The following is a 72,089-nucleotide window of genomic DNA, read 5'->3' as shown; positions in this document are numbered from 1 at the left end:
CCTTAATTCTTCTTTTTGTAAACCATGATGATCTCTGAGGCTTTATGGAGGTTTTTGGCCTTCGAACCCAGCAAAAATTCCTAGGTTTTCCTTCCTTTACTAGATTTGTCATAGTTTGGGAGGCAAAACTCCACTGCTTCCAAGTTCAAAAGATCTACCTCTAGATGGATATATGCATCAAATGCCCATAGATAGTTCATTAACCATTCGCTACTTGGGTCCTCCATGATTCCTCTCCATCTTAGTAGGAATTGAATGCTTGCTTCCATCCTTGACCATTTTCTAAAGAAGAGAATGTTATCTCTAATAACCAAGCATGGGCGCCTAGGATTTCTGGCGAGTTCTGGGCTACCTATTTCATGTTCCATGTAAGCTTCAAGCAGAGGAATTTTAAGCTTTGCATCGATGTTGGCCACAACTACCTCTAGACCTAATAACCAACATGGATTGAAAAGGTTGTAGCTTAGTCTAACAATGTCCCACTTCTCTACACTAGCCCTAGCAAGACATCCTATCCATAGCCCCAAAATGTCGCTATTGGTACGCGACGAGAATTCATAATTGAAAACCCCTTCCCCCAAGGCCCTACTGATTGCAACTCGGCTCATATCATCTATCGACCTACATATCCTATTCCATCTTTCTAGTTTTACTAGACCACAAAATGCCATAGTGAAATTTTCATAGGCATGATACAAACAGATATTACTATCCATGGGGGGAGTTTAACCAAAGACAAATCTACAGAGCATGGTGGAAGAGCCGAAACCTAAACCTGTGTTTATATAGATCTTGGGGGGAAAATTCTAGAATAGAGTAAGATGACGCCATCTCCCTATATTCGCTTGATTACCTCAATCAATTTCATAATTAAAGGGAAACTTGTAAATTGGGGAGAAGATTGTCATCATGCTCAGATACATGAGCCCAATTTTGCGTTTGTTAGGAAAATCATGACCCCGTTAGTCTAGTTTTATGGGAATAATTTAATGAGTTCTAAGTATAATTATCTTGGGCTAGCTTGGATTAAATAATAGCATATTTTCTCCATTTGTACCTTTGTTTGCTAAGCTATCTGCTTCCGAATTGTCTTCTCTGTAAATAAACAAAAATCTTACTTCTTCAAATTCGTCAAATAGTTTTAAGGTTGCTTTTAATCTAGAATTTAATATCCAGTTTGGTGTTTTCCCTTTCCTGAGTGCATTTAATATTATTTGTGAGTCTCCTTCAATTATAATTTTTTTGTCGCTAAGGTTAATACAAATTTTTAAACCTTCTTCTACTGATTCTAGTGCAACAATGTTATCTGTTGTTATTTCCAGAGGCTTTGCTCTTTTCACTAGCTAGTTTCTTGTTTCTTCCCTAATTATACACCCTATTCCTATCTTTCCTGGGTTGCCTCTAGAAGCCCTGTCAAAATTCAGTTTCTTCCATCCAATCAGCGAAGGTTCCCATTTGCATTCTTTTTTGGCTACACTATTTTTCTTTTTATATGTGAGAGGTGGGTTGATAAGGTGTGAACATTGTTTTTTAATCTTTGCATTCCATTCTGTGAATGTTCCTTCTTCTTTTGAGTTTTTCCTTAGATCACTATTTATTACTTCCATTATAATAGCCTCAATTTTGATATAGAGGGATTGAGAGTTAAGTTCTTGGTCTTGAAAAATATGTCTATTTCTTTCTTTCCATATTTCCAAGACTAAGATTGCTGGGGTGATATTCCAAAGTTTTCCATATACTTTCTTGGTTGAATCTTTTGGCCATCCAATTAGATGTTCATGCCATTTTTCTGATAGGGAGGCCATCCAATTGAGTTTAGCTTTGAGCCACATCCAACATTCCTGTGCATATTTACATCAGTATAACATATGCTCTACTATTTCTGAATTTCCTTTACAGAGTGTGCATCTTGATAGACCTTCAAATCCCATTTTTTGGATTCTATCTATTGTTAGGATTCTCTTTTGGATGGATGCCCATAGAAAAATGCCTACTTTAGGAAGCCCTACTAGGTCCCAACATAGATTTATTGGGATGTTTATTGTTTCCCACCTTTGATAGCTAATAATTTGTTTATAGCCTTCTTTGACTTTATAAATCCCATCTTTTGAAGCTACCCAAACAAGTCTACCCTATTTTTTTAACTGTGATCAGATGATTTTTAAGGATATTTTCTGAAATCTCTTGGTCTACTTGATTAAGTCCATAGTTGGCAAAGGATTTCCATTCCTAGGTGGTTTCTTCATCGAAATGTATTACTTGTAATGTAGTCTTTCACTTTAGATCCCCATACTATCTTTAAATGTGTTTTGGCACTAAGGGTTACCTCAAAATGTTCTTGGGGGGTATCCATTCCACGAGTCTTCCCAAAACAATGCTTTATCACCTCTCCCTATGTCCCATGTTGAGAATTTGGTTATAAGGGGTCGGCACTTCATTAGGAAATTCCAAGTTGTTAAGCCCTTAGGAGGCATTACGGTTCTAAATAGTGAGGTGCAATCTGATGCATTAAGATATTTATTATATAAGATTTGGCCCATTTTTTGTCTCATTCTTGATACATTTTCCATACTTGTTTAGCTCCTAAAGTTTCATTTTGCCAATCTAGGTTTTTTATTCCTAGACCCCCTACTTCTTTTGGCCTACAAATTTTGTCCCAGCTGATTAAAGTTGCCTTCTTTTTATCTTCTAAGTCGTTCTAAACAAATTCTCATAATTTCTTTTCAATTTTTTGGTTTATATTCCTTGGTAGTTTTGAGCACGACAGTTGATAGGTAGGTATGGCTGATAATATGGTTTTAATGTTTGATGTCCTCACGGCCTTAGTCAACCATTTGCCTTTCCAAGCCTTAGTTTGATTGTCAATTTTCCCTAAAGTTTGATTACATCCTGGACTATTCTTGTTACCTTTATCCAAGAATATTCCTAGATATTTAAATGGAAAGGTGCCCTTTTTAAATCCTAGTTTGTTGCGTATATATTCTTCTCTTTCAGTTGACGTATTTAAGAAGAAGATTTCTAATTTTTTTGCATTAATTCTTTGTCTCAAGGCTTTTTTATAAGTTTCCATGATTTTATGTACGTGATCCGCCTCATTCTTAGTACTAACTCTGGCTAATATTGTGTCATCAGCAAAATGCTGATGCGTCATATTTTCCACATTGTTGGTGACCTTTACTTCTTTGATTTTGTTGTGAAGTTGTGCTATTTTAATTGCTCTTCCAAAGGATTTTGCCATGATGATAAAAAAGGAATGGGGAGATGGGGTCTCCTTGTCAAATCCCCCTAGATATGCTAAAGAAGCCTTCCTGAGTTTCGTTGATGAGTAGAGAGATTTTTGGAGTGGATATGCATTGAAAGATGATGTTTATCCATTGTTTTGAAAACCCGAAGGCTTTAAGTGTTTTGCATAGGAATCTCAAATCTACTTTGTCATAAGCTTTTTGTATGTCTAACTTTAATAACATGTATGCTTCATTATTTTTGTTTGCTGAATGGATTGTTTCTTGGATGATACAGATACCGTCTAGGATGGATCTCCCTGATACAAACCCTATTTTTTCCTCAGATATTAATTTAGGGAGCTATTTTTTGAAGTGGTTAGCTAAAAATTTTGGAAAAACTTTATATATAGTGTTACATAATGCAACAGGTCTATAGTCACCTAGTTCTTTGCTTTTTCTTTTCTTGGGTATAAGCATTAGGAAGTTATGATTTATTTCTGATAAGAGGGATCCTCCATTCCTAGATGCTTCTAATGCTCTCCATAAATTTTCTCCTAAAATATCCCAACATTTTTGGAAGAAGAATGCTTGGAATCCATCAGGTCCGATTGATTTATTTGGGTTAATGTTGAAGAGAGTCATTTTGATTTCTTGACGAAAGAAAGGCTTATTTAAGATTTTATTATCTTCTGCTGTAATTAGCTTGGGTATAGTTTTTAACATTTCTTCTTGTTCAGTTCTGTTTGAAGTATCATAATTATTGAGTATATTTTAAAAATAGTCAACAAAGATTTCTGCTATTTTGCGTGGATTTTCTATAAGATCACCTTGTGAATTTTTTATTTTGGATATATTATTGCATGCTCTATTATATAGTGTGTTGTTGTGGAAGAATTTTGTATTACGATCTCCTTCTGTTAACCATTTCTCTTTGGATCTTTACTTCCAGTATATCTCTTCTTTTGCTAGAATTTCTTCTTGTTTTAGAGAGTATTCTTTGTCTAGTTGATATGTTTCATTATTCATTCCTTTTTTGATAATTTCTTTGTTTGATTTATCCAATTTATCTTCTATATCTAATTTTTCTTTAAAAATGTTTTAAAATTGTGTTTTGTTCCATTTTAAAATCTTTTCTTCTATGTTTTTAAATTTGGATACAAAATAGAACATTTTAGATCCCTGAAAATGTTTCTCTTGCCACCACTTTTTTATCTGTTCCATAAAAGTCTTATCCATAAACCACATATTTTTCATATTTGAATGGGTTCCTACTGGGTTTAGCCTATTCTTTAATTTCCATTTTTAGGGGAAGTGGTCCAACCTTGCCATTGGTAGAATTTCTGCATTGATCTCTCTACCCAGTTTGTTTAACTCTCCTTTTAAGAAAAAATTGTCCAATCTTTCTATAATTTAACAAAAGCCTTTCCTTCTGTTGTTCCAAGTATATGTTCCATTTTTGGTGGGGATATCTATTAGAGAATTCTTTCCTATCCATTCTCTGAAATCTTCCATAGCTCTAGTTACTGTTTTTATCCCACTATATTTTTCCTCTTTCTTTAATATAATGTTGAAGCCTCCCCCTATGATAATATTCTCATCTGGTACTATATTGATAAATGAATTAATCTCATTCCAAACTACTATTTGCTGTTTGAGTTGGCCCGTAGACATTTATTACTGTCATTTGGATATTTGACTTTGTGCTGGTAACTCTGCTTCCCATCCAATTAGTTTGGGTGGATATGTCTTCTATGTTGACATTTTGAGTATTCCATATAATTCCTAGTCCACCCGAGGCACCATGTGATGGTTTAAACTTAGACTTCCATGTTCCTAGTTTCTGACTTAATTTTATGCCTTCTTCTTTTCTTAACTTAGTTTCTTGAATTAATATAATTTATGAATCAAATAGTGTAAGGTTATGCTTTAGTAAGAATTTCTTGCAAGGGGCATTTAGGCCCCTAGCATTCCATATAGTGATTTTCATTTTTCCTTGGGAAGGTTCTTCCCCTTCCCACCTTTTAGAATTTTGAGGATCTTAGTTTGTTCCTTTATCTGACCCGTAGCCTCCCTCAACTCTTTTAGTGGTTTTCTTCCTTGCTTCTATTTGGGTTTTCCACAGTTAGGTGTCTTTAATCTTTCCTGATTTATTGATAAACCTATATTTTTTAGATTTTGTTGCTTGTTTACTTTTCTCGCTATATCTGATTCTTCTCTTATTTGAGTATCTTCTACTAATATTTCTTTGAGTAGTAATTTATTCATTTGGTAATCTTCTACTTCTAGGGTTTGCTCCTCTTCTTCAAATCTCTTTTCCTTGATTCCATTCCCCCAATTGGGACTTCCCCCAAAGCTTCGAAGTCATCCCTTATTGTTTGTTCTTCATTTTGATTTTCCTATCTTTTTTCTTGCATACTTGTTTGTTCTCTAACTTGCTCTGTTTCTAATAATTTTTTCCTTATTTCTGTTTCTTTCCCTCTTTCTTCTTTGTTTTGGTCAAACATGTCCTTACCATTGCTTGGAGCCTACCAGAATTTGTAACTCTTCTTTTTTGCTTTTATTCCTTATAGTGATATTGCCCCATTGAGTTGAATCCACATGTGGGATACTTAGTTTATGTATTGAATTCTCTAGTAGTTGGGTTTCTTCTTGATTCCTTTCTTGCTTCAATTCCTTTTCTCTATAGTTCTCATGTTTCGTCTATTTATTACCAAGCTTCCCCTCCTGTGTTGTTGGTATCTCTTCTTCTAATGATTTGTTTTGATTGTTTCTTCTCTTTTTTGATATCTCCTTTGTGTCTATTATCAACATGTTTTTACCTTTATGCTCTGTATGAATAACTTCTACTAAAATACTTTGATCTACCAGATCATTCTGTAGTAACAAGATCTCATGTGATAGTTTTATTTATTTATTTATTGAGTTCCATTTCTTCTATTGTTTCCTTCTCTATTTGGAAATCTTTACATTTTTTGAATTTATCTAACGAATACTGATAACTCGTATTTGTCATCCATCCACATTCCTCCTTTTCTTCTCTTTCTTCTCTTTCCTGTTGAAGCTCCTTGACTGTCTCTGTATTTCCCATGGTTTGATTGTTATCCTTTTCTGATGTTCTTTTTGCCCTATTTTCCTCCATTTTCTTGTCTATTCCTTTTCTTTCCCTTTGATTATCTTTTAGATTGTTCTTGATATGAGTATTTTTGAAATCTATATCCTTAATTTTATCTATTTCTCCCATATACTCAATAAATGTTAAGTTATATATCGATCTGTTTGTTATGATTTTCCTATTTATTACATTGCTTAGATTTTTTTTCACCAAGACTCTAATTTTACTGGTTTTATTATTGTTGTCTTCGATTCCTATGAGGGTTCCTACTGATTTGCCTATTCTTTTGATAATGTTATTTTCCATTAGTTCCAATGGTATGTCTATGCATTCCATCCATTTGATTGACTATTTATTTTTATTATTATTTTCTTTGAAGTTAGGTTGCCATGTTGTGAAATTAATGTGATGCCCCTTATAGAAACAATTTGATAAACCTAATATTTCATATTTAGATTCTATATCCTGGCATTGTATGAACCAATGTTTATCAGCATAGGGAGTTATGTTACTTACCTTCTTACCACACCTCTTGGCTAGAATTCGTTCCAACTTACCTCTGAATTTCATTGGCCCATTCTAGTATGTGTAAATACCCTTCTCAATGCATTCCCTCCATTTTGCTTCACTATGAATGTTGCTGATAATTATAGTGTCATTATTCTTGATTTCAGCTAAATGCCCAAAATTAGGATTCCTTCCTATGCTTGGAATAATTGCTTCATGATTCTTCTTTCGGTGTGGGGGGATATGTACCTCTATTACTGAAGGATTAGCTCCCTTCTCTAAATTATTTTTAGAGATGGAGACTTGAGATTCATATTTTCTTGTTTGTGCCTGTGTATTGACCGATGATGAACCTAAGGGTATACTATTAGGCTTAGAAATCGATTTGGGCTTATCCACTTGATTTTTGTGGTTGAACCTCCTTGATCTATGGTTTTGATCTTCCCTATTTGAATATTTTGTTTTAATGAAGAAGTCCTTTTAGATCTGCATCCGCTAATCCATTCCATCTTCCTTGTTATATGATGACATGCTCTGTCTATAATTCTTTTTGTTTTGAGCAATCTACCATCCATTTTTCATTTTTGCTATTTTGGATTTTGTGGATGGCTGCACTTCGTTCTGCATGAAGTTGTATTAGATTTTCAAAGCTATTTGATTTTGATTTGCAGATGTGTTGTTCATGTTGATCCAAGGAGAGAACTTCAAATTGGTTTTTTGTTTGCAGTTATTCTGGTGCTGGTTCACATAATGGAAAGGGGCAAATTTCTGTATTTTATTAGTGTTTTCTTCGAGTTAGTCATAGATTTTGTCATTTTGTAGAGCCCTCAGTAATATTTCTTTTCACTCCTAAATAATAATTATTCCTTTATTTTATTAATGATTTAATATAAATTATTAATAAGTAAATAATTATGATCGTTAATAAATTAATAAATTATTGTTAAATTTTAATAATATTTAAATGGAAGATTGCTAATTAATGAAATATATTTGGAAAGTAAATTTGAGAATTGTAATTGGGAAAATGATTATTTTAGTAAACTTAGTTTTACTTGACAGTTTAATTTTATATGAAATAATTTATATTATTAGGGGAAATTTATTCCATCTTTTGATAATTCGAAAACCTTACTTTGATACTATGAAAAATGAATACTAAAACCCTGATTGTCTATCAAACCTTTGTGTTTTGAAAATAAAATGAACTATGAAAACACTTGTTTGAATACTTGATGAGATGTATGTTGTATTGTATGATTTGGGGTTCGGGTTTGACTTAGCAATTTGACTAGTCAAGATATTTACCAGAGGCTTGGGGGTTTTGTTCTTTAATGATGTTATGTATATGATCTTTTATACCTAACCATGGTGTTGTGTCACATATTTTCTATGATGAGTTTGTTCAGATGTTTGTGGTGCTTTCTAGTTTCTTGTGTAGAATTGAGGTGAATGGTGTGATTTTCCTGGAGTAACGTTTGAGTCTTCGATTAGTTATCTTTTGATTCTTTCCACTTGCTTGTATATAACTAAGGTGATTATGGTGATTTTCCTAGTGTAACCTTTGAGTTTTGATTAGTTGTCTTTTGATGATTTCCAGTTGCTTGTAGTAGGTAATCTATGTGTATGTTGGGTAGTGGCTTGCAATGGAGGCCAAAGCCCTAAAGAGGTTGTCTGGGTAACCCATTGTAAGTTGTTTTAATAAGTGATAACATTTTATTAAATGGGAATAAAATGAACTAATAAGAGTTAGTATTTTTCCTCGCCCATGCCTTAGGTGCTAATATAGGCTAGGATGGGAGTAGAGAGGATGCTTGGTTGCAACCTTGATTTATTAGTATGTCTTGTTTGTATGAAAGGATACTGGTGTCGTGTAGAGACACTACGGGGCTGGAGTCTAGAGAGGTTGCTAGGGTAACCTTTGAGCTGGCTCGTGCAATGACACTTTCCCACTTACATAGTAGATTTCCTACGTGTCTTCATTACCTCTAGGATTAAATGATACTTATGTCTTGGTACCTTTGAGATAGATTGCTATCATGAATTCCTTGACCTAGATGTTGGTTATGACTTGTGGATTGATATATGTATGGGACTTGAGATTATCTCCTTCGCATGATGGGAGTGGGCCATTTAGGTCCCATGAGGTCGGGTGGTAGTGCATTTTTCTTATACCATTGAGATTTGATAGTTGGATGCCATTGTTAGATGTCCTTGTGCGGTTATTCCTTTCTTTCTGATCTTGTATTTTTGTTGGATGGTTATACTCTATTGTGTTATACTTGATTTATCAAAGATCTTATGAGATGATGTATTTTATTAATGATGTATATTCTTTGAGCTTTTCATACCCTATGACTAATACAGTGGATGATTATGCATTCTGGTTATGCCAAGTGGCATATTATATAATTGTATATTATTAGATTTGTACTTGTGTTCTATCTATGACGTGGATTTGTTATGTATCAAATTTGAAATTAGTAAAACTTATTTAATATGTGATTCAGAATCCTAAGACCCTTGAGAGATGTAATTTGTTTATGATTTATGTATGTATCTGAGTTATTGCTTCTGCTATGTTATCTCTTATTGTTTATTATCTTTAAATTTATTTATTTTTTGACAAACTTAGTGAAACTTTAGGCTAGTTTCTTTTGGGTTCCCTAGTGGGGTGTTACATGTTTTGCTTCAAAAATGTTATTAAATTTTTTTTATCCATATTAAAAGTTCTTTCTTTAGAGTCCTTAGTTTTTCCACCAAACATAACATTTTGGAACCTTCAAATCTTTCCTCATTCCACCATTTTTATATCAATTCCAAAACTTATTTATTTTGTAGCCACATATTTTCAAATCTAAATGAGTTTCTTGTGGGTTTAGTAGGTTCTATTATTTCTAATCTAACAAGAAAATGGTCAAATCTAGGGAAATTTAATGTTTAAGATTCAAGAGAGTAGTTAAATTCCCCTAGATCTCCCTTGAATACAAATATGTCTATTTTTTTTGTTATATGACTGAAGCCCACCCTCCTATTGTTCCAAGTAAAGTTGTCGTTAATCTTCTTAATATCGAGCAGATTATTGTTGCTTGCCCATTAAGTGAAATCTTTTTGTGACTATGATATGAAAGTGGATCCCCCAAATTTATCATTTAAGAATTGCATTAAAGTATCTTATTATGAGATTCTCTAATTTGTAAGAGTTTAGGTGATTCCTTAAATCTATTCATAATGTTAATTTTTTACTGTTATGTGTTGGACCAAAAACATTAATCAATGTAAATTTTAGAGTTAGTACTTATGACTCTACTCGAATTCTAATTTTCATTTTTGATTAGAGGCTATTATGGGGTTTTTCTAGGGTCCCATATTACTGCTAAGCCCCATGTCACTCCTATAGATTCTATCCAATCTATTTGCCATATACCTATCTTTTTGTTTATTTTGTTTGCCTCTTTTGTACTTAGGTTGGATACTTGTAGTATTATTATATATGAATTAAAAAGTTTTAAATATATTTTTATTAATCTTTGTTGGTTAGGGGTGTTAATACCCCTAGCATTCCATGTTGTGATCCTCATTGGCCCTTGGGAAGGTACTGCCTCTTCCTGCATGAAATAATTCTATTAGCTTGGCTTGGTGTTTTTCATTACTATCCATGAGTGACTTTATGTCTCCCTTTTTTCTTCCTTTTAACAACCTTTGATATTTCCAGGGCCATCTTTTACTGCTGCCAAACCAATGATATCTATTGTGTTGTCTTTCTATGTAGTATATAAAACATCTTTCCCCAAATTATCCTCCTCTTTTATTTCCTTCCTTAGAGCTTTTTCCATTTTTGTGTTGAAATTTATTACATCTTCCTCTAAAAAATTCGGGTCTTCTATCTCCCTAATATCCCAATCTATCCCCTGTTATGATTCTTGTTGTATAGGATTTATACCCTTCATCCTTATAGAAGTTTTCTCATTCATCCATTGTGTTTATGATCCTACCTCTAATTCCTAAAGATATCCTTCATATTCTTTTGTTTTGTTAGTGTTATCCATCTTTGAGTTGCTTTTCATTTTCTTGTCAAAATCTTGTTCAAACTTTGATGTACCTATTTCTCATTTTGCCCTTAATAATACATTTTTACCTTTATTGATTTTCTCTTCTTTAGTTAATGAATTAAAAACCTTGTTTGAACTTCTTTCCATCGTTGGATTTTGGTGATCCTTATGTGCCTCTTGCCAAAGCTTCATAAATGATTTATTTTTCCTTAAATCGTTTTACTACTACTAGATTTCCTAGCCCTTATATTATTGCTTCTAATCTAGGTTTTTTCTCTGTTACACTCTTAAATGAGTTTCCTTGTGCTTCTATTTCTACTTCTTCCATTTATGTTCTCAATGATCTTTCAAACTGTAAGCTATTTTGTGGATGGGGTTTGATGTCTAACTCTAGTTGATTTTCATTCTCCAATAGGGTTTTTGTTAATCCTTATTTAATATCCTTGATTTGAACCTTAGGATTATCTTGACCCTTATTTTCAAGCATCTATTCAAAGAAATCCTAACTGAATCTTTTTGATATGTCATCAATATCTTTACCAGACCAAAGATTATTTGTCTTGTTAACTATTCTTGCTTCCCTTGGTTGTGAATATTTCTTACCTAGGTTTAAAATTTCACCTTGGTCTATTTTTTTCTTATGATTATTATGTGCCTCTTTTCATAGTTGCATTTGGTTGCATAAATCATCGTGAAACAAGGAAATATCCCTTAGCAGTTTATGAAGTATACTCATGTTCTCTTTGACCTCCTTAATGCAATTGTTTTGTTGCTGGCATATTATACATTTCCCTAACCTCCCTATATTTTCCTCAATATTTTCAATTTGGTTTTTAGATTGGGCTACATTCATATCCTTGTTCTCCTTGATTGAGTCTTATGTTGATTTAATCATATTACAAATTCCTTCATCTTTTGATTTCTCTTATATTTGCAATATCATTGTAGGAAGTTGATTGTGACTCATTTATTATTTCTTGATCTTCCTCAACAACTTCCCCTTCTTCCATGTCTCTATGTGGTAGGTGTATCTAACTGGCTAATCAACCTTTGTTAGTGTTGCTTCCCTTTCATTACAAGTATGCAATTTTTCTTTTTTGCTACTTACATTTATCCATTTTAATGGGTATTGAGCTATTAGAGGAAATAATTTATCCAATTATGATTTTCTATGCACATAGATGTGTTAGAAATGTTTAGAATAATTGAGAGAGGGGGGGGGGGGCGGGGGTAGTGGGGTGAATTAGTTACTCAAGGTTTTTAAGTACTACTTGAACAATTTAACATAAACACTCACTATTACGATTATCCTATTGTTGCTTGATCTCTATTGTAAAAATACTATCTTAAACATAACATGCTTTTCTTAATGAAAACATCATCAGATATAAAACATATAAAGCATTTAACACAAATTTGACACTAAGATTTTGCGTGGAAACCCAATTTGGGAAAAACCACCAGCAACATGCCACCACTTTTTTCACTCTTTTGAAGTGAGCTCTGTCAGGAGCCAACACTATTAAACGTTTACAATACACACAATTAAATGTGACCTAGTGAGAGGATTTAATCACCCTATTAGGAGTGGCCTTGTCAGAGGACTTGGATCATTCCATTTAGAATCTCACTTTGTTAAAGGATTTACACAGACTATTATGTCTTTCAAATGACTATTAGGTCAAACTCCGTTAAAAGGATTTCAATACAAATTGTTTACAATGATTAGAAAGTATACAATAGCCCCAAAATATCTTTATTTTCTATATAGAGCTATCACCCGAATACAGATCCCTAAAACTGACGAACGGGCTAGTTTCCTAGTCACTAACAGAACCTGCTTTTGAAATGTTGCCCATAAAATAATAGGGGTGAGCCCATCATTGTTTCAAATTCTTACCAACCATCCCTAGCATGTGAAACTACCTGATTGATATTTGAGCTCGACTCATTTTATTTGTAAATCTCATCGTTGATATAAGGAAGTCATTTTTTGCAAAGTGAAAGCTCAACAATAGAAGGAAGGGCCATTTCCTTGACCCTAGCAATGGATGTAATCGTAACAAGTGTATATAAATAGCCCTTAATCTATAAACCAACCAAAAGCTCTTGTACTCATCTGGTTATTCTTCCAGCTCTAGATCAAATTGAATAGGTGCCCCATCAAGATTAAGAGGAGTTGGTCTTGGCTACCTCATTCCTCTATCGACTTCTGTAAGCAGGCTCATAATGTCAGATCACCACTTGAATGATTGGCACACACTAGGTCGTACAGCCGTAATCTTTACATCCTTAGAATAATAGGGCATGCCCTAAAATTCTATAGGGTGTGGTTGCTGACCGATAAAGGGCCTATAATGGTTCTTAGGCTTACCTGAATGCCTTGTGACAAGGTAAGGGTTGCCCATGAGAATTGTAGGGAGAATTAGGCGGGCATGAAGATGAGTCTGGGCGGGCTTGTAATCGAGGTGTTTAGGCAGGATTCCGCTGGAGTATGATAGCCCATAGAATACTAGGGTCGATACAACATTGAACTTGCAGAATGAACCCCATTAGGGTGGGTTAGGGGCCCCTACTATTCTTTTGCAATGCCAACTATAATCCCACCCACCCTGAATGCAGGGCCCGATTCTATACTTAACATGGGCGAGTGGGCCTCGATCCCTACAATAACCTATAGGGGGACCAATGGGACGACAAAAAAATTATATATGTAACATTCTTTCCTATCAATTCTATGGCTACCTACCCTTAGGGACCTCCTTGTATTATTGCAAGCAAGCCCTCGCCTTCTATTGTTATTAGGGCAAGTTGTTAGGGAAGGGTAGGTTCTAGAAGTCAGTCGACAGAGGTAGATCCCACACCCTTAAAATAGAAGGGGCCATAGGCAAGATCTTATGATATAGGTAGACACCTATAATATTTCATTAGTGGTGATCCCATGCAATGTCTGTTGGGCCTTTGTCTTGCTCTGGATATTTGCCGAGGTGTTCCACCCGATCCTTCAATTCAATGCAGAGTCCACAACATCCATGATGATAAGAAAGGGTGATTTGATAGTCAATGCTAGTCTACATGCAGACTCATTGATTCAACAACTTTGTTGGCCCTGCAATAATATAGAAGGGGGCCCTTGCCCCTACCCCTACCCCTACTATTATAAGGGTAAGGGTAAGGACCCCCAAACATATTATTGTAAGGGGAACTGTCAACATCTAAGCAAGTATCTCTTCTAGATCAAGGTGCAAAGCTAGTGGTGTTGACTAGTAGGGAGCCCCACAACAGAGTAACCAGATTGAGATTGAGTTGCTTAGCCATTAGTAGCAGTTGACTCAATTGATCCATATCGTTGTAGATTGAGATTGAGTAGCAGTATTAAAGCCAATAGTTGAAGAGCCCTTTAGAATAATAGGGCATAACCAACTTCCCAACAAGTTTGATGGCAATAAAAAGTGACAAAAATAACAGAAATGAGCTAAACAAGAATGTCCAACCCCACAGTGGATGCTAGAAATGTATGTCAAAAATGTGGACACACTTCTCTAAGACATTTCATCCAAGAGATCCAATAGATTAGGAACCTTGAATGGTGATTTAGAGCCTCCCATCTATGACATGCAAGAGCTATGAGATGGTAGCTCCTCAAATGAACCTAGCTTAGGCAACCCTTGCAAGATGCACCATAGAACGAAATTCAAAGAGTGGAGGCAAGGATGCCAATATCCAAGAATCAAATGATGCAATGTAAATGCAAGTAAATTAAAATGAGATGCGAGATTAAGCTAACAATGATGAAGAGTTACAAAGACTCCTAGTTAAGCTATGTGAGCTAAGCTATGTATAAAGGGAAAATAAGATAAATTCAAATGAAAGAATACAAGTGCAAAATGAGTGCTCCAAGTGCTCCAAAATCACCAAGAAAACTTGCAACATAACAATAGCACGCGAGTGTAAGAGATGAAAGAGTGATGAGAGAACCTCCCTTTAAAAAGAAATGGATGGTATGAATAAGAGACAAAATCAAAGGTGGAGAATAAGCCTTGATTGATCTACGTGCATAAGAATTTTACCTAAGAAAGATCAATGGTGGTGTTTAAGAGGCAAAAGATGTGAAGAGGAGAATAAAGATTCCACCCACCTTGGAAAGTTTGCATTCTATGTGTAGACAAAAATATATTTTTCTTTTATTTTTAAAATAGGAATAATGCTTTTCATGTGCATAGTTAGGATTAGTGGGACTTGGAAATTTTTATTTAATTAAAAGGGAGAAATTTCTTTTAATTAAATGAAAGACTTAGGATAAGGCGGTCAGACCATAGGTTATAATCAAATGAATAACAAAGAGATGATTTGATCAAAGATAATGATTGATAAATTAAGCAAAAATGCTAGAAGGGGGCTCACAATCTAGATGACCATTTTTGGGTGATTACAAGTTTAAGAAAATATATTAAAATAAAAATGTATAAATAATCCTTTGCAGTGTTTTGTATGTCTTCTATTCATAAATTTCTACAAGTTTCAATATTTTTGTTACTGTTTTTTGAAAAGCATGCCTAAAATTGGTGATATAACATGGGGTACCTAGAACGTATGGGCTATGCCTTGGGAAAGAAAATTTTCATAGCCACTTGTGGTTTTTGGCATCTCTGTAAATTTTTTAGCAACTTTATAAACTGAAGGGATATAGTTGAGAAAATGTATTCTAAAACATTTAGGGTGCTTTTGTAATTTTTTTAATAATAAATATCTGCATCTACAAGTTTTAACATCCTATTTGCTGAAAAATGTGGTGTGATGAAGTGCATGGAGAAATTGAAGAGTAGTTCTCATACTTGTCTACTTGCCATTTAGGATGCCTTGATTTTTTCTAATTGGAGAAAACACTTAGAAGTTGTTTAATGATAATCTTTTATTTTCATTATAAAATACCCTCTTAACAATTATAATACAAACTACAATTGTCCAATTGAGAGCCTCTTTAAATTCACCTCTAATTAACTTCTAATTAAAAATTTATCGGCATACTAAAATTTTAGTTATTTTATGTTGTGATAAGTAAAAATGTATATTAAAATATCAAAATAACATGTTATCTAAATCTAAAGACTTATTACTATAATTATGGTTGTATGAGGAAAGAATGTTATTTTGTAATTAATAAAATGCGATGAAAAAATAGTTTAGTTGAGTCTACATGATGAATTGCTTGAAGTTTGTAGCGATATTATAGTGATAAATTTGAAATTACATAATATTGAGTTGGGTAGTAGCTTTCTTTAGTAGTGAAAAACAAGAACAAGAACTTTCATCTTTTACAACATGAAGATAATAAGTTTTAATGTGGGGTTTCATTGGATAGTATTTGTAACAACAATTAGTATTTAAATTGTAAGGAAAAATAAATTCTTTTGGTAATTTGATATCTTAGACTGTCACAATGTTAAAGCATTATGAAATACATGTAATAGTACACAACTAAGATAGATAGGAAAAATCTAACCTTTCTATATAAAATTATAAGCCTACACCATTCAATGTAACACATATTTTGCCTATACTTTCAAAATTATATTTTTCATTGATGAAGACATATATGAAAGTGCACATCATTTAGCATCACACAACATCATTTAAAAAAAAATGCTTACAACCTTCATAATTTTTGTTTCTATTTTTTTCCATCTTATTGATTCAACCTAAGTAATTGACACCTAATCCATGCTTGTATAAATTTTATTATTTTGTTTTAGAGATTTCAAAACCATATAGATAGCTTAAGATAGCTTAAGATGGTGTAAAGACAATTTATAATAGAGAAGTATTTAACTAAGACTAGAGTTATACTACACAAAATATATTTTACTATAGGATTTTGAAATAAAATTAAAATAATAAATTTTATACTTTAAAAAATAGATTTATAAAATAAACTACAAGGGCTTTGGTGGAGCATGAGTCCTTGCCTTCTGTATGAATGGAAAACACACTTGATCTAATGTATCAATATTTGGGAAAATCTCGATCATGAACATTCATTAAAAACCTTTTTATAATTTTCTATACTAGTTATAGTAAAGGTAACAGAGTTTAGAAGAAGAATGAAAACAAGAAGGAAGATATAAATTGACATATAACTGGATAATCTGTACAGTAGCAAATAATTACTAATTTATTAGTAATATGTATTTTGTTTTCTATTCATTGAAACTTTATAGTGTGTATATTACGAGGTAATTGGTAAATACTTGCTTATTAATAACAGAGACCGAAAGGTCAATTTATACAAAAGGAAGAGACGATGTTTCCTTAGGAAACGATCGTAAAGAATAGAAACATTCTATTCCAGAGAAAGCAAAAAACGAAAGCAAACTAAAGCTAAAGATATTTACAAGATAACCATTAACTAATAATAGACGTCTTATCTATTATTGTAATACCCTCCCTTAATGGTTAATCTATCTAACACACCAAGATGTCCTCTGAATTTGACAAACTTATCAGGACCAAGAGGCTTGGTGAGAATGTCTGTAGTCTGATCTGAGGTAGGAACATACTGCAGATCTATAGTCCCATCTTCAACCAACTGTCGTATGTAATGACAATGAACATCCACATGCTTGGTTCGTTCATGGAAGACTGGATTTTGTGCTAACTTGATAACGCCTTCGTTATCAAAAAACAGAGTAGTCGGTCCTGCTGGTGACATCTGCATATCCCCAAGCATCCGACGAAGCCATACAGCTTCACATCCTGCCTTAACAGTCCCTCTATATTCAGCCTCTGTAGAAGAGAGAGAAACTGTCTGCTGCTTCTTGCTGGTCCATGTGACTGCACCGGATCCCAAACTGAACACATATCCAGATGTTGACTTTTTATCATCAATAGAGCCTGCCCAATCTGAATCTGTGAACCCACTGAGTTTAGGATTAGAACTCCTAGAATACAGAAGTCCATAATCAGAAGTGCCCTTCACATAACGAAGCACACGCTTTGCTGCCATCCAATGATCAGCCTTAGGAGCTGTCATAAAGCGTCAAATATAGCTGACTGCGAAGCTGATATCAGGCCTAGTAGTAGATAGGTAGATGAGGCTGCCTACTAGTTGCCTATACGTAGTATCATCAACGGAAGGAGAATCAGACTTGGCTAATAACTTGAGACCTTTCTCCATAGGTGTAGATGCAGGTTTGCAATCCTACATTCGAAATTTGTCTAACAAGGCCTTGGCATATTTGGACTGAGAGATGAATATACCAGACGATTGTTGCCAAACTTCAACACCTAAGCAATAATGCATGAGCCCAAGGTCAGTCATATCAAAAGACTGGCGTAAGTGTTGTTTGATTCCCTGAATCAAAGATGCCGAACTGCCAGTGATGATCAGATCATCCACATAGATAATCGAAAGGATGATGTCACTGTCAGTAGTCTTGATATACAAATTTGAGTCTGAAGAACTCCTCTTGAAGCCTTGATCACTAAGGTACGTATCAATCTTGATGTACCATGCCCGAGGGGCCTGCTTCAAACCATAGAGAGCTTTTACCAATCTGAGAACCTGATGGTCTTTACCAACAACCTTGAAACCAGGAGGCTGCATCATGTAGACCTCTTCATGGAGATCACCATTCAGGAAAGCACTCTTTACGTCCATCTGATGGACCTTCCAGCCAAACTGTGCTGCCATGGCTAAGACTAATCTCATGGTGCTCATCTTTGCAGTAGGAGCAAAGGTCTCCTCATAATCAATGCCCTGACGCTGAGAAAAGCCCTTTGCCACTAAACAAGCTTTGTACTTATCCAAAGTACCATCTGATTTGTATTTGATTTTGTAGACCCATTTGCAGCTAATGGGTTTCTTCCCTGGGGGAAGATCAGAAAGGACCCAAGTGTTGTTCTTTAGCAGGCTCTGGTGTTCAGATTGCATGGCCTGTTCCCACTCTAGAATTCCTTTAGCTTCGGAATATGTTTGAGGTTCAAACACACTGTGAATGTTGGCCATAAGAGAAAAGTTAACAGAATCTATAGTTTTGCTCTTTTTCCGAGTAGTTCTCCCATCAATGAGCTCATCATCATGAAGATCAGCAAGTGTCTTAGCCCACCACTTAGGCCGGAGAGGAGAATGACCAACAGTAGTACTAGGAGATGCTTGATCAGCAGGATCCTGATAAGAAGAATCTGGATCAAACTTAGGTGAAGCATCTTCAAAACGAGGTGATCTTGCAGGAGAAGCCGAAGGTGGCTGTACAAGTATCACTGGCAGGAATGGAGCTGTAGGAGCTATTGGAGCCCTCCCATCAGGTGGACCTAATGGAAGCCGAACTCCCAAATCATGAACCTGCATAGGCTGGACTACTGGATCAGGAACAGGAGAAACAAGCATGAATGGTCCTCGCTGCTCATCAAAGACTACATCGCGGCTGTATATGAGACGAGATGTCTCAACATCAATAAGGCGGTAGGCTTTGTGAAGACTGCTATATCCAACAAGCATCAGTTTCTGACTCTTGGCATCCAACTTGGTGCGTGAAGCATCAGGGATCCAAACAAAAGCAAGAGAGCCAAAAACCTTCAGGTGACTGATTATGGGCTTGCGACCTGACCAGGCCTCTTCCGGAGTTTTACCTTTGACTGCCACTGTGGGTGACCGGTTCAACAGATAAACTGCAGTGTTAACTGCTTCTGCCCAAAAATGCTTCGGAACATGTCTGTGTTCGAGCATGGAATGAGCCATCTCGGTGATTGTCCTGTTCCGACGTTCAACTACACTATTCTGTTGTGGCGTGTGGCGTGTGGTGAACTAGCGTTGGATGCCATGTGTATCCAAGAAGCTGGAGAAAAAATTAGAACAAAATTCCCCCCCATTGTCTGATCTAAGAGTAATAATAGATTTCCCAGACTCTTTTTCAACTAAGGGTTTAAACTTCTGAAATACAATAAATGCATCGGATTTCTTTTTAAGGAAATACACCCACATTTTTCTACTGAAATCATCTACAAACAACAGAAAATACTTGTACCCAAGAACAGAAGGAGTGGCCATAGGGCCGCAGATATTAGCATGAACAAGCTGAAGTACTTGAGAAGCTCGCCAAGAATCGCCACTGGGGAAAGGTGTGCGATGTTGCTTCCCAGCCTGACATGCGTCACAAACTCCAAGGTGTTGGGTTTGAATCTCTGGCAAACCAAGAACAAGCTCATCCCGAGCAAGTTGTGAGAGATAATGCACATTTAAGTGCCCATATCGCTGATGCCAAAGTGTGCTGATGGAAGATCGCCGAGCAGCCATAGCTAAGTCCTGAGAATCACCAGAATCAGTAAGTCTGAAAAGACCATGATCCTCAAGACCAACTACAATAGTAGACTTAGTCGCCCAATCAATGATGGTGCACTGATGTGAACTGAAGGTGACTGCCAAGTGTGGAGAATGTTGCAGCAACTGACTGACCAAGAGTAGATTTAGTTCTATCCCTGGAACGTAGTACACATCAAAGAATATGAGCTTCCTCCCAATAGACTGAATTTGAATGTTGCCTTTACCAACAACCGTGTACTCTTCTCCACCACCAAAGATAACAGAATCTGAATAAGGCTGGTAGTCAGTAAACCAGTCTTTGCGGTGAGTGAAATGTCGAGAGGCACCTGAATCAATGTACCAGGCAGATGGCTGTACATGATCTGCGGGTCTTTTAGCCATGAAGTCGTAAAAGGCATATTCCACCTGCTCAGTGTGCTCTACACTGTTCGCTTTGGGTTGCGAACCTGATTGCTTAAACTGGGCAGCTAAGTGTTTCCGACATGCAACCTTCATGTGACCATACTTGTGGCAATAGTTGCATTGAATGTTCTTCGTTTTGGTACCATCGGATGCTGAGATGGTTGCTGAAACTTGCCCTTATCCTTCTGAAAGGATTTCGCAGCAAAGGCTTGCTCAGTGGAGGTGGAACTGGAGCTGCTACCGAACTATTGTTTCCACCGATCTTGCTGAAGTAGCAGGGTGCAAAGATCAGTGAACTTTAGATCAACACCAGTAGATGTGATGTTGAGAGTCTCGATAAAATGCTCATAGGAATTTGGTAAACTCCAAAGAGTGATTACCACAATATCCTCTTCCTCCATCTTGCGACTGATGGCAAGTAACTGATCACGAATTTTTTGAATCCGATTCAGGTGTGCCTGGAGCGAGGTGCGCTCATCCATGACAATAGAAAACAGAGTGTTTTTCAGAAAGAAGGCTCTGCTCTTGTGGGAAGTCTCATGAAGACCTTTTAGATGTGTCCAGATTTCGGCCGCTGTCTTGCCGGATGGAATCTGAGAAAGCTGGTCATCAGCTACAGAGAGTTTGAGAAGCATTACTGCCTCTCGATTGTTCAGATCCCATGTATCTTGATTAGGACCCGGAGAAGTCGGACGTTGCTTAACACCCATAACAAGTTGATCAGTGTTTCGATATTCGAAGATTGCGATGATGCGCTGCTTCCAAGCTCCATAATTGCGACCATTGAATTTGGAATTATGCTCGAGCAGAATATTTGTCAGAGATGCCATGGCACATTTTTCAATGAAAAATTGTGAAAATCTGTGAAGGCACATTTTTCGAGGCAAAAATACGGAAGACCTAGAAGAATCAGAGAATGACCCAAAAGAGAGCTTGAAAAACCCAGAAGGAATCTGTTGTCATTTTTTGAATCCGCTGGCTCAAAAATCGAGGCACAAAAATTGAGGCACCCAGAAAAAACGGACGACAACCCAGTTGAGCTGTCGAAAAACCCACCAAGAAGCTGCAAACAAAAAAAAATTTCGACCCCAAAAACTAGGGTTTCAAAAAAAATGGCCCTAGCTGAAAAAAGCTTGAAAAAACTTTAGATTTCTTGATGAAAAATGGTCGAATCTGCTTCCCAGAGCACGATGATAGACTGAGACGGCTAAGAGCATGAAGATTTGATACAGAAACATGCAGATTTTCACCCCAAAAATGCGAGTCTTCAAAAAATGGCCACGATTTCCACGCGATTTGCAGACCCGTAATTCGGGAATTTCTCCAAGCAGAAAAACCCTAGGTGGGTTTTGGAGAAATTAGCTGAAATAATTTTGGAAAAATTTAAACAAATAATTTCAAGAAGAAATTATAAATTTTTTCGAAAAAATTTAAGTATTTAGCTCTGATACCATATTACGAGGTAATTGGTAAATACTTCTTATTAATAATAGAGACCGAAAGGTCAATTTATACAAAAGGAAGAGACGATGTTTCCTTAGGAAACGATCGTAAAGAATAGAAACATTCTATTCCAGAGAAATCAAAAAACGAAAGCAAACTAAAGCTAAAGATATTTACAAGATAACCATTAACTAATAATAGAGGTCTTATCTATTATTGCAATAGTTTATAGTCGCAGTACACTTTTGTTGGGTACATATATGACTTTAGAGTCATAGTAAATAAAGTAGTTTGGTGTTCTGTTTTCATAATAAGAAAAGAAGCAAAACATTGATATTTTCTTATAATATTAGCTAGATTTCATGCTGCCTACTGTACACTCGAAAGTGTCACACTCTAAACCCTTCTATCCAAACGATTCCATGAGATTGGAATGTTCGGATGCCGGCTTAGAGCTCCCTATCCACAGAGTGCAAGAGAGTATATTTTAAGAATAAGAAGGCTCTCAGATGAGCCTTAGAGATACTCTTCTTGCTAGTAAACCATGCAATGGGAGGTTCCAAAGATAAGATGCAAGAATGCAAATGTCCCAAAGAGTTCCTCAAAGATGCAATGCAAATGAAGATTAAGCTAGAATGAGATGCAAAGTGGAGCTATACTAAGCATGTATGAGATTGTTACAAAACCAAATATTTAAACTATGTGATATTATTGCAAGAAATTAAAGTTAAACTAAAATGCAACTATGCTAAGAATGCCATATGATCTTATGCTAATGTGATGGAATGAGAGAATGAGACAAGAAATGAGAAGTTCTCCACAAAGCTCCAAAGAAACCTGTTAGAAAACCTGCAGCATAACAATATTCAAAAGATGGATGGATTGAGGGGGAAAGCTCTCTCCCTTTTAAAGATGTATGGACGGTGGAGATCAAGATGAAGATGGTGGATGATCAACGGTGGAATTCGAAAATAGGAGTGATCCATGTGCACACACAAATCAACCAATAGAATATAAGTTGACTTGTCATATAAGACAAAAGTCACAAAGCCTTTTCTTTTAATTGCAAAATAGAAAAAAGACTTTATGTGTGCACTTTAAGTGGGTAAGAAGAATGGGGTCTTTTATTTAATTAAAAGGGGATATGTTCTTTTAATCAAATAATAAACTTAGGATAGCATAGTCAAACTATAGGTTATAATCAAATAAATTGATTATTAGCAATTTGGCTTAGGTAAGTGATTAAATTAATTTAGCCAAAATGTTGAAAAGGGGGCTAATAGTCTAGATGACCATTTTTAGGTGATTACATTTGCCCCTCTTTGACTAATGTGTGATCGATCTGGGAACACATTATGTCAAAGAAAATCAAAGCCAAGTAGGCGATGATAGATATAGATGTCTAATTCCGAAGAGTGAAATGCAGAAATAGATAGCAAGTCCTAAATGCACAGCCTGATAGCAGTAGTACTGAACACTAGGAAGAGATGATGTTAGAATTCAAGAAGAATACTAACACATAGAAAAGCAGATAGAGTGAGAGCAAGTGAGAAGATCAAACAAATGCTCCTAAGCAGTGATAGAGTATTTCTGCCCCCTCGGGATCGAAATTGAAATGAGGTAAGGGGATGCAAAAATTGGCTAGAAATGAGAAAATTAGAATATAGCAATGTCCAATATGACAGATAGATGATTAGAACTCAAGAATGACTATTAGAAACTGACAAAATGCCCCAGTTTGACTAGAGTTGACCTTGAAGGATATAGCATAAAATTAGGTCAAATCTAGTAGAAAGATGATTTAGATGTGAAACAGTGAATTGAAGTAGATATGAAGTATGGAAATGATGAAGTCATGAATAAATGAAGATGCCCCAGTGATGATTCGGAGATTAGACCTCAAAAGGTCAGCTAACTGCTTAGAAGAAAGTAGAATTTTAAAAGACAATTTTGACCATCAAGATGAACTCGAATTTGGATTTCGATCCCGAAAATGAATCTAGGACGTCAAAATTATTTAAGAGGTCAAAACTTTATATAATGTGATGATAAGATAGAAAAGAGATGAAGTGAAAGATTAAGAAGGTGAAAAGACATGAACAAGAAGAAAATAAAGAAATATATGAAAGGAGTTAGTTGATATGTCCACAAAAAGATGAAGAGAGAGCTCTCCCCATATGCAAGAATGCAAGACTAAGCTAGAAAATGAACCTAAAATGCAAGCTAATATGCAAAGTGGTTTACCAGCAAGAAGTGCATAACATTTAGACTCTTAATTTCATCATTGAGCATTTATTAGGGACATCATGAGATCATACAACCATCACTAGTATAACTATGAGGATATGAATATGATCGATATTAGATAGGTATGTGGAAATCCAATCTAAGCATCAGAGACATGTAAGTCAAGATAACTACACGATTAGATTCCCTAAGTTTAATTTAGCAAGATTACACCTGTATCAAGGCATAAGCGCCAGGATAAACCCTGAGTGCGATCTTGCAAAACAATCAAGGATGATACATTTATAAGTCAAAGTGTTGAATAGGACAAGCATGAATGCTTACAACACTATAGACAAACAAAAGTATACCCACAAGCAGAAATCAAGAAAATATGTCCCATGCCCCCAGTCTTCTAGTCAATGACATCCTTGAAAGACTATTAGGGAGGGAATACATGGCAAAGAAATCATCATAGACAGCACACAAAATAGATAAATGTCAGCATAGCTCAGTCGTTTAAGTGTTAAAGTGTGTGTGTGTAAGTCACTTGGCCATTTCTTCCAGACTTGATTCTGATAGTGAGAAATATTGCGACATCGGAGACTGTAGGTAAACTATCTGTAAAGTGTTAAAAAAACACTTGATGTCAAAGTGGGGGAAGTGTTGAGAAACACTATTTTGTGAGTTGTCAAAGAAACCCTAATGCACAAGAATACCTCAATAGGCTAAGTAGCTATGCCCCAAGATGAGGACAAGAAACAATTCCAAGCCAGGAAATGTGTAGCGAAGTGGATGATTGAGACTGATAGACATAGGTGCAAGGGTTTCAAGTAGCGCCTGTTTCCAGGTTTTCACCACATTGATAGATTTTTTTTTATTTTTTTATTTTTATTTTTATTTTTTTTATTTTTTGGTGATACATCAAAGTGAGGTTTTCACTAAGATGATCATTTTTTCAGGACATTTTCTGATTTTTAAGATTTTTTCAGACTCATAGATGTATACAAGATAGCTGAGCAGCAAGCCTCTAAGTATAGAACTTCTTCAAGTGTAGGATGTTGATAGGTTCTGCAAGTTCTTCACCCTCTGAAGTAGACAACTGGTAAGCACCAGACCCAAATGATGTTGTGATAATGTAAGGACCTAACCAGTTAGGTTCAAATTTCCCTTTCTGTTCTCGATTTTGCTGATTTTTGGGATTCTCTCTAAGCACGAGTTCACCAACTTGGAACTCACGGGGGTGAACCTTTTTGTTATATTGTGTAGACATGCGCTTCTGATAAGCTCTCATGTGATCAAAAGCAGCCTTGCGCCGTTCATCCAGAGTCTCTAATTCCTGTACTCTCATAGCTCTATGGTCTTCATCGGTTATTAACCCATGTAAGGAGATGCGCAAAGAAGGTATTTCGACTTCTAATGGGAGAATAGCCTCAGAGCCATAGACTAGAGAAAAGGGTGTAGCCCCTGTAGGAGTACGAATAGAGGTTCTATAGGCCCAAAGTGCCGGATTTATTTGCAAGTGCCAATCTTTCCCAGACTTGTGAACTGTGCGGTGTAGGATTTTCAGCAGCGTTTTATTAGAGGCCTCAGCTTGGCCATTCCCTTGGGGATAGTAAATGGAAGACCAGTGTTGCTTAATTCCAAACTTTTTGCATAGCTGTTTTAAGTCTTTATTTTTGAATTGTCCTCCATTATCTGTAACAATAGAGGATGGGATACCATATCGACAAATGATGTGATTTAGTATAAACAGGGCAACATGTTTTCCTGTAGCAGCAGATAATGGTACAGCTTCAACCCATTTAGTGAAATACTCCGTTGCTGTGATGATAAATTTATGACCGCTGGATGAGCTTGGATGGATCTTTCCTACCAAGTCAAAGGCCCATTGTTGAAATGGCCAATATGTCACAGAAGGGATTAACTCTCGCCCAGGAGCATGTATCAAGTTACCATGGAGCTGACATTTCTGACAGGTCTTTGCATAGCGCACAACATCAGCTTGCATGGTGGGCCAGTAATAACCCGTCCTAAGCAGTTTTCGGGCAAGTGCAAGGCCATTAGAATGCGCCCCACAAATGCCATTGTGGACTTCGGCAAGTGCCTTCTCGGACTCTTCTAGTTCTAAACACCTAAGCAACGTTCCGTCTAGACTCCTCCTATACAAGTCACCAGAGACCAAAGTGTAGTGTGAGGCATTACGAAGGAGTTGGCATTTTTGGTTGCGCGTGAGGGTTTTGGGAATAACCTGATCACGTAGGTAGGAGAAAATAGCCGCATAGCGGGAGGAATCATGACCTACAATAGTGTAGATCACCTGGTTATCTGAAGAATCATAGGCTGGATGACACAATTCTTCCACCAGGAACTCAAATCGCGATTCATGTTCTTGTAATTGGAGGATAGATGCTAAAGTGGCCATAGCATCAGCAGCCTTGTTTTCTGCTCTAGGAATTTGTTGGAATGTTACAAAGGTAAAATAGTTCCTTAGAGCATCTATCAACTTTTTATAAGGGATCAATTTATCATCCTTTGTTTGATATTCATTATTCACTTGGTTCACAACCAGTTGAGAATCCCCATAGATGTGTAGCTCAGTTATTCGCCATTCAAGGGCCATTTTGATCCCATTTGTTAATGCTTCATACTCTGCAATATTGTTTGTACATGGGAACAATAATTTGTAGGATTTTGGGATCATATAACCATGAGGGGAAACAAACAACACCCCTGCTCCTGCTCCATTCTGTGTATGGGATCCATCAAAAAACATTTTCCATGTTCTGTCAGTAATGTTCATGATTGAGGCATCTAGTAATGTAATGTTCAGTAATGTAATGTTCAATTTGTAGAGGTGCTACATCTTCAAGTGGGAAGTCAGCCAACTGGTCAGCTATGGCTTGTCCTTTGATTGCCTTACGTTCAACATACTGAATGTCAAATTCGGAAAGAATCATCATCCATTTAGCAAGGCGACCAGTAAGTGCAGCTTTACTTAATAAATATTTCAAAGGGTTTATCTTGGCAATCAAGTGAACTGTGTGGGCCAACATATAATGCCGAAGTTTTTGGGAGGCAAAAACTACAGCAAGGCATGCCTTCTTTATACTTGTATAATTTAGTTCATAAGCCACCAAAGTTTGACTAATATAGTATATGGCTCTTTCTTTACCCGTCTCATCACTTTGGGCTAAGAGTGCTCCTAGAGAAGAATCTGTAGCTGAAATGTACAGAATCAAAGGTTTTCCCAGAATGGGTGGCATCAAAACTGGCGGTTTTGCCAAGTAGCCTTTGATTTGGTCTAAGCTTTGTTGACAGTCACTGTTCCAAATATGGGTAGATCCTTTATGCAGATTTTTATTGAAAGGTTGAGCCTTATCAGCTAATTGAGAGATAAATCTTCTTATGGATTGTAGCCGTCCTTGCAGACCTCTAAGCTGACTGATAGTCTTTGGTGGAGGCATATCCATGATAGCTTGGACCTTTTCAGGGTCAACCTCAATGCCTTTTGCTGAGATGATATAACCTAGCAATTTTCCAGAAGTGACACCGAAGGCACATTTTTTTGGATTCAACCTAAGTTGGAATTGTTCCATACGGTCCAATATCAAACTAAGGTCTTTGAGATGTGTGTCTCGTTTCTTTGATTTCACCAGTGTGTCATCAACATAGTCTTCCATGTTTTTATGCATCATATCATGAAAGATGGTTGTCATTGCTCTTTGATATGTAGCGCCAGCATTTTTTAGCCCAAAAGGCATGACATTCCAACAAAAGGTACCCCATGCACATGTAAAGGCTGTCTTTTCTTGGTCTGCTGGAGCTATCTTTATTTGGTTGTACCCAGAAAATCCATCCATGAGCGAGTACATCTCATAACCTGCAGTCATGTCCACTATCATATCGATGTTTGGTAGTGGAAAGTCATCCTTGGGGCATGCTTTATTGAGGTCTCTAAAATCAGTACAGACTCGTATGGATTTGTCATGCTTGGAGACAGGTACAATGTTGGAAATCCACTCAGCATAATCAATGGCCCTAATGAAGTTTGCATTCAATAGTTTTTCTAACTCTGTCTTGACCAGTAGAGCCACATGTGGATGCATTTTTCTTAACTTCTGTTTGACAGGCTTGACATCTGGTGAGATTGATAAGTGATGCATGATGAGATCTGTATCAAGCCCTGGCATGTCAGAGTATGTCCATGCGAAGTTGACCTTCTTGTCTTGAAAGAACTGAGCAAACTGTGTCTTTTCTTTGTTTGACAAAGATTGAGCTACATGGATAATCTGAGGACATTCTTCTGTTCCCAAGTTGATAGGCTGTGTAGGTTCGACTAGAACCGAAGATCTATCCTGGAAATAGCTTGGCAGACTACCAAGTACCTCATCCGCAGGTGCCTCAGAGAGGTTTTCACCATTAGATACGTCTTTATTTTTACTTTTTTGAGGGTCAGACACCGCTACAATGTGGTTTTCGCCATCTGATCGCTTATTTTTTCTTTTAATTTTTTGACTGAGGTACTTGATATCTGATTCTGTCATGTTAACCGCGGGTTCGCTGGTGGAAGAAATGACAGGTTCAATTGCGTTGAGATAACAAGTGATCTCATAGTCATTTTGGAAAGACCGTATTTCAGGTTTTTGATTTTGGATAGACCAATCTATGAGTTCTGGGTAAATTAGTGAGAGTGAGGGAGAAGTTTTAATGTGATTGATATGGAAGGAGTCATCTCTGGTGACCTGTGAAGTTGAGCCTATAGAAAATGTCGCAAAAGAGTTCAGCTCAGGAATAGTCCTAGAGGAACTAGCGTGATCCATTAAGACATGTTGTGAGTCAAACTCATCTGACCTCATACTAGACCATTCGACTACATTGGGTTGGGTTCCTCAAAAAGCTTTTGTATTCAAACTCCTTCAAAAATTGGTCTTCAAACCTGCAGCATAACAATATTCAAAAGATGGATGGATTGAGGGGGAAAGCTCTCTCCCTTTTAAAGATGTATGGACGGTGGAGATCAAGATGAAGATGGTGGATGATCAACGGTGGAATTCGAAAATAGGAGTGATCCATGTGCACACACAAATCAACCAATAGAATATAAGTTGACTTGTCATATAAGACAAAAGTCACAAAGCCTTTTCTTTTAATTGCAAAATAGAAAAAAGACTTTATGTGTGCACTTTAAGTGGGTTAGAAGAATGGGGTCTTTTATTTAATTAAAAGGGGATATGTTCTTTTAATCAAATAATGAACTTAGGATAGCATAGTCAAACTATAGGTTATAATCAAATAAATTGATTATTAGCAATTTGGCTTAGGTAAGTGATTAAATTAATTTAGCCAAAATGTTGAAAAGGGGGCTAATAGTCTAGATGACCATTTTTAGGTGATTACACCTACATGGTCTTTGTACTTTTTAAGTCTAACTAAAAATTAAAATATGAATTGGATAAAATAATGATGCTATCTACTGCACAACAACGACAAATAGCATGTTACTTGGAATAAAATTGCAAAATTTTAGTTTTGATTTAAAAAGAATATGTCTTGGTGTTCTTAGGGTTGGAGGATGTCAACCATAAATGACAACAAATCTGTCATGAAAGACAGAGAGGTCATAAAAAGAGGTAGAGGACACAGACGGGGAAATTTAGCCTGGGTAGTAGCGTGGACATAGACTTGCAGTTCCAATTCCGGTTGGATCGAAAGCTGAGGAATGGGTGGATCCAACAACAATGGAATAAGCATCATGAGCAATAGGTACGATCAAACACTATCACCAATAAGCCAACCATGTATAGAGGCAACTCGAGATGGAGAATACATTATTCAGATGCTTATACAATGACACAACCAAAGTGGGTTTTTTTTAGTTATTGTTCATTTTAATGATGCCAATTGCACACAATTTTTTAAGGTGTACTTCTTCCTTTTCTGTTCAGTGACAAAAGAAACATAAACTAAAACCGAAAAACATTTCAACAATATAAGACCGCTGTACATTGAGCAGCATTTAGTGCCTTTAAAAATTGCTCATATATTTGTTTTTGAATCTTGTTAATTTTATTGAGCAAAAATTCTTGAGGATTTTTGGGCATTATACATCACAAAATTTGGGCACTCTACATTAAAACTACTGTACAACTGATGCTTCTGTTCCTATAAATTTCAAAATAGAGAAAATATATAAATAATTTCACATATCTAATTTAGCTACTGCTAAAAAGAACAGTGTTGGACTTTTAAGAGTAACCCTCAAATCGGCCAGAGAAAAGTGGACAAGATCCATGTCACTACAGAAGTCAAACTCTTACTTAGACAAATACTGCTAGAATTTAAATACCCATAAGCAAATACTAATAAAAAAACACAGAGGAAAAAAGGTCATTGAAGAATGTTTGGGGTATTACCATAAAATGTGATAATGAGTGATTGAAAACTGAAACTACAATCTAATGAACCAAAACCCTTCGCAATCTTGACTCTGTTCTATCAAAATCCTCTACACTGCAACAATTGCCGATGCAAATCAAACTTTTGAGCTATCCAAAAATATCCCTCTGTCTCTGTTCAAAATATCATAATCTGATCGCTACAGTATGTTATATTGATTTTATGTCAAAAATACTGGTAGACGAAGGCAAACATATGATGTCGGTCCAATTAATGCAATTAATTTATGTTCCAACTTTTTGACATGTAATAAATACATCTCTATCGCTTAGTAATGAATGCATCTTTATCTCATGCTATGTGTCCTATCAAAATTTAATTCTATTTTTAAATTTGAAAAAAGTCCGAAAACCCCACTAAATTTAGATTCCTCCAATAAAAAATTAGAAATATCCATTTAATAATTGCTTTTTATAATATTGTCTTCCCAACTTTACAATATGACATTGTGGAAGAAAAAATATAAATTGAATGAAGGTTCACCGAAAAAAATAAGACAGGGACTAATAAAAGATCTATTCCTTTTCCTCTCTGAAATAGCTAAAATTAATACTTTTACAACAGATTTGCAACTAAAACTAGCAGGATTCGTATGGATGGCGATCTCGTGTTTTCTTGGAGGGAGCTAACCTCCTTCCACGAGAAGCTTAAACCCTTCAAACTCTTTATAACGCTGCCCATAAGTCATTAACGCAGTTCACAGATCCCTTTACACCGCAGAAATGGTGACACGCAGTAAAAGTACGCAAATGTTGCAATTGATTCAGCATATAGTCATATCGAGCATTTAATTTCCATTATTTTTTAGTTTCTATTGTTTGATTTTTGTTCCATGATGTTCAGAGAGCAAGAGCAAACGTGTGCCATTGCGGAAGAAATACAAAATACTGAAGAAAGTGAGAGAGCATCACAAGAAGAAGGCCAAAGAAGCCAAGAAGCTGGGAAAGACGAGAAGAACGAAAGTTGAAAAGGATCCAGGGATACCCAATGATTGGCCGTTCAAGGAACAGGAGCTGCATGCTCTTGAAGCCAGACGAGCCCGCGGCCTTGAAGAAATGGAGCGCAACAAGGAACTCAAGAAAGAGAGGGTATAAATTATTACGACTTTCTAATGATTTTGTAATTCCTCCCTTTGTGATATGTTGTTGGATATCATATTTTGCCTTACCTTCACCGCTGTGAGATGTCTCCCCAATTTCGAATCCACCCTAGACGATTTTATTCATTTGTTTCAGTATGTTACTTAATAAGCTTTTGCCATAGAGTATTTTTCTTTAGGGGCAATTGGTGCAGCTAAGTGTGTGGGAAATCCGGTTCTACATTTCAAATTCCACCTTGTTGAGACTCAAGTACTTTGCTTTGACAAGCGTACTAACCTACGTAACGGATTTTCTTAATGGTTTAGGTGAGGAATTTGGGCTTTGAGGCACAGTAATAAGGTTGAAAGATTTGCAGAATTGAGGGGTTTCGTATGGTCGAAGGGTCGGAAAAAGTATTGAAACAGCACTTACAGAATTATGCAAAATTACAAAAATAAGAGGTGAAAAATGATAAGAAAAGATCTATTAATTTCTAGAGATAACAATAGTTCAAGTATCTCTAATATACAATATTTAGATATAAAAAATTGCACTCCCTGTCGAATCCTCTTTTCACTATATTAATTTTTTTTTGCGTATGTCGTCACATTTTATGAAAAACAAAACAGAGTTGAATTGCAATGTATCTGTGTGAATTCCGGATCCAAAATCGCATGTCTTTCCCAAACCCTCTCACTATGTGTTTTTTCAAAAATCCAAACTCTGATTTTTGTTTTTATCATTACATTTCTTTGAAGAAAAGCAATGTTGGGTTGCTTTGAGGGTTTGAATCATCATAAAGTTATTGTGGACGATGGTTATAATGAGTTTCAGGAGCGTGTAAAGGCCAGTGCTATATTTGCATATGAACTAGAAACCTATTCAGTGGCTGCTTGCTGCTAGCTGTTTCTGATTTTCTTTGGAGATTTTTGTGAGAGATAGATGCCCGGTGCCATGACTATGCATGTATGTCAATGCTCATTCATCATTGCTTCAAACGTATAGTGATAATAATAAGAAGTTAGAAGCGTGATTCTCATAAAATGATAAATCCATAATTGTCAATATATGATTATATCGTACTCATAATTTGCAAAAGTTTCATAACGTCATTATATACTGAAAATGTAAATCACAAGCCATATTTCAATGTTTCATAATTAAAAATTAAAACCATAAACTTAATATCCAATTTCATATTCCTCTTCATCATCTTCATCTGAATCAGGATGAATGGGTCAATAATTATTGGTTGAATTAGGGTTTAGATCAGTCATTTTAGGGTTGAGATTGACTTTAATTTAAAAATATTTAAAAAAGTTAAACTGTGTCTCCTTTTCCTTGCCTAGATTCTGGAGCTATGTTACCAGAAACGAGAATTGAGAAATGAAACCGCAACGACAGTGTAATGGGAAACACAATATTTAAAAGTTGCATATAAGAAACATGTGTGTCTATATATATATAGGTTGCATAGGTACACGTACCCACACCCTTGGTATGCGTATCCACGTACCCAAGTACCGGGTACTCAGTGGAGAGCATCATAACTAAGACCTTGATTAAGATTTCTGTTTTATATTTGTGTATGAGCTTGTTGTTTATCAAGTTTAATTCAATACATAATCAATTTGAAACTTTGATACAATGCTGATCAACAGTAAACTTTGTCACTATTCAAGTCAGTAGTTTATCATTTGCAATATGGCATTGTTATATGATTTATGATCTTCTTGTTCATGCTTAAAGTCTGCCTTCTCTATTATGCATCTAAACATTTATCATATATTATTATTACAAACATATTGCAAATCTAAAACTGAAAATATATTACATTACATTTGCTAACTTTATCACTCTTCTTGTTTTGGAAAACCATTATCATGACTCATAATTTCAGATTTTCTATATATATTAAATTATATTAAAAAAGGTTTGATGTACCCAGTACCCCTATTTTGAAAATAGTTGTACCAGTACCCGTACCGGTACCCTAAGTACCCAAATACCCCTGTGCCCGTTCAACCTTGAAACTTAATAACAATACATAACAAAAATTGAATTAAAAAATTTAATAATTAAAAATAAATAAATTTCACTCCTTTATTTAAAAATTATTTATATTGAGACATAATAAATCCACCAAATCTTCTGTCACAATTATATAAAATAGTTCACCAAAATAAACCCACCAAATCTCTTAAAGTAAATGTTATTATACTAAAACTAGGTCATAGTTAAGTACCTCTAGAAAATCCATAAAGATCTATAAACTGCAACTTAACTCCAGTTCCCAGTTAGTTGAAGTCTTGTAATCTATATTGTACAGTTGCACTCCGTAAGTTGGGGAAAAACTTTACAAAATGATGTTTTTAATGCAGAGTAAATTACTGCAACAATAGTACGAGGTCCAAGAGGGGATTAGAGGTTACAAACGGCCGTTCATAATGGGACACTAGTTTTGGCCTTTGAAACGCAAAACGGAGCTCTCATGTTGTGTTTCTGGCAACATAGATCTGGACTCCTGCGGATCCCCTCGGATTTCGGGATGGAACTCAGATTCTTTGTGGAACCTTCCAGGCAAGAATCCTGACCAGATCCAATAGGGATCTAGATCCGGATTGTTTCAAAATCAGGATCTAGTATCTCAGCTTTTGTGGTTTGAATATAAGCACTTAGGATATATTAGGAATTCGGAGTGAATGGAGGCAAAGCAATTTTATCCCATTATACTAAAACTTGCTTGGCCATGACTTGAGCTGCTTCATACTTGGGACAGCTTGTAAAATGAGCTTCAAAACCACAGCCATTGCCATATCTTTTAATGGATCAACCATCTGGTCTATTCTTGTGGGCCACATCTAGGGGCCACATTTAATATATAGTTATTATTATTTTATGTTTTGTTTGGATGCAGCCAAAACGAACTGAGTCCATTTTTGTTTGCCATATTTGCATATCCACTCTTGCAAACTTTTAGCTTACAAATTATCATATTTTAACTTGTAATTATCAAGTTCTGTGCTCTTTTGGAGTGCAATTTATTGGGCTTTCTGATTGGATGAAAGAATATGTGCTCCAATTCCTCTTCGATGCAGATGGACTAGCAACCTATAAAGAAAAAGTAAACAATCAAAGTTTTACATTTATTAATGCAGTTAAAAAAAAAAAAATCTATGATATAACCTTCAATACTATTTTTTAATTAATTATTAATTTGTAATAAATTTTCGATTATGAGGGGCATCAAGTGTTGGAAGAACTGGCGATGGAAGTACCATCAACTATGAGCATCCTTAAACTTATCACCAAGAGCCTCAATACTTTGACCATTTAAGTGCACAAAATCAATGAACTCATTCATGATTGTATCTCCCAATTCATCTTCATGGAAGAATTTTCAGAGTACTAGTAGCATTGTACTGTTTAGCCACATCTAAATTTTCATATGAGGGAAGCCTGTCTAGCACAAAAGAATCTAACTTTCTATCATTTTGGTGCAATGCAAAGCCAAGAAGATGTAATGGAGTGGTCATCTTGTCCCATCTTTCTTCAACAATTGTGTGTACTTGTTTGAAGAAAGTCTCCTCAAGGTCTTGCTCTTTCACATCTATGTAGCACTTCATCGTCTCCAACATTGAGTCGATGCCATTGTATATCTCTCCAATACAAGGCCTATGCATGTCAATATAGCAAATCATGCTCAAAATGGGCTCAGTGTAACTAAGGATATGCTCCACACAATCTCACCTTGAGTCATCTAATATCCTTCGCCTAAGTTTGTTGCCCTCTTAATGTTTTGTTTCTTCCATATGGACCAATTTTAGCCAATCACCATATTACAAAGTGCCTCTCTAACTTTCACAAGTCATCTCAAGACGATTGTGGTAGTGTAAAATGGTTCTTCACAACCTAGTACAAACTAAAAGAAAGAAAATAAAAATTAAAGAATAATTAGAACATAAATCAAATTATGAAATGTAAATTTTATACTATTTCACTTACCTTAGATAGCTTCAATTTTGGAAATGATCTAAAAATTCCTTGAGACATGCGGTGTTTGGTGATGAAGATTTGGATGTCCTTAACCTCTACGTACACCTTCTACACCTTCTTGATCCAATCAGTTTTATTTCCAAGCTTTTGCAACATAAGATTTAGTTATTGGGCCGCACAAGGTGTCCAAACGATATGTTGATATCAGTCCTCAACCAACAACCCAACAACTACAATTGTTTGTGTTTTCCTTTATGACTTGAACATATTATAGGATGGATGCATTGAGAATATCAGCAATAAATTGTCCATCTTTTTCCTGCCATTTACAGTCAATGACTCTCAAAAACATTACATTTGTAGGGGACACTGATATGACATTGATCAAGGGATGGTTTTATGAATCTTTCCTCCTATCTAATGTTAATATTTTAGTCTAGAAATAGAGATAAACAGCAATAAAAGAGCATAAATAAAACACAAAATACTCAATACATCTATCTGTGGAAAACCCTTCCATAGAAAGGGAAAAACCCAACCACACCAGAAAAAATGTCTTTTATTGATCATAAAATAATCAATTACATGGCTTTTCCACTTGATTGGTATACAATATACCAAGCAATCATATAAATAGATTGCATAAGACTCTTCATCTTTCACACAAAGATCTCTCAGTCTCAAAAATAAGACCCTTCATATTTCCACATATTCAACACTTCACATTTCCCTACGCATGCCTCTTCGCATGACATATGACACATGCCTTTTTTGCGTAATATTAATTTAAATATAATCACAAGTATCTCTTTCAGCTAAATATGACCATAACGGTCATAACAAACAAATTTCTATCCCATAAAATCAGAGATAAAGATCTCTATTGCAGCTACAAACTTCAACATCTGAAACAACAGACACACCTATCTCAATCCATGAATTCCTTATGGGCTTCAATGAATATCAACCAACTAGACCTCTTTTTCCAACAAGTTGCCATACACCTTGTTCTAATTGGGGCCCTTGTACCCTTTTGGAGCTTCATCAGTTTTCTTTAACATCTCTTTTCAATATGCTGAGCGAACAACATTGAAAGTGAACCCATTTGCATAAATACATTTTGCTACATGTTGACTGACAATGTCTTGATTCTCATTTTGAAATGCAGTTTCCAAAGGCCCCTTTAATGTTTTGACTACAATGGGTTGTTCACTTTGAACATTAGGTGTGGCCAAAAATGGGTGGTTTTCTACCAAAATATTGGGACTAGATTGGGGTTGCATTCCCTTTGACGTTTTCTTACGTACAGGCTGATTTAATCCATGGGCTTCTCGTTCATTTGCTTCTTGCTCCATAATATATTTGGTCATTATCTTTGATGGTACAGGTACATCATCTTTCTAAGGCAAGCTCTGATGCACACAAATGGGCTTTCATCTGAAAATATGAACTAGAATATTGTGTATCACATCCATTGCATTTCCGAATGCAACCCTGACCTTTTGGAAGTTGGAACAGGTTGTATTTTTTCAATGTATTTCCAGAGAGGAGAATTTGGATCCTTTTTCAGTTTAGGTTGATTTATGGAGGCAAAACTAGTTGTCATTTTGATTTCTATGGCAAGAAATTTTATGTTCACATTTAAAGCAAAAATATAAAATTAAACACAAAAACCAAATGTGAAAAACATAGCTCTTTTGAATCATTGGCACATTCATAGAAGAATGGGAAAAATAGATAAACAAAACAACTATTATGTTTCATGCTTGTGAAACAAAAATGGAGGAGAAAAAACAATATTCCCCTGTTAATGGGGCAAGAAAGGTTGATATTTCTATCTTTCTGAGGGATAGTATTCTCCGGCAGGCTCTTGAGATTGGATAGGTAAAAGTCAACTTCGATGGGGCTTTCCAAGGGCAACCCTGGCCCGGGTGGAGTAGAGTTTGTGGTATGGGATCACACTAGGAAACTTCTTGGAGAACTCATAATATCACACTGTTAGACAGAACTCTACCTCCATTTGGAAATTTAGTTGGTGGCTAAAACTGATTCAAGGACTCATCTTTAGATTTACGTATTTTAAAGTATTATATGTCTATTGTGAGAGAAATGCCCTTGCGGATGCACTTGCCAAAAGAGCACTGAGTAGGAAAGATTTTAATAGGGCTATGGTGACATCATCTGCCAAGTCAGACAGGGGTCAGGTTTGGTGATGTAATACGCCACACCAGCTGATTTACTGTGAACTTGACGTCATCATTTTTGCCCACTATGGGCCCGAAATGATTGATGAAAGTATCTTACTCGCAAAAATTGTTTACTATGAGAGCTGTGGGAAAAGAATCTGCAACTTAGAGAATTATTTTAGTATGAGCCAGGACTCGATGGTGATGTGTTGGCTGACCCTCTCGCCAACACATCAAGGCATGATTAAATGTACACCTTGGAAATATGCCTTATCAGTTGATTTATTGTGAGCTTGGTGTCATCATTTATGCCTAAAATGGGCCTGAAATGATTAATGAAAATACCCTGCTCGCTTATATTGTAGTACTATGGAAGCTTTGGGAAAAGAACTTGCAACTTTGAAAGTAATTTTGGTATGAGCTGAGAGTCGGTGGTGATGTTGGCTGATCCTTTGGCCAAGACATCAAGGAATAATTACATCTCTGTCCCTGTCTTGGAAATATGCATGTTGGGGCAGACCTTAATTGTGAATTATTTTCTCTATTTACTTGCAGATTTGAGGGGACTGGACAGGTCAGATTTTGATGTGAACTGCATGAAGCATGTGGAAGGAACCATGCCCAAGGAGAAGGCTAGTTTGGATTTGTTTATATATCCCTGAGGGCGGCTATGGATGACTCATTTTCCTGCATAGATACTATTGCTGGCTGTGAGATGGGTATAGAATCTAGATACTTCAATTTGCCCAGTGTCCGAAGAGAGACAACTGTCCTATTCAAGGGAAGTATTTGAGAAGCACCTGAACCAGATGTCCATGTCAGGCCATATGCTGATCATTCATGCAGGTAGAAATTATTTTGGGTGATGAGTGTCTGGAAGCAAGGCATAGATATAGGGTTAATACTTAATTGTGATGTCTTTGCCAAGTTTTTAGTGAGATAATTGGAGACAGGGGAGTCTTGTAATTCGGCTAGAATGCTATGCCAGAATTTTGGCAGCAAATTTGAACTTATGTCCTACAGCTAGGAGGTAAATTATAATTACATGTTGAGAATGATTCATTTTGTTTCTTAATCTGATCACATTCATACCTCCAATCGTATGTTCATATAATAATATAAATTGTCATATTTGTATTACAAAGAGAATTGGTAAATATTTGCTTGATATTAACAGTGATCAAGAGATCAATTTATACAAGAGACCGAGTTATATTTCCTTAGGAAACAATCATAATGATTAATTTTGTTTCTTAATCTGATCACATTCATACCTCCAATTGTATGTTCATATAATAATATAAATTGTTATATTTGTATTACAAAGAAAATTGGTAAATATTTGCTTGATATTAATAGTGATCAAGAGATCAATTTATACAAGAGACCGAGTTATATTTCCTTAGGAAACAATCGTAATGAATAGAAACATTCTTTTCTAGAAACAGGAAACTAAATATGACAAACATTCTAATATTTATAGGAGATTACAATAGATAACTATTAGATGCTAATCAGAGATAATAGAAACTATCTATTATTGTAATACCCTCCCTTAATGGTTAATCTATCCAGAGCATGAAGCTGTCAAAAGGCGTAAAAGGCAGATTCTGTCTGCTCAGTGTGCTCTGCACTGTTCGCTTTGGTCTGCGAACTAGATTGCTTAGATAGGGCAGCTAAGTGCTTCCGACATTCAACATTCATGTGCCCATACTTGTGGCAATAGTTGCATTGAATGTTCTTTTTCCTGGAGCCTTCTGAAGCTGGAGCTGAGGACCTCTGCTAAGAAGACTACTGTGAATGAGACTTGCCCTTATCCTTCTGAAAGGATTCAACAACAAAGGCTTGCTTTGTGGAGGGGGAGTTGGAACAACTACTGAACTGTTGTTTCCACCAATCTTGCTGAAGCAGAAGTGTGTAGAGATTTGTCAACTTTAAATCAACTCCAGTAGAAGTGATGTTGAGAGTCTCGATAAAATGCTTGTAGGACTTGGGCAAATCGTTGAGCATTGTGACCACAATGTCCTCTTGCTCCATCTTGCGTCTAGTGGTAAGCAACAAATCACGGATTTCCCTTGAATCCTATTTAGAAGTTCCTAGAGCGATTTTCGCTCATCTATGATAATAGAAAACATAGTGTTCTTGAGAAATAAGGCTTTGCTTTTGTGTGATGTCTCATGAAGTTTCTTCAGTTGCTCCCATATCTTGGCAGTTGTTTTGTTGGATGGAATCTAAGGGTGTTGATCATCAGCTACGGATAATTCGAGAAGCATCACCGCCTCCTGATTATTTAGATCCCATGTATCTTGATCAGTACTAGTTGCAGTCGAATGCTGTGTAACACCCAGAACAATCTGATAAGTATTCCGATAGTCAAAAGTTTCTAGTATTCGCTACTTCCATGTGCTGTAATTTCGACCATTGAATTTTGAATTGCCTTTGAGTCGAATATTAATCAAAGATGCCATAGCACGTTTTCAGTGAAAAAATGTGAAAATTTGTGAAGGCATGTACTTCAAGGCAAAAAACAAAAAACCTAGAAAAATTGAACAGATACTCGGAAGAGAGCTTTGAAAATTCAGAAATAATATGTTGTCGGTTTCTAGATCTGTTGCTCAAAAATTGAGGCACCTAGAAAAACAAACAATTCAACTGAGATCTCGAAAAACCCACCGAGAATTTGTAATTTTTTTGATCCGGTATAGAAAATTAGGGTTTCGACCAAAAACAGCCTTGGCTGCAAAAAACCCCAAAATAAATTGCGGAAATGCAGAAAAATGTGTTTTCTGGGTTGGATTTGAGGCGTAAGTGAACAGCAAAAGGTTGGAAAACCCTAGACGTCTCTAACAATGGTGATTGGAGGCTGCAAAAAACCTCAAAAAAGGGAAAAATGGCGCATGGATTGTAAAGGCTAAAAAAAAGATGATTTGAGCAAAAAAAATGCCGCAATTTGCAGAGGTAATAACACCCAAAAAAATGCTGCCCAACAGACCCAAATAGTGGAAAAATTACCAAAAAAAAGGGCGCAATTTTACTAGACATGAGCAACCAAAAACAAAAAATTGTAGGGATACAAACGACAATTGCAAAATGATGGCCATTACTAGTAGACAAAAACCCTAGCTTGAAGCAGATATCATAGAAAATAATTTCGGAAAATATTGCTTCGATAATTTTGAACAAGAAATTATAATATTTTTCGAAAAAATTCGAAGAATTAGGTCTGCTACCATATTATGAAGTAATTGGTAAATATTTGCTTGATATTAACAGTGATCAAGAGATCAATTTATACAAGAAATTGAATGATGTTTCCTTAGGAAACAATCGTAAATAATAGAAATAGGAAATTAAATATTAGAAACATTCTAATATTTAGAGGAGATTACAATTGATAACCATTAGATGCTAAACATAGATAATGGAAACTATTTGTTATCGTAATAATTTGAAGGTTTATCAAGTTTTTCGTTCTTGATATGCTCCAAAATATTGAATAATGCAAGTTTTTGTATGAATGTTAACGTGTTTTATATTCTAGCTTCATTTTTTATCTTAAATTTGTTTGGATTTTTCTGCTTTGCTCAAATCTTAACTTGAAGCATTGAAAGTACATTTAATCACAATTTAAATTTAGTCTGTAAATTTGAAAGGGTGGTCAGATTTTCTGCTCTGAGAGATGAGATTTACATTGTTTTGTGCAAGGAAAAGTGTTAGAAATGTTTCACACTATTTGTACTTTATTGCGTGAGTTCTGGGTTGTGGAATGCTTGGATCTATGCAAAAACATTTATGCATTCCATTTTGGCTGTTTTTACGATTGTAACTGAGGAAAGTGAACATCAAAATTTATTCGCAGGCTCAAAAAAGAAAACTTGGTTTGCTAGAGGAAGACATGGATCTTAAGGAACTTGCTAATTCTGTATCAGACAGACAAAATGAATTTGCAAAGAAAAAGTCGATCTCAAAAGACTGGGAGTCAGGCAGAATTCATGGTAATTATATTACCTATTTATTAGTGATTAAGGTTTAATGTTAGATGTACATGCTTTTACAATCTTTTTTTTGAATGCAGATAACTCAGAGAGAACATTTTATAAAGAACTGGTTAAAGTGATAGAAGCATCAGATGTCATTGTGGAGGTTCTAGATGCTAGAGATCCTCTTGGATCCCGATGCGCAGACATGGAGCAGATGGTATTGAAAGCTGGGGCTGAAAAGCATCTCATTTTGCTGCTTAATAAAATAGGTTAGTTTTTTTTTTTCCAATTTTAATATACTATATGCTGCCCACTGCCCTTTGATTTGGTGGAGCATATGACATATAAAACCAAGTTAATTGACATCATTATAAATGTTGAAATGTCAGGTCTTTTTATTGTTAAAATGAAGTTGATCCTCTAGGATTTTTATTTTTCCTATTTAGTTAAGGAGACAGCATCATTCATTGAAAATAATTACTTGCTTTTTTCTATGTTATCGGATTCGTGCATCTAGCCCCAGACTGGATTTGGGTCCATACTGGATCCGAATTCATGAGCCGTATGTACTGGATTTGTGCAGGGTCAGAATTTGATCTTGTACAAGTCCGGCACGAATCCACACAAACCCAGGAGATTCCAGTGCGAATCCTCATGGACCTTAAAGAATCCGGCAGAAATCCTCACAGACCCGAAAGAATGTGCGCAGATCCTCAGGGATACACATGCCAAACTTGGAATAAGTACACACGGATGCATATATATAATGCACATATGTATATATTTATATATGGTGCATATATATACACAGTACACACACATACAAATCATAATGGGAAAAAATTTCACGAATCCACAAATCAGATTCTCGTACCCAGACCCATCCCTGAACCCGAATCGACAACATAGGTTTTTTTATGATTTTATCTTTATCAGAAAAAGAGTTCTTTTATTGTAAGCAATTACTTTTGTTTTGTTATTAACTTGCAGACTATAGGCAGAGATATCACAAAGAATCTTGAAGACAGTTTATCTGCTTCTTTTAGCATGCGCCTTCAAGCTACCATGTTTTCACCATAGGTGACAAGCATCAAAACTTAACCAGAGATTCCCTTCTTTTCAAAGTAGCTAGTGTTACTTTAATATTAAAATGTGAAATATAAAAACATAATAAAGGAGTGGGTGAATTAATCTCTAAGTGTCTCAGTAGTGATAATGAAATTGAGAGTGTTTTTACAAGAATAAATGTGAGAGAATTGCAGAGAAATTATATTATATATATTTTTTGTCAATGGATTTGTTTTTTGCTGGGGAAAATAAGATAAAAATACATTGTTAGAATATGTGTAGAATATATAACCACGACTTACAAAAATATCAAGGAATATAACCCCCCCAAACAGTTATAGTCCAAAAACCCTAAGTTACCGATTCAGATGCGGGCAGTGGATACGGGATGCGTGATTTTTTTTTTTGGGGTACGGATGCATTTGGAATGTCTATATATATATGCAAAGAATTTAAGAAACATATAAATACAAGAGCTTAGAGTTAGAAACTTAGGAATATACAAACATACATCATATGATATTATCATTAATCATATGATATTTCATCATTGATCAAGATTCAAGATGGTTCATATGTCAATTAAATAGTTCAAGCTTCAAATTAAAACTTCATAGGCACAAATATTCATGTTCTAGACAGTAGACTCCATGTCCAAACTACAAAATAAAAAACATAGTTCATGATTCAATGTTCACTAATCAGAATCATAAGGATTCTCAAAAAAATCTGGATCCTCCTCATCTCCAACCACTGCAAGGTCCATATCATTTGAACCAAAAATGGTTCCACTTGCGCTAGATGCACCTTGTGTCATGGACCTATCGTCACCATCACCCATCAGCATGGTAAGATCATGACGTGTTGCATCCAAGTTTGCAGACTTAGGGAGTACATTCCAAAGTTTGGCTGCCCCATCCATGTATTCATCATCCTCACGTGACAAAAGACGCAAGTTGGTATGAATGTAGACCAAGTCCTCAGCTTTCTTAGACCCTAACCGGTTCTGCTTCATTGAATGGATATAGGAGTATGTACTCCAATTCCTTTCAGCAGCAGAAGAACTTCCAACCTGCATTGTGTTCACAAAATTAATTTTTGAAAAGTTAACATACAAACAAAAAGTAAATGACAACATGACAGATGTTAAACACTAGATTGTTCATTGTAGAATACAAGTTGTAATTTAAAAACAAAATTCAAAACTTACTTGTGAGATGATTTTAATTGCAAGAGGTTGTAGATGCTTGTATGGCTGACGATACATGTACCACCATGTGGTTGCTCCCATTTTATTTTGGTCCTTAATTGCAAATGGAGTAAGCTTTGCTCCGGAAGCAAATAAGCCAAACTTTAGCTTCACCTTTTTGTGCATCTTATCATCTTGGAAGATTCTTGCAAAAGCTTTGGAGCACCCATTAGCAACCTCTTCATCAACATATGGGGCAATTCTATCTGACATATAATGTACTGCCTCGCTATAATACCTCAGAGATAAAGCATACGCAAGGAGGTGCAATGGGGTAGTCATCTTCCAACGATGAATAATTATTGCTTTCACTTTACTGCATAAGGCTTCACATTTTGTAGGGTCACTCCCATGTGCTTGTATAGAATGTTTTACCTTCTCAACCATGGTGTCCATGCCATCGTACACATCTCCCAAGCAAGATGTATTTGTATTGACAAAGCGAAGCATATTCTTGATGGGCTTGGTGATATCTAATACATATTGCACATGAACTCACCAACATTCATCCAAGATCATACCCCTAATCTTTAGGGCTCTTTCTGTATTTGAAGCCATCCATGCACCCCATTGAGGACAAATGACCATTTGGCTCAAAGCATCTTTGACCTTGAGAAGTTGTCTCATAACAATAGTATGAGATGCAAAACGGGTCTTAGCAACCTAAGTAAGTTAACAATATGTCAATTGACAATAAAATTATAAATATTAACTAAATTACTAATCCATGAAATGTAATAATTGCAAAAAATTAATTAACCTTCAGCAACTCCAATTGTAAGTAGGTTCTAAAATTGGATTGGGACATTTGGTTAGTCACAAACATTTGGATGTCCTCTCCCTCTTCTTATATTTGTTTCATGCAATCTATTTGAGTGCCAATTTGTTTCATAATCAAGTTGAGGGGTGACAATTGCAAAAAATTAATTAGCCTTCAGCAACTCCAATTGTGAGTATGTTCTAAAACTGGATTGTGACATGTGGTTAGTCAAAAACATTTGGATGTCCTCTCCCTCTTTGTATATTTGTTTCACCCAATCTATTTGAGTGCCAATTTGTTGCATAATCAATTTGAGGGAGTTTATAGTGCATGGTGTCCAAAAAATATGGTTATGTCGACCCTAAACCAAAACACCAACTCCCTTGCAATTTTTGGCATTGTCTGTAACAACCTAGACAACATTCTCACTACCCACCATATCTATGGCCTCAATGAGAATATTAGGGATGACTTGTGAATTCTTCACCTTCCCTTGACAATCAATTGCCTTTAGAAACATTGCCCCTTTGGGGGACACTGCAATCACATTAATTAATGGCCCGTTTCTTGTATCTTTCCAACCATCAGACGCAATTGTAACATCCAAAGTTTTCCAAGAATTTTTAATGGGTTGAAGTGCTTTCTCTATAGAAACTCTCTCCTTTTGCAAGAGTGTGGTACACAACTTTTCATACCTAGGACTTGTGTAATCATCTGGTGCTTCTTTGATGGCTCTTACCATTTCCTTCCAATATGGTGATCTTACTAGGTTGAAAGGAAGGCCATTAGCATAGAGGCAACGTGCAATGGCTTCATCAACATGGTCTCTTGCCTCCATTTTAAATGCAAAGTACAATGGGCCTCTTTTTTGGGCTGCTGCAAAATTTTCTACTTCATCCTCCTGTCTTGGTACAGGTACTTGCATGAATGGATGCTTGGAAGATACAGTGGATTCCATTTCAGCGGGTGGTTGCATTTTGTTCTTTTTTTGAAGAATTAGGTTGATAATAACTCTTTTTTGATCTTTTAACCAAATGATGAGCAGCCTCTTATTCTTTTATAAAGGAAGCTATTTGTGCATTAGACAGCCCCTTCTCATCTGCACCTTTGCACATTCCAAAACCTTTATTAGTAGGGCCATGAAATGATGTTTTACCCGAGAATAAGAGCTATCGAAAGGCTTTCCTTTTTTACTTCGACAATAATTACAACTCCAAATATAGTAGCCACCACTTGCAACCTTTAATATTCTTGTTCTATGTCTCCATAGAGGAGACCCTAGATCAATTTTGAAATTATCCCCTCCTTGCCCTGCCATTGAACTCTGACTACCGGTGGCAACCAGTTTTGCACAACACAGTGTAGTTTCTTTCTATAATAAGAAACTAAATAAATTTAAATCAATAAAAAAACTATAATATCAAGCATACAAGTAAAAAACATTGATACAAAACCATTCAAATAAATACCTAAACTTGTTTCTCAAATTATTTTTTTTAAAACAAATTTGAAAAACACGAAAATTTTCTTCACTAACTTGGAATAATTCATCAAAATCTCTAAAAAAATCATTGAAACACTCAAGAATGGGATAAAATGCTTACTTCTTAGTGTTTTAATGAACTTGTGGAAGCCAACTCTCATCCTACAATCATTCCTCTTCGAAAATAATCAAGTTGCCTTCAAAATGCCAAAATGGAAGCCAAATGAGAAGAACAATCTCAGCTGCAAACAAAATGATGGTTGAATGTTTGAAAGACCTCTATTAGGGCTGTTTTAGGGTTTGGCAAACAAAAATAATAATATTATAAGCCTAAAAGGCACATATTCTAAATGAAATTTAAGTCAAAAAAGCATTTTTTTGTTTTCTATTGGCATGCCTGCGGAGGCGTCTGGATGTGTACGGATGCCCTGCAGGCTTCTGGACGCATCTGGATGCATGTGGATGGCATCCGGAGGACATTGCCTTGCCCCCACGTGGCCATCCGCCTCTGCCTCCGCATCCACCCCTCTGGCTTGTGAATAGGTGTCTTAGCAAAAACCACTCTTTCTGCCATTGCCAATCTCAACAAGCCCTGACATCAAAATTTTAGACTTCATTAACATTAGCGATGAAAGAACCAATAAGTTTTGACACTTCATACTACCCTTTTGGAAGCAAAATCCATATATTTAGTTTAAAATTTAAATGTGAGAGTACTTAACAATCTTGGAGGGCAGGAAGCCAAGACACACAGTTAGAATGCAACCTGAAAAACAGATCTGGGACAGAGAATTTAAATACCATTGTGACAAACATGTGTGCTAGATCAGGCCATGGCATCATACTTAACAAAATAACTAGGATACTAGAAGCTAGCATAGATTTGAAGAACCAAACCCATTTCAGTATAGAGGGAACATTTTCCAATGTATTTTATTGATAGCCGGCCCAGTCTATCCTGGCATAAGCAAAAGCTCTGCTTCCAGTATAAAGGTTCTGAATGATTGTGCTTTGCTTAATGAAGGTGCTTCCAGTCTGCCAAAAACTGTTTTTTGTCTCTTCTAAGTTATAACAGTAGTGGAGTGAACATGTGCTGAAACAGGAGTACCCAACATCTTATAAAGAACTGAGAGAGATCCCTGTTATCCAAGAGCAGTGTTTAAGATTACCTGGTCGTTTTGAATGACTAACTGACAATTTGCTTTCTTTTTGATGAGGATCATGACGCCTTTCAGATTGCTTGTCATCAAAGGTTATGTCAAAATGGTCCTCCATTTGGATACTGTTGATCTAAATTGTTGTTGGGATAGGTGTTGGATGTCATGCATAAGTAATAACTAGTATTTTAATGCTGGTGGTGAAGTGTGGGCATCTTGGAATGCACAGCATACCTGGGGAATTTTGGACCATTTTGGAATGTCTTATATTGTATAGTGAATGAATGAATGAAAGATTTTTAATGACGTCCACGAGGCCATAAGCCTAAGGGACCCACATAAAACTCCTAATCAGTCTGATGTGATTTCTCCAGCCTGTCTCTTTTGTTGTGAATCTGCGTAAGTAAAATGGCCCCCTTGAGGAGTCTTGGTCCTTTGAAAAGGTCTTTTATGTTGTTCACTTTTAATGTTTCTTTGTGTTGGCTGCGAATGTCTTTGTATGCTGTACAATCCTTCAGATAGTGCCACTCTATTTCCACCACACCTTCGTTGCAAAATCTCAAATTCTGTCCTCCCACTCTTCCTTAGGACCCTTCCATCTGCCAGTTTCACATCTCAAATGGTGGGAACCAGATCTCAATTAATTTATACACCATGTTGGGGTTGCAACATAACAAAAAGAGATACCTCCAAGATGCAATACGAAGAGTCACAACTTGGGTGCCACTCTCTAGATGGACCTTTTTGGCCTTGGGTGGTCAGAAGTCACTAAGGGTAGGTTAAAACTTGAGGGCCACAAAGACAGCATGATGTGGACCAATGGGTTTGTGTTTATGGATAAGCTACCTGGGTATGGGTTTTTGGTTTGGGTATGCAGTATGATAGAAATGTTTTGCTTGGCTGCAGGTATTGGTTCATATATATATAATATCCTAATGAGAAAAAACAAAATGCCTTCGAAGAAAAGTTAATACTGACAAATTCATATTTCATTGTTTCATGTCAATAGTCAATACAACATGACAATTACAATTTATAGCATTAATCATTGTATTACCCTTCATCAAGGGCATTGTCATAAAGTCAACATGGCCCGTTTGAACCACAATTAGCTGCATAGTCATGTCGTATGTAGAACTAAAGAAACTATGGCCAGGTGTTCAACAGAAATATTTAATCTTACAAACTGACGGCTTAGATCCCTAATCCTTTTTGCCCCTTTGTTGTAATTGGATGTCTTAGATGGCAAGAGAGTTAAGTTGGAATTTACATAGATCAAATCCTCAGCTTTTAGTTCAACTAACCCATTGTACTTAAATGAGTGGATAATATAGTATGGATTCCAATTCTGCAAATAAACATTAAATCTTAATTAGCTATTTATGTGAATTTGCAAATAATTTAAAAAAAAAAAATCTTAATCATCTATTTGTCTAAGTTTGCAAATAAACATTTCAAATATTATAATAAATAATTGTAAAAACCTAAAATAAAAGTTTATCCATATTTCAACTCCTAAATGGTCTTTTATATAAGTAGCAAATGGATGCCTTGGTATTTTATATTCCTTCTTTTAGTTTGCACTTCACAGTTTGTAGTCTTGCTTGAAATTTTTATTTTAGATGAAATTAGATTGAACAATACTATTTTCCTTTGTTATTCTCTCTGTAGCTTGTTGCATTACAGGGTGTGAGTAATTTTACAAGGATAATTTCTAATTGTGTCCTCTTCAATTGAACTAAATGATATTGTTTGAAATTATTTCCCTTTCCATCATCTATGTTTGTTTTTGATTTAATGCAGCCATTTGGCTGATCCTTTATCAACCTTATTCCATTCCTACAATTGCTACATTCAGAACTTCTTTAATTGACAAAAATGACATTTAGGAAAACTTATGCATGTTATCACTTTTCTAGCATAAACTCTAAATCAGGTTAGAAATTTATCTGAAGTGATACTTTTTATTAGTTTTTCTGATATATGTTTTATAAATGATATGCAGATCTTGTTCCTAGGGAGATTGCAAAAAAATGGCTCAAATATTTTAGAGAAGAGCTACCAACTGTAGCTTTCAAGTGCAACACCCAAGAGCAGAAGTCAAATTTAGGCTGGAAATCAGCTTCAAAGGCTCTCAAGCATCCTACAGGACTTCAAACTAGCGACTGTCTTGGGGCTGACATACTTATCAAGTTGTTGAAAAATTACTCTAGGAGTTACGAGGTGCATTCTTCATCATCCAATGCATGTTTTTCTCTTTAAACTGAAAGAAGAGAATATGTTAAAAATTAGTTTAATTACATTAGGCCAGATGCCCCTTTTTAGGTGAGAGCAAAAATGTGCTTTCAAAATGATGATGGGACAAACATCATACAAATACCAAGATAGCAGTCTGATATGAGTCATACAAAATAAGCCATACTACTCTTGTCAAATTTCTGGTATAATTTTTTCTTAAAACACATAAGGTACATGAGGTCAACAACACTTAGAAGACCACAATACCATAGTCACATTGAAACAGCTGGTGTCTTGCACTAGCACTAGGATGGGGATGCTATTTAGAAAAAAATATGGTGGAGAGGTAGTCAGGGATGACAAAATATTATATATATTAAAAACATAAATATCTATAAATTTGAGTACTTTAGCCAAATTGCTATTTATATGGCATATAGTTTATTTGAAACCTTAAGCCCTCTTGCTGTTGTATCTTTCTAATATTAATTAGGATGGGGCCTGTGATGGGGACTCTGATCACTTCTGACACATTGAAGTCTTTAAATTTACATCTTACTTGTTTAGTAGTGTAGTTTTGATTTTAGTATTTTATTGAGAGTATTTTGTTAGGATTAGTCTTTCCATTTATATGGTCGAAACACTTCTACTTGATAAGTAGGAGATAATTTCCACAGCAAGTCAAATTGTGATATTGCTATCAAGATTTAACTGTGTGATTTTGAGTCAAACTCATGGACCCATGTTTCATGAGTAGTGATTCAACATAAATCCATCTCTCATGAGAATAAATGGAACACTTAGCACTCATTGGATCTAGGTGATGCTTACAGGGGTTAAGCACCGAGACTTCTCAGGAGGTCACCCATCCCAGTACTACTCCAGCTTGAGCATGCTTAACTACGGAGTTTCCTCCATGGTTAAACCCAAAACTTGCAACCCCATTTGCAAAACCTTCACCAAGTGTTGTGCCTTATGAACCATTCATTAGAAAGCCCCTTAAGCTCATCAATTGATAAGTAGGAGATAATTTCCACAACAAGTCAAATTGTGATATTGCTATCAGGATTTAACTGTGTGATTTTGAATCAAACTCATTGACCCATGTTTTATGAGTAGTGATTCAACATGAATCCAACTCTCATGAAAATAAATGGAACACTTAGCACTCATTGGATCTAGGTGATGCTTACAGGGGTGAAACACTAGGACTTCCCTGGAGGTCACCCATCCTAGTACTACTCCAATCTGAGCGCACTTGACTACGGAGTTTCCTCCATGGTTAAACCCAAAGCTTGCAACCCCATTTGCATAACCTTCACCAAGTGTTGTGCCTTATGAACCATTCATTAGAAAGCCCCTTAATCTCATCAATTGATAAGTAGGAGATAATTTCCACAGCAAGTCAAATTGTGATCTTGCTATCAGGATTTAACTGTGTGATTTTGAGTCAAACTCATTGACCCATGTTTCATGAGTAGTGATTCAACATGAATTCATCTCCCGTGAGAATAAATGGAACACTTAGCACTCATTGGATCTAGGTGATGCTTACAAGGGTGAAGCACCGGGACTACACTTGTACTTGCCATTCTGGTAATGATCTCATTTTTGGCTGATTGTAGACTCTAGATCCTTGAGAAAATGACGTGCTTTGTTTGGCTAAGCTACATGGTTACAACTACAAGAGCATGTGCCTTGTCTCCTCACTACATCTATCAATTTCCTGTGTTGTGTTATGATGATATTAATGGATTTATTGTGGATTGCTGGGATTTTTTTCTTAACCTTGAAGAGTTTTACAACTTACTCTTTTGCTTTATTTTATCTTTCCTTTCGTTTTCAACTGGACTGTGGGAAGCATGTTACCAACTGATACTCTATTCAAGTTTTGCCAGGCTGACTGAAAAAATGTTAAACATGGATGGTAGGATCCTGGGAACAATTTGTCTGTTGTTTCTGAGCCCAATGTTTTTTGGGATACTTCATCCACCAACATTCAAAGCTTTGGGTAACTGAGTTTTATACTCTGGTGCAATATCGAATCCAGAGTTTTGACTCTTATATATAAGTGTTTCTCTATCAAGTTGTCCCAAAATCTTCTTTTGTGTGGTGTACTGGTGTGTGATTTGTTCACTCGTTGAACACAATATGGAGTGACAATCCTGGTAAAAACCTAGAGTCAACCTTTTGAAATGCTGGCCCAGATCTATGGGAAACTGGGTTTTGTCTTGAAATCCCTCACTTTATTGAATATCTGGAAAAACCAATGCACTATTAAGAATCTGAGAAGAACTTGTGGCATATTGAATAACCTGCAAGTCTTTCCTTTTTTTTAACAAATCCACTACTAACTTGCATATTCTAGATTTTTCATTTACTCGTCATATTTATTCCCTGTTAATTGATTAAGTGAGAAAACCTATGCATTATTAAGAACCTGCAAGTTTTTACTGGTTTGAGAAATTCACCACTCCTTTCTTATATGTGCTAGGGTTTTCATTTACTGTGCATTTTTATCCGCTGTTTATTGAATAACTGGGAAAACATATGCATCATTAGGAACTCATGGTTCATAACTTTATTGACTACTCTGCAAGTTTTTCCTTTACTTCTGAAAAATTCACTACTCCTTTCTTATATGTGCTGGGTTTTTATCTTCTGTTCATTTTCATTATTTTTTCTTCTATTTTCTAAAAACTACCCCTCACTAATATAATCAGGGTCTCTTATTTAATACTTCATTTTTACACATTTTCACACTAGAATCAAACTTATTAAGTGGACGTGCAATTGAGTTAGATGATTAAGAGGTGTGACAACCTATATTTTTAGTTCTAAAGGAAGAAATGCAGTGTTGTTTTTCAATAGATGCTTATATCGTTCTTTGCGAAAAAATTATCTTCTAGATTTCCATGGAGTATTTCCAATATGCTTATGTTTATCTTGTCTACCTTGCAGCTGAAAAAATCTATTACTGTTGGTGTTGTGGGGCTACCTAATGTTGGTAAAAGTAGTCTTATCAACAGCATAAGGAGATCACATGTTGTCAATGTTGGGTCTACTCCAGGCATAACGAGATCAATGCAAGAAATTCAGTTAGACAAGCATATTAAACTATTAGATTGTCCTGGAGTTGTGATAGCCAAATCTGGTGACAATAATGCAACAATTGCCCTTCGCAACTGTAAAAGGATTGAAAAATTGGAGGATCCTATATCTCCAGGTATTTTGATTTTCTTACTTGATTGTTGGTCTAGCTCTCAATATTGGCATCTTTATGTAACTAGAAAGGAAGATAATTTCATAATTTTGTTTTCCATATTAAACAAATACAGTTCTTGTGCCGGGCCCATGTGTGTTTTGTATGTGTGGCACAACAAGTGTAAATGCATTGACTATTCGCTGGATTGCATTGCCTAAAAATCTGTCTTTTGCACAGATTATTAACATCCCTGATTGATGCAGAGGGGCTACTCTCATGCACAGCTGTCACCACTAGATGTCTATACTAATAACATCATGCTAGAAGCTAAAATTTGTTAAGATGTGGCTAGAAATGGTTTGAGAGTCACTTAATTTTATTATCAGGACAACTAATGTTCATATTTGGCTTTTCAGAATCCTAAATGGTAATAAGTGAGTACCACATGGCTTTAGGCTTTAGCCATGACGGATATTCAAATAATTATTTTTCTGTATTAGACATCACTGAACTGTTAGAATGTATATTTTTTCAACACTTTTTTCAATACCTAATATTAGAGCAGGGGTCTGGGCCCATTGTATTCATTCATGAAAGATTTTACATTGAAATACATGATTTTGTAGCAACTGCTACTGTCTTTGTACAAAGGCTTAAAAGGCTAAGTCGTGTTCTGTCCATATGCAGATATTGACATATCTACATCTATACATTTATGCTTTGATTTTTTTCTACTTCTGCCAAACTACAGAGTACACAAAAACCCAAATTGGCTCTGTTCACTTAATGCATATAAGTTGAAACATCAACTAGTCTATAATAATATAATTTCCAAAAAGAATCTCCCCACCACAGCATTACACCTTATTTCTGTTCTATCCTCTTCCTCGTCCATTCTCGGACCCTCCAGCAGCATCATCTCTTTCATCATTTCTTTAATATATTCAAGACCTGCCCTCACTTGTTTTCTGTGATGATCTTCATTGAAGCTTGTTCCAGCATTAAATTGGTAATAAAGTCTCACCAACAGCTCTCCCTTGCTCTGAAGCCTGCTACCATCTCCATCATTGCCACTGCCAGGGAATCTTCCATACTCCCCCACTGGCAAGCTCAAACACATGGTTCTATCACTCTTTTAGCTTCCTCTTTACTATCCAGTTTCAGCAACCTGGCAAAAGACTTTAAATGAAAGTCGAATGCATGAGGATTTTCTTATGTTCTATATATTTGAGTTTTTATTCATCTATATGTTATTAAAAATACCTTTTAGTATACTTTTGACTTTTGGGTTTCGTAATTGATTTGACGAATAGAGTTGTGTTTTTATTAGGTTCTAGGTGTAAATTGTTACGTTTTGTATTCGACTATAGCATATTGTATAGACATCCACATTTATCTCCAAAACCCTTGGCCAAAACGCTCATAATTGGAGTGAGATCCTCTTGTTGTTTGTACTCTCCATTTATAAATTCAATTTATTTTTTCCTTTATCAATAATTAAATGATTTAACTCTCAATATATTACTAGACATGTTTGAGAGGGATGATAAAACAGTGAATATTGCTATAAGGGAGTGTTGTGGAAAGTTGTGGAATATTGTTGCGAGAAAGAGAGAGAAAGAGAATATAATAATCAATGAGAAAGATCCAATAAGGACCAAGATATCTTGAATGGAATGGAAGGATGGAAAAAACTTGATAATACAATGGGAAAAAAGTTGATCAATTTTAAAGGATTCCAAGTTGTTTTCATTGACTTGAGAAGCTGATTTTTATAAATGCCCATAACTAAAATTTGAATATTAAGATGTTATGGGACACGTGTAAGATTTTTGTAATGCACAACTTTATTGTTTCTATGTGTCATTTGCGTATTGCTAAATGATTTGATTTTCTTCCTCTTCACTGAAGTGTACTTTTTAAAGAAATTTAAACGCTTCCTCCCATTTTCATTATGAAACATCAATTTTATCATGAAATGGTTAAAATCATTTGCAATAGATTTAAATATATAGTTAATACTAGATTTGTCAACTAAGTTAGAATAGTTGAGCTATAGTGAAGACATTGTTCAAGCTTTCATCAGAGATTTTGCCTTCGAATGTGATTTGGCATTCATTTGCCCATAAACTAAAATCAGCCTCCATTTGCTCTGCTTGCAGTTCTTCTTAATGTCTTCCTCACTTTGTTCTTTGTCCTTTAAGACCCCTTGGTAATGCAATTAAGCCTTTCATTGTATGCTCAATCAGTTGTCATCAACCATTCATTTAAAGCTGATTAATGCTATACATCTTTGTACTCGATACCCTCATCATCAAAATGTCATGCATGTTCAGATCACCATTCTTCTCACATCTCTCCACCGCTCACCAAGCCAAGCGATCAGCAAATAAATTGCCTTTTCTGTATTCACAAGTTATTCAGCATTCTTCAAACTCGTCCAGGATTTGTGTAATTGGATCCAATTATTTACTTAACTTCCAGATTGGAGTTTTCTTTCGTTTGATGGCATTCAGAATAATGATAATCCAGTAATTTTCCTTTCCTTAAGACCATCCTTCTTCCAATACTTCTTACAATAATACTTTGTAATCTTTTTCCATTTAAAAGGGGGTTATTTAAGATCTAATTTTTAGCAGAACTTAGAAACCCGTGGAATTTTATGTAGAAAGGCAGTATCACATTCAGGATATGAGTTTGTGGTGCAAACTTCAAGGCTAAGAAATCTCTGAATCTAATTTCGAAGTAGTCATTCTTCATTTGAAATCACACTATTTTTGCAATGCATGCATTTTCTTTTTTATGAAAAGGATTAGAGTTTTAATTTATTGATAGCTAACTCTCTGGAAATCTTTAGTGAAGGAGATTTTGAGGCTGTGTTTAGCAGAGACATTGATGTCGTTATACAAGCTGCCTAGCTTTAGTTCTGTTGATGAATTGTTGCAAAAAATTGCATCAATTCGTGGAAAGCTGAAGAAGGGTGGTGTACCAGATGTAATGGCAGCTGCTAGGATTGTTTTACATGACTGGAATGAAGGTATTCGAGTTTATTGCTTTGTTAGTTGTTACATTGTTGATTTGATCTTTTGCTGTGTTTATTTTTCCTTCAATCTTGCAGTTAAACTATTAACTTTTTAATTGCAATATTACGTTAAATTGATGATTGTTCAGGAAAGATACCCTATTATACATTACCACCAACAAGAAATCAGGGTGAACATCTGGAGTCTGCTATAGTGTCAAGTTGGGGAAAAGATTTTGATTTGGATGAGTGTTATAAACAAGAGTCGGATATGATAAGCAATCTCCATCCTATGATTGATGGTGGTCATGTTGAAATAGCTGCTAATTCTCCTTTCCATATGGATGTCCAGCTTTTACAGGTTACAAGAATTTTAAATTCAACTAAAAAGAACTTTCATCAAATTTGTTTATGTTATAGTTGGAATATTCTTTATTGGTTATCTCTCATTGTCCAAAATGTGTCTCAAATCTTATATTTTCATCTTCTTGACAGAGTGAGGAAGATGACATGGAAGAAGCCGATAGTCCACATCACGAAACACACGATGTAATGGGAATGGAAACAAGTGAAATTGTTGTGACCAAAGTAAAGAAAACTTTGAATCAAAGTGATAAGCTTTATGAGGCAGAAGGTGTATTGAATCCACATGCTGTAAGAGCTGCAAAAAAAAGGAGGAAAAAAGCTGGTAAAGTGCCTGTGAATGTGTCTACTGAAGTTCAGGATGATGATTACAATTTTTCTGTTGACTATAATCAGCAGATTGCTGCTTTTGGGAGTGAAGCTCATCTGGATGAGGATGATGCTGACGAAAACATAGAAGGTAATGATCTTGAAGGTGCACCGATGACAGGTGTCGAACTGGATGCCAAAGAGTAATAAAAAAATAGTGTAGGAATTATACTAATGCAATTCATCAATATAATATCTTCAAATATTCCTGAAATTCAGTTTTACTGGAAGGAAAGTATTCTTTTGCTTTGGCTGGAGAGGTTCAATCACCACGGCTGATGCTAGGGTGGCCTCATCTTTTTTTTTTCCAAAGTATAATATTTATTTATTGCAGTAGACAATTAGTGTCATTAAAAGCCAGTGGGTATTGGGCAACTTAAATGCACCCGCATGCAGTGTTTTTTGTCTTAAGTGTATTGTATTTACATTGCAAGAGGTTGCATTCTCGTGGCACTGTAGACGACTCCAAGAGTGGCTGCCAGTGGGGATGAGAAGCAGATGTGGCCCGCTATCTTCAAAATGTTGTATTATCACTGCAGGCTTTGCTGGAATATATGTAGTAACATATATATTTAAGTTACTTATTTTCTTGGTCATTTGTTTCAAATATGAAAAGACTTATGGACATTTTGCATGTCATGTATTAAGAAACGAAAAATAAAGCATATTCAAATGCAAGCAGTACACATCTACTTCAGAAGACTCTTGCCACAATTGGTTAATGGAAATGTCTCGTAATATGACAGTTGCCCATGGCTGTATGGCACTGAAAGAAACCAATTTTACTTCTATTTTTATAGCTGTGAAATTATATGAACTCGATAGAGTCCATGAAAGATAATTTCCCCTCAATCAGTATAAATAAATTCTCTACTAAATAAAATATGGATTGAATTGTTCTAACGTATAATTTAGGTATGCAAAGTATTTCAGTGAAATATTCTAGTGCCCATGGCTGCCAGGAAAACATTAAAGTTCATCTTGGAATTTTAAAAAAATGGATAAAATTCAGATATTATTTTTGATTTAAGTAAAACAGGTTTTGAAGGGTGCCTGAAACCCTATACAAGCCTATAGATTTTCAATAAGTACAGATGCAAAAGTACAGCAGACAAAAGAGAAACTGGTCACCCCCCAAACAAAGGGTAACCTAGGTGACAGAAAAGTCTATCACCAACCAAAACCAAAGACCCAGCGAGAAGGCAAAAAACCAAACTGAGAGCCAAATACTACAGTGGAGCTCACGATTTGCCCTTGATTTAGAGCCTCCCTTGCACGATCGGAGGTTCATTTATAAAGGAGCAGAGGGCTTAGTTTTCTTTTTTTTTACCGCAGTCCAACCATCTTCTACCTTTGTTGCCTCAGCAATCCAATCCCTAAAAGAAATTGAACAATGGAACCCAGGGGAATCAGAAGCAACAACAATCTCCCTAGGAGAACTTGTAGCCAGCTGGCCCCCAACAGGACCAGGACAAACATCCGATACAAGGGCAGGGACAGGGACAGGAGAGGGAACATGGTCTTGGCCCCCAACAGGACCAGGAGGAGCATCCAATACAGGGGAAGGGGCAGGAGAAGGAACATGGTCCTGACCAGGAGTCCAAACTTCTTCCGCTACCATCGACATCGAATGATCGTCTGCAGGGGAATCATCCGCAGGGTCATCCAGAGGCCCATCCATGGACTTAACCACAGTATAGTGCTCAGAGGAGGCCCTTGACCACCAGGAAGGTGGTTGCGTTGATTTAGTCTTCACAGTAGCACAACGAGCAACAATGTGACCTGTCATATGACATCTTCTATAGCGAAAAGGGATACTTTCGTAATCCAATATTTGGATCCAAGAGCCGCTCGAGGATTCCAAACAAACCTTCTCTGGAAGGCCCTTTGAAATATCCATCTCTACAAGAATTCAAGCACACGTCGAATGGAGAATATCTGAAGTGGGAGTCCACGTATAAAAATTCATCGATAGCATCCCCAATAGCTTCGTAAAGAGAATTTAGCCAGACATGCATCGGGAGATTCAAATTTCGGACCTAGATAGGAACCTTGTTAAAGGATTTTGTAAGCGGATTGAAATCCATATGCCACGGTTTGGCCATAAGTGGATATCTATCCTGCCATGAAAAATTGTTATCGCACAAAATAGTCTTCTTGTCTTTAGCACTTATAAACTTCACTATGAAAAATCTTTTAGCCATCGGAAAGATGTGGACATCACGGCCTAAAATTGGTTCCCAATGCTTGGAGATCCAAGCATGAAGATTAGCAAGAGAGGGCCAAAAACTCCGAAAGTGAAAAATAGCAGCAAAGGTAGAGAGCTCTTTTGTTGTACTGTAAATATCATCAATTGTATTTGGATCTTAAAATACCCTTATAGGGTTTAATACACTTACAAGGGAAACTTCATGGGGACGAGAAAGCCCAGAATGAGCAGCTCGAATAGCACAATGAAGACCTGCTTCAAATATTTCTTGTAATAGGGTGTATATTAATTTTCAAGTAATATGGTAGCATTTCCAATAGTGATTTGACATGCAAACTTATGCTTTTCAAAATGTGATATGTGGCCTTGGAACCATAGTTGTAAGCAGAGGACTTCCAAGAAAATTGTTGTAGATAATGGGAGTGCTCAATTACTAGGCCCTCTCCCCTTGTTAAATCAGGCTGTGAAGGATAAGCGTAATGCATATCACATGTTTCAAATTAAAGTCAAAATTTAAAACAAATGCCATTGTTTAAGCTGTCTAAATGAAATTAGCAAATTCCTTGGCAATGTCACAACTAGGACCATTTTGAACAAAGAGATCACTTCTGTTAAAACCAAAGATTCAATAAGTTTACTCAATGTAATCATTTGGAAAAGAACTTAACTTAAAACAAAAGATTTAACAAACTTAAGTTATATCAATGTAATCTACCATTTTAGCAAGTGGACGATTTTTTTAACGTAATAGTTCTTAATTACTAATAGTTTTTTAATTACCAATATTGATAAAGTAATATTTAACATGAAGTGGGTTTTAGAGAGATGAAATATTAATAATGTTATTCTATTATTTTTATTTATTTGGAGCCTTTTGCTAAACCATTAATTATAAATGAGGGTGGAAGAAAGGAGTAGGAGAATATAAAGACTTTTTTCCTTTGCTTTTCTTGGTTAAGTTAGAAATTAATAAAGAAAATTTAATAATATAAAAAGATAAATGTTAACACGATAATCTATCACATGATAACATGTGTTAATGCCTATCTTTTTATATTGTTATATTTTCTTTATTAAATTTTAATTTAATTTATGTATTAATCACTATCAACCTTGGTCTCAATCTCCCCAGTGAGATATGGTTTCACTTGGATGACTAGTTTATTTCCTCCTCTTGCTAACTAGGGGCTTAAATACTTGTTTTATGTGCAGAAAGGAGGGTCACTTGAGAAATGCTTTCCCTCTCTTGAAGAAGAAACCAACTTTGGTCACTGATCCTAATCATTTCCCAAAGGCCAACATGCATACCCATCCCTCTGCTCCTATACCCAAGAATAAGGACTCCACCTTGAAGGAGACTAACTCCTAGATACCTGATTGCAAGCTAGAAACATGGGAAGAGATATGTGCGCCTTTAGATGCTCTAAGTAAGAAGTTGAATATTGATTTTGATCCCTCTTTGGAGGTTGCTAAAGTTCTACCCCAATTGCATACCTTGAACTCCAAACCGACCAATTCCATCAATGCTTCCAATTGCAAAACTTTGAATGCTCAACAACTGGATCTTGAGAAAATTAGAAATGCTCCTAATAGTAAGGAGACAAACCCCACCTCTTGTTTGAGGCCTCACTCGATCTGCCATAGCATAGATGACATATTTGCATCATGATACTTCCAATTCAATGTTTTGATACTATAGGTTTATGTTATTTTAATATCTGCATTTTGATAATTTGCACTTATGTCTACACATTAGGACCTAAATGATATATTTAATGATTTCATTCATGTTCTAATATTTTGCAATTGCTTTGATAGAAACTAAATTTGTAGAAATGCTTGTAATGTGAAATTGTAATGTTTAAGTGGAAATTGGAGTTAAAAGATAGATTGTGATATGCACTAGTACCTAATTCACATGCCTAGGGACTCAATAGGTGTAGATCAAATATTTCGTCACTATGATAGAAAATAAATTATGAAGTTATCCAGAATATTAATTTGATCATGTTAAGTAAAGTTTAATGTGGATAAGCAGAGTTTGATATTTTAATGTTTTTAATGTTTTATGTGAAAACGATTAGAAAAAACTAAGTTAATTGGAATGATGGAGTATGAAACCCTAAAGTTGAACGTGATAATGATTTGTTGCACATATTTCATATTGCTTACATGATTTTCTTGGACTACGTACTGATGCTCGAGTTTAGTGTGCAGGAATTTAACCATGGGATTTAATAGGGAACTAAGGCTCAAGCCTATGTGAACATGACATAGCCAAGGTTGAATCGGTGGAAAAGATTCAAGCCTTGTTGTAATGTGTTTTGTTTCGTAAATGTGAATTGTATGTGTGTAATAGTTTAATTCATATATAATTAGAGACATGTCACTATAAATGTAATGTGTTATTTTTTTGTGTCACTTGACACTTGTGTTGTCCATGTGTTGATGACTTGTCATTTAGGGTTTTGGGCAAAAGTCCTCTAACCTAAACCTAACCCAATGTAGTACCCAAGTTAATCCCTTATGGTAGAGTGTTAGGAAAAGTCTCCATCAAGAGAAATTCAAATTCTTAACTTTTAAGGATAAAAAAGTGGTCATAGGGGGTTATTTTGGTGGAAAAAAAGTGCTTTCATGATAGTAATATGGGGTGGGGGCTAAATTTAACCTTTAGTAGGCCTAGATGACCTTGGGAACCCTCCAGACAAGTCACTTAGAATTTCGAAATTGAAGAGTTCACATGTTTCTCCCACTTGGTCAAGATTACAATTTTAGAAAGGGGCAAGGATGTAAGAAAGGGGGGACTTCTTGTTAGGGCCAATTTTAGTTAGTGGGATGTTGGAGGCCTTTTTAGAGGGCTTGGGGGAAATTAGCGGGTTGTCTACCCACTCTCTAACTTTAGAGACTCTGTTAGGGTTTGGAAGCTTGGAGGGAGCTCCTCTACAACCTTTCTTTCCATTTTGCAGAAGGATTCAAGATTGGTGTTTCTTGCCATGCATTTATGTTCTTCCATTTTGATGTTGAATAGTATTGTGTTCATGAGCATGTAGGGAGTGAGAATTCCATTGTAAGCAAATTGTGTGGTATCATCTTGTATCATGTTGTGTTGTGTTGTGATGAGCATGAAGTTTGTATTTTCATTGTTTTCTTGCTTTGTTTTTCCATAATTTTGTGCATGAGTGTTATTATGGGTGTGAGGGCTTCACTCACCCTTTGGGAAGGGAACAAAAGTCTTGGGTGAAGGGGATAGTTGGGCTTGACAATGTAGTTGAGAACCTTGGAGTATGAACTCCATAGTATGCCATAATAATTCATATCTTGCTTTGGGGTCATAAGGGAAGTATGATGGAGAGATGAATGTTATGGAGTTTGGGCTCCAAGAAAGTTATAGTTGATGGTGGTGTGTTTGGGAATTTATTGTGAAGGGGAGGATGTTTGTGAAAGCCCTGAAAGGGCATGGAAATTGTTTATTGCAGATATTGTTATGGCAAGTCTCCTATTTGAAAAGATCACCTTCACCCTATGTTCATGGTTCCTTTGGTGAACTATTATGAAACATCCTTGGGATGGAATTGTTCAAGTATTATAATGTGATGTATATGCATTTGTAAGATTGGAATGAAACCCAGTTTGAGCCTTGTTACCCTAGCTTGAGGGTGGTCTCTTTGGAGGCCTATGGTTGGGTGGAGAGTACCCATGGTCCTTCTTGTTTTGTTGTGATGTATTTGCAGATTTGGTGTTCAAATGAGCAATAGAAAAAACATGGATTTCTCATGGGATTGAAGTAATATGGAAAGGAAAACTTGTCATGTGTGCATTGCAGTTGTAATGGAGAAATCTCCATCTTGTTCACTTGTTGTGAGGTATGATTTCATGTTGGCAATATAGGAGTATGTAGAAGTGTAATTGTAACATTGTTTAGTGGTGTGCATTTGTAAGTAATCAATGAAGGGTTGAATATCATTGGTGATATAGTTGGAGTATAGAAGAATTCATTTCAAGCAGACAACTCCTTGTATTTAATGATCATAGGACTGAATAAGCATAAGTGGATCATGTTCTTTCTTGGATCATAAAATAAGATAAAGAGAGTGTATTTAACATGATTGTATGAATTCTATCATAAAGATTGAATTATTCATTGCTATAATTGATCTTGTTCAAATGAGAGATATAAATTTGATGTAATGAAGCAAGTGGCTTGTATGAACAAATTATTTAGTTTTCAAGTTTCATATGTTTCTACAAATTCAAGTGCTTTCAATATATTTATCATTTTAGACATATTCATTACAATATGGATAAAAGCATTTGATTCATATATATATATATATATATATATAGTTAGATAGGTAAAAGCATCTTATTCACTTTCTTGATCTTCAGGTGCTATCTTAATTTGATTGTATCCAAAAAAAATCCATCAAGAAATAAATATCATAACTCACAGTCATATCCACTACCATTCCTAAATTGGGAAGAAGGAAATCGTCCTTTGGGCATGCTCTACTGACATCTCTAAAATCTATGCAAACTCAAATGGTTTTGTCATGTTTGGAAACTAGTACAATGTTTGATGTCCATTTAGCATGGTCAATAGCTCTTAGAAATTTTTCAACAAGGAGTTTCTCTAATTCCTCTACGAATTCAAGTGCTTTAAATATATTTATCATTTTAGACATATTCATTACAATATGGATAAAAGCATCTGATTCACTATCATCTCTCTCTCTCTCTCTCTCTCTCTCTCTATCTATCTATCTATCTATCTATATATATATATAGTTGATAGTGAATCAGATGCTCTTATCCATATTGTAATGAATATGTCTAAAATGATAAATATATTGCAAGCACTTGAATTTGTAGAGGAATTAGAGAAACTCCTTGGTGAAAAATTTCTAAGAGCTATTGACCATGCTAAATGGATACCAAACATTGTACTAGTTTCCAAACATGACAAAACCATTTGAGTTTGCACAGATTTTAGAGATGTCAATAGAGCATGCCCAAAGGACGACTTCCTTCTTCCCAATTTAGGAATGATAGTGGATATGACTGTGAGTTATGATATTTATTTCTTGATGGATGTTTTTTTGGATACAATTAGATTAATATAGCACTTGAAGATCAATAAAAGACTGCATTCACTTGTGCATGAGGTACCTATTGTTGGAACATTATGCCTTTTGAATTAAAAAATACAGAAGCAACCTATCAATAAGCTATGATAAGCATTTTTTATGATATGATGCATACAAATATGGAAGATTATGTGGATGAACTCGTGCTTCTTAAGTAGCTTGGGATAAGGGTATCACCCCTAATTTAAGATACCAAATAATATGGAATACCTAATATATCTCCTATCGTTGAATATACATATGGTAGTGTCACTATGTCTTAAGATTGCTTTTATATTATCAACTCGAATGTAAGGCATCAATAGGAGTACCTTGCCAATAGACCATTTATTATTTCACCTATATGGGTTCAGATAACATCAATTAGGTCCTTACATGGAATGTTATAAAGATTGAATTATTCATTGCTATAATTGATCTTGTTCAAATGAGAGATAAAAATTTGATGTAATGAAGCAAGTGGCTTGTATGAACAAATTATTTAGTTTTCAAGTTTCATATGTTTCTACGAATTCAAGTGCTTTCAATATATTTATCATTTTAGACATATTCATTACAATATGGATAAAAGCATCTGATTTACTATCAACTACACACACACACACACACACACACACACACACACACACACACACACACACACACACACACACACACACACACACACAATGTCATAGTAGTTGAATAAAGAAAATCAAACCAACTAGAAAACATAGCACCAAAAGAAAATGCATAACAAACAAATCTATAAGTGTGTATTTGTTCTCTAGAATTTGTATAGGAAGTGGGAAAATATCCTTCTCCCTATTACAAAGCATTAAAATAATCCCTTTCACCTAGAAGACAAAATAATAATAAAATCATAGTAATCAATGATAATAAGAAACATCATCTAATAGGGATGAGGATTAAATCATGGAGATCACGTGACCCTTGGGAAAGACATGCATGTCCTATTAAAAAATAAATAAAAGTAAACTAAATACATATCTAACTACCTACTCCATCTCAGGCATTGACCCCCATGCCATACCTCCCTCCAATAATAAAGATACAAAGCCTCCTAAAATCCCAAGGAAGAGGTTGCCCAACTATTTCAAAAGCTTTAAATTACCCATGGAAATTGATGTATAATGTTCTACTATGAAATGTGCATCTTGGAATATTAGAGGGTTAGAAAACCTTGATAGGAAGTATATTGTTAAGAGATTTATTAGACTAGTATGAGGAATGACATTCTCATGTTGCAAGAGGTAAAATAAGTCAATTTTACCTTGAATGTTGTACTTAAAATGTATTTATAATGACGTGACTTCCTTTTCTACCAAACACCCTAGAGGGAGAGGAGGAACATCTATCCTTATTATCCCTAAGTGGAGTAAATAAGCATCTGGTTGGGGATGCTCATTGTATAACTGAGTTGTTTGGTGGAAATGGGTGTGATTTGAAAATTATCCCTTTGGTACTTGGTGATCTCAACATGATTGAAAATACCCAAGATAAAGTAGGAGGAACAAAATTTGAATGGAAAAACAATGAGAAGTTTTTCTGGTAAAAATTGCCAAACAAGATCAAGTTGTTTGATCTATTGGTAGGGAAAAAACTAGATCAGAGAGGAATCTAACACACATGGTCCAACTATCAAAAATGGGATAGGAGGATTCATTGTAGGCTAGACAAATTTTATCTAAACAAAGAGTCTCTTGGGTGCATAAAAGACAATGAGGGATTGAGTGTTAAGGTAGTTCCCTTTTCTGTGTCTAATCACCACCCCATAGCAACTTGTTTCTTTTCCATTGTTAAACTCCACATATGGAAAGGAGGAGAGATGGCTTTGCCCTTAACACTTGCTCGATAAAAGACGAGGATTAAAAATCTGCAACATCAATATTGAATTGGTTTAACTCCCACATTGCTACTTATAAGAGTTCTATTGGTCGGTGGAATCATAACACTACTTCATGGAGGAATATATTGTTAGCAACAATAGTCCACCAAGATAACTGAGGGGGCGGGGGGTGAATCAGTTATCCAATAATTAAAACATTGATCTCTTTTAAACAAACTTAACCATTCAACCAAAGTAAACAACCATGATAAAATGCACATAGACAATTACACCAGATATGTTGACTAGGGAAACCCTTGATCAAAGGGAAAACCCCAGTGGGAATGATGCCCACAAGATGATGTACTAATATAAATATCCCTTGTTAGAGGATGGACCCTGTTAGGAGTCTATTACAACATTTAGTACAATGAGTCCTTGTTAGGAGATTTTGAATCCCTGTTAGGAGATTCCAACCTTGTTAGGAGTTGTGGTATAATGTATGCAAGAAGAGCCCACTACCCAAACATGCAATTTCAACTACAAGAAGAGGTCACTGCTCAAACAAGTAATTTACTGTTATCTTCTTCTTTCCTTTGCTCTTTCCTTTGTCCTGTCAATTGGACCAATCACTGTTAGACCTTGTAGGCTAGGTCACAAACCTCAGATGTAAATACCAAACTTCAAATCACTCAGCAAAACCTTAGCAATGAAGTTTCCTTCACTTCCACACTGCTCTAGTCAACTTCGCATTCCGTACTCTCTACTGATTATCATTGATCATAAAGTCATATCATCTCATCACATATTCCATACCATGATAAAGGAAAATGTCCTTCCTTTATGCTGAGTCCATAAAACAATTCCCTGATTTGGCATTATTATTGGACCACATTAAGAACATGTTACACTTAGCAATAACATTTATCTTTCGCCTTGCAACTTGAATAACTTTTCATACCCACAATATTATGATGAGTGAGCTTAGCCACGTCATCAAAAACATGTCTTCTCCATGTCCTCAAGCTTAATCCTCAACATATCAACTCTGCTAAGAGATATACCAAGTTTACCAAAACATGCCTCTGTGAACTCTATCTCAGAACAGACATCACCAAAACTTAAATAACTTCTTCTAGACTTATCCTTCTTTCTTTCGATGTTAACTGTATATACCAAATACTTAGAAGTATCTCTCATAACCTCGGGTGGTTATAATGCTCAACTAATCCTCCGTACCAACTTGATCTTTCCGCTGTTCTTCAGTCAGATACCACAAAAAACTTGCTATGTTGACATCAATGACAAACTCAATCATGAATGTAACATATCATCATAGTAGTACTCCCCCATAAGAATATCATCAACATTCATGCTTCCAACCAATCTTCCAACATATCTTTCAAAAAGTCGGGAAGAAGTTGGCCAAGGATTCTAGAAGGGACAAGGTTACTCTCCACATCCATCTCTGTGAGGCCGAAATGGAGGTGCAAAGAAATCCTTTTAATGTGTTGGTGGTGGAAACTCAAGCCCACTCTAGAGACTCCTTGAGGAAGCTTCAAACCAAGAATATTCAAGGTGCTAAAATCAGAATGCAGATAAATTGGATCAATCTAGGAGGCTCAAAAGTCTTTTCCAATACCTTGAAAGGAAAGGAATCTAGAGATATAATTGATTGTCTATGTGAAGAGGGCATGATGGTTAACTCTCAAAAAGATATCTTGCATGCCTTTACCTCCTTACTACTCTAAACTCTTTTCTTTGGAGGGTACTGACCAAATCATGGAGATCTCTAGAGAGAAAATTAAGGGCATTGTTCCCAAAAAGATTAGCATTGAGGCTACACGAAGTCTTGGAAGGCTGATTTCTATTGATAAAAATTAAAAGGCCATCTAGAGAATGAGAAATGACAAGGCCTCTAGACCTGATGGTCTACCAATTGAATTCTATAAAGAATATATCTCTTTGATTGAGATTGAGCTCTTGAAGGTGTATGTGAAATCTATTGGATGCAAATCACTTGATTGATAGATCAATTCAAGACTTATTAATTTGACACCTAAAGATGGGGACATAACCTTGATTAAAAATGGAGACTCATCAATCTATTAAATGTGTCCTACAAAATTTTGTCCACAAGGATAAAGAATATATTGCCTTTGATCATCAAAACTATTGGAAGTTTAATTGGAAAATTGAGACACTGAGAGGGAGGGTGAATTAGGATCTATAAAACTTTTATCTTTCAAAACAACTTTACTACATTCACCACATTGACCTTCTCATATCTAGTTTATGCATAATATAACAAGTAAAATCAAATGATGTAATAAATAGAGCTACCTATCAATCACATCCATGAAATGTAAACACTTGAGAGAAAATATTTGGTTACCTAGAAACCCTCCAAGGTGAAGGTAAAACTGGGGTGGGGATGACACCCACAAATCTTCGCTACTACAGTAACAAAGTTATCTTATTAGGGTTATAATTTTGATCACTTCTGATGATCTACCCTATAAGGGGTCTACCCAGCTAAAGGTGTGTTTAAGACTTATAGGTCTTACCCTGTTAAATGATTTTACACTTACAATAAAGTAAGGACTCTGTTAGGAGATTTACAAAGGTTTGTTAAAATGACTTTGTTAAGGGCTTTGCCTTGATTCAATCTGTTAGAATTGTCTCAGTTCTAATCCTTTTTCTGCATTGTAATTGTTGATTATAAATCTCCTCCTTCCAATCTCTGATATGATCTCCAATCTGATATTGCTTTGCTCAGTCCTTTATTGCTTTACAAGGTCACTAACCTTTGTTCTTCACAACTCTCTCATGCATGCAACATCCAAAACTTAACTTCTTCACTTCCTTCACATACTTCACAATCTCTTCAATTATAGCTCTCATCACTTGTGAAAATAGGGTTTGGATTTTCCTATTTAAAGACTTCTTTAGAGTCTTCTAAATGCTTCCCTTTTTGCCTCTTCATCTAATTGGTTGTTCATTCCTCACAAGGATCCGTGATCCACATCAAAATGTGTAACAACCTCTGTAACAAACTCTACGATCATTAAATGTCATGTACATGTCATCTTGAAATAGTTTACCTCAAAGTTTGTATCATTCCAAACTTTTATGTTCTCTCTGTGCTACTTGACACTAATTGATTATGATGCTCGATTGTAATTGTTCTTCATTCTATTGCTCAACCTTAACTATACTTGACACTTTTGTATAACTCGACATCTATGTGCTCTGTCTACTTGACATTCACTAGGCTCAGCTTTTATAGAGAATACTTGGCAACCAAAGACTTGCTTGACCCTATAGAGTTAGATATATACATGATTATTTACAAGTCTTTGCATGACTCAACCTATGTAGAGTAGCTAGGTCACAATGATGACCATTTAACTCTGTCTTATATATGACTAAGTGTTTGGCACTAATCGGCAACAAGAATTAGAGGTATCAACACAAATCTTCCCAAAATAGTTTTGTAAAAGGAAGATATATACTTGAGAACTTGATTACTTGTTGCGAAGCTATGGAGTGGGCTAGAAATTCCAACCAATAGTAAGGTATCTTGTTTATTGATTTTGACAAGGTCTATGATAGAATTAATGAAAGTTCATCCTCATGATGCGTGATTCTTTGGGATTCCCCCCATCATTTTATAAGATGGGTTCTACCTTGATGAATGATGCAACTGTAGTAGTGGAGATTAATGGGGTCAAATATGAAAAATTTATTCTTTCTAGACCAATTAGACAAGGATGCTCACTTTCTCTTACTCTTTTTGTGTTTATAGTAGATTCACTATTCTATCTATTAAGGGATGACTGTATTTCCCCAGAGTCAAAGGTTTAGTGCTTCCAAACTGAGATACTATCTTCGATATTAAATTTGCAGATGATATTTCAATCATCATTCAAATGAAAGAGGAAAATTTGAGATGTCTTATGGACAAGTTAGAGTTATTCTATGCAGCCTTGGGTAGTAAAGTTTTTTCGTCCAAGTCTATACTCCTTGGTTGGGATGATGATCCTCCTTCTTGGTGTACAAAGTTCTCTCTGGCCTAAGGAGGGGCTAAATATATTGCCATGTGTGTAGAGATCCCTTTCTCTATTTTTCTTGATCTTATTGGGTCAAAGGCAGGATAGAAAAGAAGTTACATAAGTGGAACAACCATTTCCTTTCCATGGCTAGGAGAGTACAAGTTTGTCAAAAACTCCTATCTTCATACACTGTGTACTAATTTTTTGGTTATTCAATGTTGGTCAAATAAACTATATCCAAAAATTTGTTAGAGATTTCTTGTGTTTTGATGAAAAAGGCCACAAAAGGTATCATGTAGTTAGTTGGGAATGGTAAACTTGAAGCAAAGAATTAGGGAGATTAGGATTGAAAGATTTCAAGACACAAGGATTATTATTAGTTGTTAAATGGATAACCAAGGTAGCTAAGGGGAATGAACCATGGAAGATCTTGATCAGAAATAACATCTCTAGAGCCATCCCTCTCATGCTAGATTTTGGAAGAACCTCCATTTGAATGACCTATATAGTGAAAATTTTCACATAAAGGTTGAAGGATCCAATTTTTTCAAAGCTATATGGAAAAGTTGGAGCATAGTGAGGCATCTTATCTTTGGTTTAACTATCAATTTGATAAGAATAATGCAATTTGGTTTAACTATCTTAAAGTTTCCATAAGGGGTAAGTCCAAATAGTTACTATGAGGGTTCTATGTCAAGGAGCGGGCATCCAAAGGAATAAATTGATTCCAAGATATCATTGAGGATGTTGATCTTATTAGGTGGTAGAGGCTTGTGAGCAGGCCTGAGATCCCTTAGTCCCAATGGAAACCTATTTTATTTTTCAGTTAGCCACTAGTTGCCTTAACCTTCCCAAAGGCTATAGCCCTCCTCGTGATAGATTTTCTATCCTCAAATGACCTGATGTCACTCCACTTCCTTAGGTCAAAGCCACACACACACACACACACACACACACACACACACACACCATCTTAGGTCAAGTGATCAAGTAAGTCTTAGGAACCATCTTCTTTCGCTTCACCAACCCTCACAATTGGAAGCTACCATCTTGGAAGCATCTTACCCAGTGCAAGTGATTCTATCCTCTCAGCTCTTGCTAGTATCTCTAACAGTTCTCCATTTTCTGAGAATCTTGAAGTTGGTATATTTAATGCTTTGATTTTGGGCAAGCCCCCCACCCCCCCACTAATAAAGGGTTGTATCCATATTTTAAGATATGACATATATTTTGCTTGGTACTACTTGTCTAAAAAATGTTTCCTTTTTGGTATGCTTAATAAAGAGCTCATGTACTTGTAATCACTCTAATGTAACTCTTAGATATGACTCTTATGCTATATTTTTACTCACATATAATAGAAAAAATGGTCTTATCAGATGCAAATATTCTATTGTTTAGCCACAACTGAAGAAAGGGATCGGTGTCTAATTGGCATGATTTAGAATATTATTTTATTCATAGATACTAAAGGTTTAAATTGACACTTTCATAATCAGTTGGTGAACTGTGTGAAAAAATGTATTTAATCCAGGGTAATTGGTTTATTAAAAACATTGTAATGGTAATCTAGGTCATATGAAAAAATAGGGATTCTTCATTAAATGAATTGATCAAATAAAAGAGGTACATTGTAATGGTGATATATTGCTTGATATTATTAAAAAAAAAAAGTTGGATGTAATTGATAAGCATTTAATTCGATATTACAAGAAGGTGCATGAATTATTAATCACTTATTATCTAACACATTTTTCAATTAAAATAAATAAAGACTCTCTTGAAAAATGTGTTAGATAATAAATGAATTAATAAATTCATGCATCTGTAGATGATGTCACATGCAGTTATTTCATTCAAATCAAATGCTTCCTGATTTAGAATGATAAAGTATTTTAATAACTATTATATTTACATATGCAATATAAACAGAATTAAAAGAAGACTAGTGAAT

At 35.6% G+C, this 72,089-nt stretch overlaps 1 protein-coding gene across 1 annotated transcript; it reads left to right on the top strand.

The window, feature by feature from the left end:
* Nucleotides 1-31,214: 31,214 nt before the first annotated feature.
* NSN1 (GTP-binding family protein) lies at nt 31,215-57,495 on the top strand. Its single transcript, XM_089825806.1, has 9 exons — nt 31,215-31,485; nt 31,588-31,832; nt 41,865-42,000; nt 42,081-42,254; nt 49,708-49,925; nt 52,902-53,166; nt 56,003-56,182; nt 56,317-56,528; nt 56,663-57,495. Exons 1-9 carry the CDS (start codon nt 31,467-31,469, stop codon nt 57,044-57,046), a joined length of 1,833 nt encoding a protein of 610 aa, XP_089681932.1. The 5' UTR covers nt 31,215-31,466; the 3' UTR covers nt 57,047-57,495.
* Nucleotides 57,496-72,089: the final 14,594 nt, after the last annotated feature.

Source organism: Cupressus sempervirens, chromosome 4, assembly GCF_028749045.1.
Source record: "Cupressus sempervirens isolate cs-2001-9-10 chromosome 4, ASM2874904v1, whole genome shotgun sequence".
Classification (NCBI taxonomy): domain Eukaryota; kingdom Viridiplantae; phylum Streptophyta; class Pinopsida; order Cupressales; family Cupressaceae; genus Cupressus; species Cupressus sempervirens.
Note: the sequence above shows the minus strand (reverse complement) of the source record. Positions and strands in the feature narration are given on the sequence as shown.

What these genes read in the sequence shown, in the direction of transcription:
- NSN1 (XM_089825806.1), top strand. An exon ending in AGGAACTCAAGAAAGAGAGG is followed by an intron (nt 31,833 to 41,864) that starts GTATAAATTATT and finishes ATTTATTCGCAG; the next exon opens with GCTCAAAAAAGAAAACTTGG. An exon ending in GGAGGATCCTATATCTCCAG is followed by an intron (nt 53,167 to 56,002) that starts GTATTTTGATTT and finishes GGAAATCTTTAG; the next exon opens with TGAAGGAGATTTTGAGGCTG.